The sequence below is a fragment of the Humulus lupulus genome, chromosome 3 (assembly GCF_963169125.1).
Source record: "Humulus lupulus chromosome 3, drHumLupu1.1, whole genome shotgun sequence".
NCBI lineage: Eukaryota > Viridiplantae > Streptophyta > Magnoliopsida > Rosales > Cannabaceae > Humulus > Humulus lupulus.
Window position 1 is genome coordinate 163569762 of NC_084795.1, and position 53864 is coordinate 163623625.

Sequence of the window (53864 nt, forward strand, 5' to 3'; positions counted from 1 at the left end):
TAATTATCCACGGGCTATTAGCGAGCTGAGAAATGGCATAATTATATCAGCCATGTGGATGCCACGTATCCGGAGCTGTTGTTACCAGGTCCTACCTCTTTAGCTCGAGGTAACCAAAGGCTTTATAAGATTACTAAGGAGTCGGGTCAGAAGTATGGACACCACGGGCTAAGAATACAACAAGCTCGAGGTACGAGCTTGGGTTGGCATCTCTGACCCCTTGTAAAGTCAACCACGCAATGTAAACGTGCATATATCAGACGTCACGTGTCTGACATATCCCTGAATTCTCGGACACACAGCATAAACGTGTGTGTTCAGGCACCCACGACTAGGTTGAACTGTGCGGCCCATTACCCCCCTTTTACCTATTGATTAGACCACACTTCATTGTCAGGTTTTAGGAATTAATCATGAATGTCACAGAAGTGACATGATGGGTAAGAAGGTCACGGGATGACCTCCCAGGTGCCCTCTCCCTATAAATATGGAGACCCTGGGAGTTGCAAAGGGTTGGATTCGATTGTGTAAAGAAATACCCTGTAAAGAATATCAGAGAGATAGCAATAATATTGGCTGGTGGACTAGAAGGATTTTAACCTTTGAACCACCTAAAAAAAGTATTCGTGTCACCATTTTATTTTAAGATCATTCATTTATTACAGTTCATTACTTAGCACTAATCCTACTCTTTATTCTGTTAATTATCTGTTGGCGAAGAACCGCGTCAACAGTTTGATGCTTTCGTTGAGAGGCTGTTAGATTGGTGCTATCGCAAATACCCAACCATGGTGGTCACTCGCTCAAGACACGGTAACAAGGCGGACCCACGTGATGGGCAGGAGGTCCATCATGTCACCATTTCCGATGATCAGAACCCTGAGGTTCAGCAGCGGCCGGGCAAGCAACCAATAGGCCAAGATGACACTGGAAGTTCGGCTCCCCGGCCACCTAATCCAAACCCAGATTTCTACACGGCGGTGGAAATGGAGAATGCACAGCTGAGGAATCAGCTGGCGAAAGCTAACTAGCAGATTCAAGAGGTGTTGGCCCGACTACCCCCTCTTACAACCGACGCTAACGTCGGAAAGAGGCAAGGTGAGACTCATAAGTCCCGCCGGGGTAATCGGTCCAGGCCTAGCCAGTCGGTCAAACCCCCGACATCAAACTCTACTCCCACATCGCACCACCGAGAGACCACTTTTAAGGAGCCACCTAGGGCCGAGCAACAGTACAGTCGATCGGTCCGAACCTCAACTCCCAGTTCACTTCCGCCCTCGAGCGCGTCCAGGAGGGCTCGAGGGAGCTCGTGAAGGAGATCAGGGAAGGGCTCACAACGACATCCCGCCCCGGCCAGCCGTCCTGCGCCCCGCTCAGACCGCCGAGCACAGGACCCGGAGGTTGGTAGAGCCGAGCGGCCCCGGCCTAATATGATCCGCCCTGACGAGACCAGAATTGCATCCCCGGTCAGGCATCCTCCTTCATCGATAAGATACCCGTCTCCTCCTCGGCCAGTTCGAGATATTCCGGCTCATGGGAGCAGTAGGAGAAATCCACCTTCCGTAGGACCTTCCCATCGTAGCAGGGCACCCAGAGAAGTCCTGAATCCTCATCCCCAGAGGCGGGCTCCAAGCTTCTCAAATGGGAGCTATTGGACCGGAAGCCGTCGAAGTGACCTTTCTGGCGGAAACCTGCACCAACGCTTGAGCTTGGCGCAAAGTCCTTAAGCCACCCCGAGGGACGACCTCCGAGATCTTCTAAACTCTCAAAGGGGAGACCCGGTGGGAAACGACAGCCGTGCTCGCCAAAGGGAAGACCTGTCCGAGGTACGCAACAGCGAGAACGTCCCATATAACCTATCTCAAGATAGGAGGGACAATAACCCGCCAAATGCGTACAATGGATCCGGAGCTGTTGAACAGCCCCGGAACAACCAAGGAAATCAGGACAAAACCCTTGAGCGTCTGGCTCAAATGGAGGAGCTGATGAGGAAGCTCCTATCGGAAAAAGAAAAAGATGAATATGATTCAGGGGACGAACTCAAGCTATTCGCCCCCAGCATAGCAGCAACGGCGTATCCATCTGGTTTCTGTATGCCGCACTTGTCCAAATTCAACAAAGACGGAGACCCGTTAGATCATCTGGGCATGTTCAATACCTTGATGATGGCCCACAACATTGGTCCCGAGCTGAGGTGTCTAATATTTCCTTCCGCCTTGACTGGGCTGGCCAGATAGTGGTTCAAACAGAGTAAGAAGCAATCAATCAGCTCGTGGAAAACTTTCTCTACTGACTTCAAGAGAGAATTCTGAGCTTCCCAGGCTGCCCACGTCAAGGCCGACACATCGACAAACGTGAGGCAGCAACCCGACGAGCCTCTGAAGGCTTACCTGAGCAGATTCGCGAACGTCGCTGCTCGGGCCAGAGACGCAGATGACAGCTCCAAGCTCATGGCTTTGAGAACTGGGATCCTCGTCGGAGGGGGACTCTGGAAAGAGATACAAAGGAAGGGAGTCAGCACAGTAAATGAATTCCTAAATAGGGCCCAGGGATGGATTAACCTGGAGGAGGCGAAAGCCTCAGTTGCAGGAACCAGCCAGGCCCCTGAACAGCCCGCTGGAGTGGGAACGGAGGTCGTGACAGCAACCTAAACCGTTACACAGAATAACCAATTTGGTGGAGGCAAGAGAAAGGGGAACGGTGAGGGCAACCAACACGGCCCAAAGAAAAACAAGTCCGTAAAAAAATTTAAGCCGGTATACGCGACTTATACTAAGCTCACCCACTCTAGGGAGAACATCTTCCTAGCAAATTCTGCTCGCCTTCCCTGGAAGAAGCCGGAGCCGCTAAAGCACCAGAAGGGTAAGCGAGACCCTTCCAAGTTTTGCCGGTTCCACAACGACATTGGCCACAATAACGATGACTGTAGGCACCTGAAGGATGAGATCGAAACTCTCATCAGAGCCGGACCCTTGGCTCAGTATGCGCGTAATAGAGTTCCCACAGGCCATCCAGCTCCGGAAGTCCCGGTTAGTCAGCCCGGGTCTCGGGTAGATCAGGACGTCCCTACTCCCGTGATAGGAGGAGAGATCTCCACAATCTCTAGAGGTCCCCATCTGGCTGGCACGAGCAGAGGTGCCCAAAAGAGGTACATCAACGAACTTAAGGCTCATAATGGAGTGGAGTTCGTCCCTGAGCAGCATCTCCCAAAGCAGCAACAATTGGAGAGGCAACCAATCATATTTACTGAAGGAGATGCCAGCCACGTCCAGTTCCCTCATAACGGCCCTCTGGTCGTAGCAGTGCAGCTCGCTAATCAGAGGGTTAGGAGAGTGCTGATCGATAATGGGAGCTCGGTAAACCTACTGTTCTGGTCCACACTGGAGAAGATGGGTTTGTCTGTCACCGAGCTGAAAGCAACCTCCATGATGCTTTACGGATTCTCTGGAGAAGGATCAGCGGCAATAGGATCGATCGAGCTAGTGATCACCTTGGGAGAGGGACCTCGGACAGTCTCGAAACTCCTCGAGTTTGTGGTCATTGATTGTCCCGCCGCGTACAATGCCATTTTGGGTCGACCTACACTCATAGCGTTTGAAGCCGTTACCTCCATCCGCCACCTTGCGCTAAAGTTCCCCTCTTCCACGGGGATATGCACGGTCCGTGGCGATTAACTTGCTGCCAGGGAATGCTACAGCATTTCCATGAAGGGAAAGTTAAAACCTGGGCAGTTAACGATGACCGTCCAAGATGGAAATGAGGAATCTCAGGAACCTTTGCCTAATCCTGAGATTGAAAAACCTCAAAGTGCCGAAGGGGAAAATATCGTCTTAAGTGATGATATTGACCCCAGAATAGGCGAGGATAAATCCGAGCTCCAAGCTATCGAAGAGCTCGAGGAGGTAAATATCGATCCACAGAATTCGTCACAGATGGTAAAGCTTGGGAAAAACCTATGTGGCGAGAGGAAGGCAGAGCTGATTAAGTTCCTGCAGGAGAGCCTGGACGTGTTCGCATGGTCTCATGAGGACATGGTGGGAATCAGTCCGAGCGTCATCATGCACACCCTCCATTTGGATAAGAGCGTGCCTGTGAAGTCCTAGAAACAGAGGCGCCTAGGAATAACCCGAGTTGAAGCCCTAGAAGAGGAAGTAGCTCAGCTCAAAAAGTGCGGCTTTATCCGTGAAGCTAAGTTCCCAGTCTGGGTCGCCAATCCCGTGTTGGTCCCGAAGCCCAACGGGAAATGGCGGACCTGCATCGACTTCTCCGATCTGAACAAAGCGTGCCCCAAAGACTGTTTCCCCTTGCCGAGGATCGACCAATTGGTAGACGCCACGGCGGGGCACGAGCTTATGTCCTTTATGGATGCGTACTCGGGCTATAATCAGATTGCCATGAATCCAGCGGACCAGGAGCACACTGGCTTCATGACCCCAACTAACGTTTATTGTTACAAGGTCATGCCGTTCGGGCTGAAGAACGCCGGAGCTACATACCAGAGATTGGTAAACAGGATGTTTGCCAACCAGATCGGAAAGAACATGGAAGTGTATGTTAACGACATGCTGGTCAAGTCGAAAACTGCTGATAACCATGTTTCCGACCTGGGAGAATGCTTCAAGATACTGAGAGAATACGGCATGAGGCTTAACCCGCAGAAGTGCACTTTTGGGGTCGCATCTGGAAAATTCCTAGGTTTCATTGTCAATACCAGAGGAATCGAGGAAAACCCCGATAAGATCAGGTCGTTGCTCGAGCTGCCCTCACCTCGGTCGCGAAAAGACGTTCAAGGCCTGACAGGATGGGTGGCGGCCCTTAATCGGTTTATCTCTAAATCTACCGACAAGTGCCTGCCATTGTACAACCTGCTCCGGGGGAATAAGAAGTTTGAGTGGACCGAGGAGTGCGAACGCGCCTTCCTCGACCTGAAAGCACATCTAGCCAAGCTGCCCGTATTGTCCAAACCAACGGCAGGAGAGCCTCTTTTCCTTTACCTGGCCGTCACGGAGGACGCAGCTAGTGCCGTGTTAGTCTGAGAAGAAGACCGGGTTCAGAAGCCAGTCTATTACATCAGCAAGAGGCTTCTCGGAGCTGAGTCCCGATATCCGTTGATGGAGAAGATGGATTTCTGTCTCATTACGGCCTCCCAAAAGCTCAGGCCGTATTTCCAGTCCCACTCAATACATGTCATAACTGATCAACCTTTAAGGCAGGTTTTGCAAAAACCTAAAGCGTCGGGACGTCTATTGAAGTGGGCTATTGAGCTCAGCCAGTTCGAAATTTTGTACACTCCGCGAACTGCAATAAAAAGCCAGGCCCTGGCTGATTTTGTGGCAGAATGCACAGGATTCCGAGAAGATCCTGTGGAAGATTCACCCCAAGTCACCTCGGTCCAGGCCTCATGGAAGGTCTTCGTAGATGGCTCATCTAACGAGAACGGCTCCGGGGCTGGAATCATTTTGATATCCCCAGAAGGGCATAGATTCCACTCAGCGTTGAGATTCGGGTTCAAGGCATCCAATAATGAGGCTGAATATGAAGCTTTACTGGCCGGGCTAAGGGTGGCCCAGGAGCTGAAGGCCAGCTCCGTTCAGTGTTACAACGATTCCCAACTCGTGGTAAACCAGGTATTAGGTGAATACCAAGCACGGGGAACCAAGATGGCTACTTACCTGGCCAAGGTAAAGGTCGAGATGTCTGCATTTGAACGGGGCTCAATCGAGCAGATACCTCAAGAGCAGAATGCCAACGCAGACGCCCTCGCAAAGCTCGCAACATCCGGGGAGACGGAGACTTTGGGGTTAGTATTGGTAGAGTTCTTGGAGAAACCAAGCATAGAAGAAGTCGGGGCGGAGGTCGAGATGATCGACGCCAGACCGACCTGGATGACCCCCATCCTCAAATATCTCACAGCAGGAAAGTTACCTGAAGAGCGTAATGACGCAAGGCGGGTACTTTACCAGGCTCTAAGGTATGCAGTGGTGGATGGGATATTATACCGGCGTGGCCACTCTCTACCTCTCCTACGATGTGTTCTATCGAGCGAAGCGAAGACCATTTTGCAAGAAGTGCACGTGGGTTTTTGCGGAGATCACACTGGAGGGCAAAGCTTGGCCATGAAGATCTTAAGGCAAGGATATTACTAGCCCACTCTGTCAAAGGACTCGATCTCTTACGTCAGGAAATGTGACAAGTGCCAGTGATTCGCCACCGTTGCCTAAGCTCCCCCAGTCGAGCTGAAGATGATCTCGTCCCCGTGGCCATTCGCGGTCTGGGGAATCGACTTGGTTGGCGCCCTCCCTACTGGAAAGGGAGGAGTCCGTTACGCGGTGGTGGCTATCAACTACTTCACCAAGTGGGCAGAGGCAGAACCCTTGGCAACAATCACTTCAAAGAGAGTCCTCGACTTCGTGGTCAAAAGCATTATCTGCCGGTTCGAGCTGCCAAAGAAGATCATACCCGACAATGGAACGTAGTTTGACATCGACCTCTTCACCGAATTCTGTGAGAGGCACGACATTGTAAAAAGCTTCTCCTCCGTGGCCTATCCCCAGGCAAATGGGCAGGTCGAGGCTGTCAATAAGACGCTAAAGGTGAGCCTTAAGAAAAGACTGGACGAAGCCAAGGGGGTCTGGCCAGAACAGCTCCCCCAGGTATGGTGGGCATACTGGACCTCGCATCGAACGCCGATAGGTCATACTCCTTTCTCCTTAGCTTTCGGGAGTGAGGTGGTCCTTCCTGTCGAAGTAAAGGTAGCCTCGCATAGAGTCCAGGCCTATGACCAGGATAGTAATCACGAATTGCTCTGCGCGTCCCTCGACCTGATTGATGAAAGACGAGAAGATTCACAGCTCCAGCTCGTGCATTATCAACAAAAGATCACTTGTTATTTCAACTCAAAGGTCAGAAAGCGTGCCTTTAGCATTGGCGACCTGGTCCTCAGAAGAGTCTTCTTAGCCAGTAAAGATCCCAAAGACAGAGTATTGGGACCGAATTGGGAAGGGCCATACCAAATAACCGAGGTCATTAAGGAAGGAACCTACAAGTTAGCTCGGCTTAATGGAGAAGCAGTCCTGCGAACTTGGAACGCTATCCATTTGAAGAAATATTATCAGTGATACCTTTGTAAGGCTTAATCAGAAAGGCCATCTTTTGTTTATTAAGTAATGAATTAAATCCTTTTCCATTATTGTGTATATTTGTGGATGTAATCTCAAGTAACCACGAAAGACCCTTTCCTAATTACTTAGGGGGCATATGGTGCCTGGATATAACTAGGTCATCTTAAAGACTTAGAAGCTAATTCAAATCGATTGATCGGTGTTTTTCTTAAAAAGCACGAGATATTGATAAAGGATTAGTGCGAACTAAGTCGTATCCTGGATGTAACCAGGTCCTAAAACTTAGAAGTTGATTCAAATTGATTGATCGATGTTTTTCTTAAAAAGCACGAGATATTAATAAAGGATTAACGCGAACTAAGTTTTCAAATTAACGTCCTGGATATAACCAGGTCCTAAAACTTAGAAGTTGATTCAAATTGATTGATCGATGTTTTTCTTAAAAAGCACGAGATATTAATAAAGGATTAACGCGAACTAAGTTTTCAAATTAACGTCCTGGATATAACCAGGTCCTAAAACTTAGAAGTTGATTCAAATTGATTGATCGATGTTTTTCTTAAAAAGCACGAGATATTAATAAAGGATTACCGCGAACTAAGTTTTCAAATTAACGTCCTGGATATAACCAGGTCCTAAAATTTAGAAGTTAATTCAAATTGATTGATCGATGTTTTTCTTAAAAAGCACAAGATATTAATAAAGGATTAACGCGAACTAAGCTTTCAAATTAACGTCCTGGATGCAACCAGTACTTAACTCTTAGAAGTTGTTTCAAGTTGGTTAACAGATGTCATTTTTTTAGAAAAGCGTAAGATGTCAATCACAACACCAATAGAAACTAAGATTATTACCAGAATGCACAAAGGAGAAATGAGATAGAGGCAAAAAGATGTAAATCAATTAAAAATAAAGTTGATAAAACCAATTGTCTCGAGGTTAAAAAACCTCATAATGTAAAGTTACAAAAAAAAAATTGTGTAAATGGTAAAAAGAAGAGAGAAGTTCTATGCCTCGCCAGGCTACTCCGATGAGGTCACCACCTCGCCCTCCTGCTCGGCGGCTGTGGAAGTCTCCCCGGTCTCGGAGGGTGCCTCTTACTGAAGGCGAGCTTTGAACTTCTCTAGGAAGGACTCCCATGCGTCCGACCCCAGAAAGGAGAAGTCACCATCTGGGTTGAAGACCCAGCAGTGGTACAGCATAGCCTCCATGGAAGAGCTGGAAGCTGCCCTCTCCGCCGCCAGGGTGGCCTTGGCCTCCTCGGCCTCAACTTTCGCGGCGTCCAGTGCGGCCCGGGCAGCCCTGGCCTCCTCGAGCTCAGTCTTCGCAGCGGCTAGGGTGGCCTTGGTGGCCTCGGCCTCCTGCAGCTTGGTTCGGAAGGCCTTCAGCTCGGTTCGCGCAGTTGCCAGGGCTGCCTTGGCATCCCTTTCCTGTTGTTGAGCCGTCACGAGGGCGAGCTGAGCAGCCTGGTGCTCGCCCCTGATCTCTTCGATCCTAGCCTTAGACCGAGATATGCTCCGGTGGAGGGCCAAAGCACCCTGCAAGACCAAAAGATAATAAGGCAGCTGCCTTAGAAAAAAAAAAAGAGGAAAAACATATGATGCATACAAACAAGGAGTACCAATGGCAAGGCCAACTTACCGTGAGAGTCATCCCCAATGAAGACTCCATCACGTTCTCCGGGCTCCTCGGGGATGGGCGCCATCTCGCGAGCTGGAGGGAGACCCCGCGGTCTCCTCAAGGCCAAAGTCTGGCCTGGAGAGATTAGCTTGCACGCCAGCATCGTCTCGTCGGACACGAGCTGGCGATAGTCCTTTTCGCTTGGGGGCAGCCCCGCCAATGTCTCGTATTGACCCCCAAGGGTCACGGACTTGGCCGTCCTCGCGAAAATGGCTGCATGATTGTTTCTAAGTCAGGAACGAATAAAAGAGGCTAATCAACAAATCAACTTACGAGCTAAGAATGGAAGGTACTTACAAGGACAGTTGAAATAGTGGTGTTCGCAGTTGTGAAACCCCTTAGACATGAAGAACTGGTCTTTAAAGTCATCGGGGTGGCTGGGCAGCTCGATGACCGCAGCCGAATTTGGAAAACGGGTTAGATAGTAGAACCCGTTGCCTCACCCTCGCTGTTCCGGGCTGGCCTTGAGGCAGAAAAAGTAGAGGATGTCCGCCGGCATGGGGACCTCCCATTCCTGCTTCAGGAATAAGTATTTCAGCCCCACTAACAAACGGTATGAGTTAGGGGGGAGCTGGAAAGGAGCCAACTTCATGTAATTTCGAAAATCAGCGAAGTACTGGTCCAGTGGGAGGAAGGCCCCAGCCTTGAGGTGCTCGTTGCTCCACGCGGCGTACTCCTCATCGAGCGGCGCGCAGCTCTGTTCACCTTCAAGGGGAGGTCGGGCGTCTAGGGCGCCCCTCCCAATCTCAATGTTGTGGGAAAGGAATATTTTATTCACTTTCCCCTGGCTAGTGACCTTCAAGATGATCCTCTCGGCCTAGAAGAAAGCATCGGGCCCCACCTCGAGCTCCTGCTCCACGACTGGACCAAAGGTGGGGATTGGGGAGTCTATGACCACCTCCTTTCCCTTGTTGGCGTGCTGGGAAGACGAGCTGCCAGCACTCTTCTTGGATGCGGTTTTCTTTGGTCCCATCTGGTCGCCTAACGAACAAAAGAAGAAGATTTAGAAAGGGTGACCTAAGCATAAGAAATAATCTAACGCGAAGTGTTTCCTTTACACGGGCTGAGGTAATCTTAGCCTGTGGAGAGTGAGACCACGCGGTTTTATGAACACGCGCCTGTGCTCCCAACGGGTCCCCGATTACTCGGAATTCGTGTGCCAGGAGAGTCAGAATAAAAGTTTGCCTTGGAAGGAAAGTTTCAGTAGGCAAACAGTGCAAAACCGCCTGTGAAGTGTGTCTCCTAAGCTACCCAGTCTTGCACCCTAAAAACTGGTTATTTCAAACAGGCATACAAGAATTCTACCCAGAAAATTTCCCCAGAAAGTGTACCCTATAAGTCATGCTCCTAAATGGTTTTTTCTACGGTCGATGCCCTAGGATAAAAACCTACGCGTATCGTACCAACAAAAAACCAGCAAAATATTGCATACGACTATAGAAACAATTTACCTAAGCAACAGTGAAGGAAAAAGTTTAAAAGCATGCATAAACGGAGGACTTACAGAATGTTTTGTTGTGGTGAGGCTGAAAGGGTCGTCTGGGTTGGAATCCTGCTGAGATTGCTGGTACCGGAGTCTCGAAGGAGTTCTCGTGCCTGAATTTCTGGAACGCTGGGAACAGTAACCGAAAGAAAGAGAGGGTTTTTTGAGACTGAGAAGAAAGAAGAAGATGAAGAAAATGGGAAAATTTTCAAATGAACGGGCAGCCCATGCGAAAGGTGGCCACCCTTTTTATATACGTAAAAGGCCAAATGAGGAGGGTCGTTGGATTGCCTTGATGTAGGATACGGGGATCACTACTCGAAAGGCGGAACGACGACCGAGTATAGGCTAGGCCATTTAATGCGGTTCTCGGAAGACGTACCGTCACCAACCACGATGCTCCACGTATTTGATACCAGCGTAATGAGCGGAATACGAAGAGTCCACAAGGAAGCCTAAAAGCCCCCACTGTGGCCCCAGGTGATGTCATACGCCACGAGCAGGGGTTTGGGGGGCAAATGTACGCCCTAATTATCCACGGGCTATTAGCGAGATGAGAAATGACATAATTATATCAGCCACATGGATGCCACGTATCCGGAGCTGCTATTACCAGGTCCTACCTCTTTAGCTCGAGGTAACCAAAGACTTTATAAGATTACTAAGGAGTCGGGTTAGAAGTATGGACACCAGGGGCTAAGAATACAACAAGCTCGAGGTACAAGCTTGGGTTGGCATCTCTGACCCCTTGTAAAGTCAACCACGCAATGTAAACGTGCATATATCAGACGTCACGTGTCTGATATATCCCTGAATTCTCGGACACACAGGATAAACGTGCGTGTTCAGGCACCCACGACTGGGTTGGGCCGTGCGGCCCATTACCCCCCTTTTACCTATTGATTAGACCACACTTCATTGTCATGTTTTAGGAATTAATCATGAATGTCACAGAAGTGACATGATGGGTAAGAAGGTCACGGAATGACCTCCCTTGCTAACCCCCAGGTGTCCTCTCCCTATAAATATGGAGACCCTGGGAGTTGCAAAGAGTTGGATTCGATTATGTAAAGAAATACCCTGTAAAGAATATCAGAGAGATAACAATAATATTGGCTGGTGGACTAGAATGATTTTAACCTTTGAATCACCTAAAAAAAGTATTCGTGTCACCATTTTATTTTAAGATCATTCATCTATTACGGTTCATTACTTAGCACTAATCTCGCTCTTTATTCTGTTAATTATCTGTTGGTGAAGAACCGCGTCAACAGTTATATATTTCAGTTTTATAAAAAAAAAACGTCTTCTAATACTTTTCATATTAATTAATAATCATAATAATAATTAATTAAAAGTTCATAAAAGAATACATTTAAATGACATAATGTAGAGTATATAAATCGGTTTCAATTTCTATTTTTTTTTGTTGTGACGATACTTTCTATATTATTTAATATTGTACTCCTTTATTAGTCTTTTTTTTTTTTCGTTTGATAAAATACTCTTAATTCCATTATTCACGCGTCAGACTCTTTTATTCAATGGAAACCAACATCAAAAAAGTGAAAGGTCTTCTTATCAATTAAATGTGATCTCCTTAATAAATTAAAATTCACATCCAATTATTTAAAGGCATCCAAGGTAGAGTACTACAACATTGGAGTTGCAAGTTACTCAAATATAATATAACTAAGCATTTTCTACAATTTTCTATTTTCGATCATAGTCAAAGTTTGTGGTTTTAGGAAAATAATATTTGGTAACTTTTTTATCTCTGTATTTCTCTCTAAATATATGTATATATTATATATAATAAGAGTTTGAAGTTTGAAGTTTAAGGTTAAGATTAATTTGCCTTTCTTTTGGTATAATTTTTTTTTCTTAAAAGATTCCGTAATACTTTTATTATGTGTGTAACAATTGCAAATTTTGCTGAAAAAAAAAGAAAATAAAAGTTTCAAATTTTGCTGAAAAAAATAAAAGTTTAGGAATCAATCCAATAAATTCAATTTTGAAGATCACGAGCTATTATTATTATTATTATTAGCATCTTTCGAATAATTTGTTATTATTTGAATTTATATTATTTTGAAAGATATTGATGACAACTTTTATATTATATGTAATCAGTCAAACACTTTTTTAAAGTAATATTTTTTTTATAGTTTATAAATTTAATAAATATTCAATTGTATTTTTTTAATCTCATAACTTATGGAGAGTAGTATAATCAAGAGAGAGATTAATATGATATATAACAATATAAAATAACAAAATATCCAATTATAAGCCACTTTCAGTAAATTGTAATTCCTCATAAGCAGACAAGCAATTTTATCTTTTATTTTTTTTAAATAAATCAATTTTAAAAGGGATTGAAATGTGGAATTAAATGTTGTGAAATTAATGTCTATATCAATAGAAATCAATATGTTATAATAATTGAGACAAAAAAATACATAAGGATCGTGAATCTACAATTTTTTTTAAGTTGTATAAAGGGTATTTGACTCTTTAACTAAAATATTATTTTTTGATTTTAAAAGCTTAAAATTATTTTTTTGAAAACAAATTGGAGTGTTTGTCGTTGTTTTAAGAAAATAATTTTTAAAAACAAAATTACAAAATATAAAAAATTTTGAGAACAACAAAAAGTTATTTTTTTGTTCTCAAATTTTTTTTGTCTATCTTTTTTTTTCTCACATCACTTTTTTAATTATTATTATCTAACATAATTTATTGTTACATCATTTTCTCTCATATCACTTTCTCTCACTTTATTTTCTCTCTGATTATTTTTTCTCTCTCGTGATTTCCTCTCTCTCTACTACTTCTTCTCTCTCTTCACTTTCTTTCTTATCACATTCTCTCTCATTTTTTCTTACATCGATCAATTTCTCTCTTCTCAATTTCTATTTCTTCAAATTTTCTCTCCTTACTTTCTCACTTCTTATTTTTCATCATTTTTTCTTTCAAATTGTTTTATCTCATTATTTATTACAAACTTTTAAAATTTTTTTATCTTTGTAAATATATTTATTAATATTTTATTTAAGATTAAAAAAAAAAACTAAAAAATTATTTTTAGAAAACATTAACCAAACACTTTTTGTTTTTTGAAAACTACAAAAACTATTTTCTGTTCCTATTTCTGAAAACATAACTTTGAAAATAGAAAACAAAGCCAAACAGACTTAGTTATTTTTGTATATTTACTTCGTCTATAATTTATGTTTAATTTGAATGGAAACCTCCATTATCATGTTATAGGCCATCTTTTTAATGACTTGATGGTTAATTCTTATATGTCTAATTTTTAATTAAATTATTTAAAAAATATATATAATTTTAATTTCCAACTAGATTTTAAATTTTAGTACATTTCCGTACAATCAATTATGACTTATTTTCACCCAAAAAAAAACAATGACATATTTTTTTTCTAAGAAAAACAAAATTATAGCTTACTTTGTAATTTTTATGATTAAAAAAATAAAAGAAAACATTAAGAATGATAATAACAAATTAAAATTCTCATATTAATAATAAAAAAGTATAAACATTTCATTAAAAAATGTATATAATAGTTATGTAAACAAAAAAAATACAAGTCAAAGTAAAATTTTTGTTAAATTGGACAAAAAAAAAAACATCTAAATAATTTTTATTTTCTAGTTATATAAATAAAATTAAGTAAATATGTTTATACGTTGTTTGTATCTAATGTATTATAAAGAAAGTAAATGACATTAGATTATTCATTAATATTTTTTTTTGGAAGGAAATTATTTATTAATATTTGATGGATGTTATTTTCACAAACTCGTCATCTACGCTCTACATTATATAACATTATTTAAGTAAATTTCTCTCTTTATATAATTAATAACTTCCCAAAGAAATCTAGAGTATCGAAGTCAAAACAACCATTCCCAATCCCATACATTTCTTCCGAAGTCTGCCAAAATCTTCTTTCACTTTCTTTTATTCTTTCTTTAATTAATATATTAAAATTCCACAGTGCATATAAAGCCCAAGAAGTGCGTTGTTATATTTAATAGTAAAAAAATAAAAATACAAATCCTTTGTCCCTTATGAGCTTCCACCCACTACTTTCCTTTTCATCTTTTTTTTTTTAATTAAATTTAATTTTCAAAGCAGATAAACCAGCTCTTTCTCTTAACTAAAAACACTGTAGTTGGCACTTGCAGGTCAAGTCACTGTATATTAACTCCTCTTTTTCTTCATCTTTCTCATCTCAAACCCTAAATTATTATTATTATTATTATTTCTGAACTCAAATAAAATATTATAGTTCTATTTCTCTCTATAGTTTTTTGGCCATAATTTTGTTCTCTTTTGTGTTTTTTTTGGTGAGTTTGTGTGACTGTAAATGGGACAAGACCCAGTTGAGGATTCGGGTAATGGAAGCTGACCCAGTTCACGCCACAACCTACATTGGTCCCTAAATGGGGAAAGCTGAGGAGGAGCAAATTCCGGCGTCGAATACGGGCGCCCAAGCCGACGGTAACCCCAATTCTCAGACCCAATTTGGGTGTCGGTGCGCTCGGATTCGGGGGCTCATTGGCTTGAAATGCGTCTTCGTTCTCGTGCTCTCCATTGCTGTTTTTCTCTCCGCCATTTTCTGGTTGCCTCCCTTTCTTCAGTTCGCGGATCAGGCAGATCTGGATCTCGATTCCAAGTTCAAAGGTCGGCTTGACTCTCAATTTTTATTTATTTATTTTTCTTAATTCGGTTATTATTATTCTGTAGCTACTTCGATTTGAATTTATGGTTTGACATTGCCTGGATCTAGATGCTTGATTTGGGAATTTTGATTTGATTTAAATTTTTTATTTTTCTCTATTTATTATTATTATTTTTTGGTTTTTGAGGTGTTAATAAAAAGTAACGGGTGTTTATTGTTTGTGTTGTTGTGAATATTGGTTTGGTAGTTGAACAAATGCAGGTTAGGAAAAAGTAGTGTGATGTGTATAATTTTTAGATTTACGTAGTTTTGTTTGGAATCTGAGAGGGGTTTTTTTTAGTGGTTAAAAACTGTTGGATTTGGTGGGAATTTGATGGTTGGTTGATGAGAAAATTGGGGGTAAGGGAAGATTATGGAATTTGAAATTTGGGTCTTTTGATATTATAATTTATTGAAATGAACTTAACTTAATTGAATTTGCCATAGTAATGGAAACATGGTGCTTTGGTACCATTTGGCAACTGACTTGAGAATAGCAGAGACTAACGAGGAAGATTTTGGGGTATCATTTTTATTTATAGCTTCTTCCTTCTATTTTCTCATTCTATTTAAAGTAAATCCACCCTTAATTCTAGGGGTAAGAACCTGAGGTTATTTACAAATCGTTTTAAATGGTTAAAAACTAGTGTGTTTTCAAAGCCTGATTCTTTTATTTTTCGTTTACTTTTCTTTGTTGATATACACTTGTTTTAATTTGTTTGTAGATTGGTCATCAAATTTATACCTGGATTAATATGCACATCTACAATCTAAACAGAAAATTAGAGAAGTAAAATAGAACAATAAAAGAAAAGTGTCCGTCTAGAAGAAAAATGGTTGCTGATCAAATTTTAAAGAAAACTCAGCTCATTGCAACTAATATTGTCCCCAAATATTATGGGTCCTTACTGTGAACCTAATCTGGCGTCTACTTTCCAAACATGAGACTCTATAAGCAATGAGGATAAGTTTGCTTCATTATTTAAGATGTTCCAGATGATATGCATTCTGAACTTGTTTTTGATTTTTCATGTAAAAATATTAATTTTGATTGTGGAACCTGAAATCAAGTTAGTTTTTTAGTAGGTTCATGGTAGCAAATGGGGATGAGTATGTTACATTTCTTTTGTCATGGGAATAAAATTACTGCTATACCTTTTGACTTCTTTTATTATTGGATGAATGATCACAATCCTTTTATCAGGCTGAAAGAAGTGAAAAATAAAAAAGGTTACATTAACAGGTGAAGCTGTTTTGGTAATCTTAAAAATAAAAATACAAATAAACTAAAAAATTTGAAAGAGTAATTGGAACTGAATTTGAGTGGGTATTACCGAAGGATTGTGAATTTGTATTGATTGAAATATCAATTGGCTTTGGCCAAAACAACAAATGGATGTGGTTATGTGGAATGGCGTTTGTTATAGGAAATATTGTGGGTTAAATTTGGTTGGAGAAATGACAGAATTATTTAAGAAAAGAAAAGTGATTTGATGTGTATGAGATGGTGAAATTCTAGCTTCTCTCTTTGCTTTGGTGGCTCAAGAGTTTAAAGATTCTCTCTCTCTCTCTCTCTCTTTTATTGTTCATACTTATTAGTTGGAAGGCTTTATGCCAAATCAGTTTTTTTTCTTAGTATTATTTCTTTGCTAGTTTTTTTTCGTCATTGGTTATGTAGTTTTGTAATAATTCTGAGGATAATAACATTTTTATTTCATATAAAAATATTAAAAAGTTGAAGATACGAGATGTTAATGTCATATTGTTGAAGAATGCTTAGATTGGTAAAGGTCTATAATGATACATATAGTTGTTTATCAACTTCATCTCCATTATTAGGAATATCGATATGTTTGCAAGTACCATTATGCGCTACTAGGAATGTATTTTATTGAGGTTTAATTTTGTAATTTTTAGGATAAAGTGAGAATTTGTTGATTGAGTGTTATATGCTATTTATATTGATAATTGGTGTTTATTTTAGAGATACTTAGCTTCTCCTTTTCCCTGTTGGGTTTGGATTCTCTATTATGAATATTATGATCAGCATTAGACATTCATGAAGTCACAAGATTATTGAAATTATTCTCTCTCTATCCCTCTTGGTTCTTCATCTATCGGTTGGGTATGCAGTGATATGATTCTATAACTGGTCTTTTTATCGAAAGGAGATAATGAGAAAGGAGAAGGATTATGGTAGGATTTGCCTGCTTTAACACTTGCAATAACATGGAAATACAACAAAAATGGAAATGGAAATGGAAACTGTGGTTTGTATGGAACCCACGTTTTCGAGAGCCTAATATTTCCCAAAAGCCACCCAAAGTCTTGCACCAAAAAGCATGAATGCTACCCTCACTCCTTTTTATTTTCACCTCAATCTAAAAGCTAAAGGTTACATTTGTCCTCACATAACAACCCATCAAAGCGCTCTCAACAATCCAAATGCTAACTAATTCCCTATTGTGTTGGCACCAACAAGAGTTAATCTTTCCTTGCGCTCCTTGGGGTATTTTTAGGCATATGCAAAAGTGAGGGGAGGTTTATCAATGCCCCTTGCCCAAAAACTCACCTTGTTCTCAAGTTGGGGTCGAGAAACTGATGGGAAAATCCTCCAAAGTTGCCTAAAAGGCTGGGAGACCCTTCCACTGGATGAGAGCTTGACGAGTAGTCTTGTGAGTGTTGGGGCAAACATCCAGCAGTCGCTTAGGCTCCAATTTCCATTCCAAGTCGGCTGAGATGTAAGGAAAGAGCTTGTTGCCTTTGTTGATTGGCATGTGCTGCACCTCGCAACAAGGAAAGGTTGTAGACTGGATGAATAATGAACTTTAGAGGGACCAATATCTTGTAGGCTATTGTTCTGATGCAAGCAACCACTTGCATCAACCACTGAGAATGAATTGAGATCCTGAGGGGCCAGTTTTTTATTGTGACACTTGGCGAAGGAATGTTGATGGTTCGACCATAACTTAATGTACACCTAGTCTACCGAGGAATACTCCACATGTTGATGTTTGCAATCAACTTGGGCTTTCATTGTTCGTGGTGCATGTTGGAAATTAAGTTTGAGGAACTCCCACACTTCACGGGCAGTTAGTTGCTGCTTCACAGCAGACATTGTAGTACCAAATTCAAAATGAATCAAAGGAGGAGGTTCCCTACCATAAATAGCTAGGAATTGGAGTTATGCCAGTGGATGTGTGGTAAGAGGTGTTGTACCAAAACATGGCCCAAGGCAGCGAACAACTCCATTGTTGGGGTTTGGAGCTCACAGCACAATGAATATATGTTTCAAGATAGCGATTGACGACCTTCATTTGCCCATTTGATTGTGGATGATTCTTTACAAAAAAGGCTAAGGAAAACTTTATCGTGATCTGAAACCAGTGGAGCAGGGAATACCATGGAGCTAGACGACTTCTCAAACTAAAAGGACAATTGAAACAACGGATGAAGGAAGGCAAAGGAGAATAAAATGTCCATATTTGCTTGGGTGATCAACCATAACCAGAATGGTATCAACCCATTCAGGAAGGGTGACCCCTTGATGTAGTCCATAGAAACATCATCCCTAATTTGATTAGGAATGGGCAATAATTGCTATAAACTCGATGGTGATTGGGCCAAATATTTGTGTTGCTAACGAATTGAACATTGCTCCACAAGTTGCTATACATCTCAATGCATCCTCCCAAAACAAATTAGCGACTACAAGTTGAAATGTCTTATACACCCCTGAATGACCCCAATATGGCTGCCATGATACTTGTGTGACAATAGAAGAATATTGGGGGACTTGGAAGGAATAACTAGCCGCCCTTTGAATTTTAAATAGCCTTGGACTAGAGATAAACCCAAGTGCTCGGTCCCTTGTGTCAAATACTTGATAACAGTTGCTAGCAACTTGTTTTGTAAATCAAGAATGTGAATGATGTGTGGAATAGAGATAGTTGCAAGAGAGGGTTCTTATTGCATTTGTGAGAGGCATTCACAACCTTATTCTCAAGCCCAAGTCGGTATTGAATATTGAAATCATGGCTCAACAATTTTGTCTGCCATCATTGATGTTCATGTGCGACTAGCTGCTATTCCAACAAAAACTTTTAGCCAAGCGGGTAAGTTTGCCACTTTTGAATGGCCAAAACAATAGCCATCAACTCTCACAACTTAGTGTGAGCTCAAGGTGACAACACAAGGCTATAAAAAATTGATAGGTCGTTGGTGCATCAATACAACCCGCAAACTCGACCTCAAGACATCTACTTCCAATACAATGAGTCCGGAAAAATCAGGCAGCGCCAACATAGGAACCAAACTCATGGCGAGCTTAAGTTGTTGAGATGCCTATTTTGCCTCATTCATTCATCTGAAGGAGTCCTTTTGATTTAATTCGTAAGCGGCCGAGCTATATGGCCTTGCCCCACCACAAACTTATGACAGTACCCTGTTTAGTCCAAAAATCCCTCAAGTCACGAATCGTCTTTGGAATCGGCCAAGAGAGCATCCATCACAAGCTTAGTTGTTACACCATCTACGAACATGATATGGCCTAAATACTCTAACTGTGGTTGGGCGAATAAGCATTTCTTGTGGTTAGCATACAACTGGTGTTGCTGAAATTGTGAAAGAACCTTGGCCAAATGACGAGCGTGGTGCTCCAAGGAATGACTATAGACCTGAATGTTGTCAAAGAAAACCAAGATGAACTTGCGTAAATAATCTTAAGAAAACTTAATTCCTCATTGCTTGAAAAGATGATGGGGGCATTAGTGAGGTCAAAGGGCATAACCAAAACCTCATAATGGCTCTTGTGAGTATGGAAGGCAGTCTTGGCAACGTAACTACCTGCAACAGGAGTATGATGGTTAACGAATTTGAGGTCCAATGTAGAGAACACAGTGGCACCATGAAGTTCATCCAACACTCGTCAATGACCAAAATAAGGTTTCACGATTCAGTGCACGCTAATCAACACAAAAGCACCAACTGTGGTTTTTCTTTTTAACCAACAAAACATGGCTCAACAAGGGACTCATACTAGGTTGAATAATTCATCATTTTCAACGACCAGTTTCTCTATTTCATCATTTTGTATGTGGGTGTAGCAGTATGGCCGAACACTAATTGGCCTAACCCCCTCCTTGAGACAAATGGGTGCTCTCGAGCATGCGAGGGAAGCAACCTCGAGGGCATGTGAAAAACGTTTAAGAAATGATCAAGTAATAATTGAATCTTAGTCGAAATTCATAATGAAGACGGAATGATCGGGTTCCACCACCATTGTGCCCAACTCGAGCAAATTCCAATATTATCCTTAAATTATAAATTGCGTGCCTTGGCAAAATGATTTTTTTTATTTAAATTATTTATGTCATTTTGCACTTTGGTCTAGATTTGATAATATTTTGCAAAATGACATTTGATACCCTTGTTGGTGTTTTTAGACACTCAAGACACCATTTTGTAAAGAATTATCAAAACAAGGCCAAAGTGCAAAATAAATTCTAAAATGGTCTATTTCCACTAATTACCTTTATAAATGTCGGCAAAAAGCTTTTTTTTGAGTGAAAATTTTGGTGGACGACTTGCCTTTTCTATTATTCAGACCAAATCTCTTTATATAGAGCTATTAACCAACGGATACAACTAGTAAATAGGATCACTAACCAACCCACTATTGACCACTACTACACTACTGACCACTACTACACTACCTCATATTGAATAGGACATGTATTACCACTACTACATTCAACATATTACTTTATCTAAAAACTCGGTCAACCACAAATAAAAAATTAATTCATGAATGTATTTTTCCGACATTCCCTCTCTTAAACTAACGTGTTTACAAACACTCAGTTTAATACCATATTTCAAACTTGCCCTTCCAAAGCACATACACCAAGCAGGTTTCTTAGATTCTGTAAGGTAGGCAATTTGAGAGGCTTTGTAAATATATTAGCAACTTGTTCTTCACTTTTGCAATGAATGAGAACAATGACCCCTTTCTTTGTGAGATCCCTTAAGAAATGAAACTTCACATCTATGTGCTTACTTCCATGCAGAACAAGATTTTTGGAGAGCTTTATCGCTGAATTGTTGTCACAATAAATTGTAGTAGCCCTCTCTTGCTTGCAATGAATGTCTTAAAGAATTTTCCTCAACCAAATAGCTTGAGCAACACAAGTTGTTGTAGCTACAAACTTTGCTTCACTTGTTGATAAAGTGACAATTGTTTGCTTCGTTGAAGACCATGAAACAGCTTCTGAGTCCATCATAAAAACATATCTAGATTTGCTTCTTCTACCATCCAAATCTCCGACATAATTACTATCAGTAATGCCAAAGTTAGTTGTACCTTGCAAGTGCCGAAAAATTCTCTTTGCAGCAAGAAGATGCATCTCCCTTGGACATTCTATGTACCTGCTAATGAGACTTACAACATGCATTATATCTGGCCTTGTGGCTGTCAAATACGTCAAGTTTCCAACCATTTGCTTATATAGAGTACTGTCAACCTTCCTTCATTCAGGATCTTTGATTAGCTTTAAACCAACTTCAGTTGGTGTGCCCACTGAATTGCAATTCTTCATTTGGTACCTGTCTAAAATTTCTTGGACATATTTCTTTTGAGACACAAAAATACCATCATCACTTTGCACCACTTCTATGCCAAAAAAATAGTGCATTTGTCCATGATCAATAATTTAAAATTCAAGCATCATGGATTGCTTAAGTTTTTCAAACATTGCACTATCATTTCCAATATATATCATATCATCCACATGTAAGCAAACAATGAGCATTTTACCTCCATCTCTAAATTTAATAAAAAGTGTATGCTCATATGGACATTTGTGAAAACCTTCCCTCAAAAACTAACCTTCAATACGATTATATCAAGCCCGTGGACATTTATACACTTTATGCTCATTTCCAATCTTAACATAACTAGGAGGTTGTTCAATAAATACCTGTTCTTCCAACTCTCCATGTAAGAATGTTGATATTACATCCAACTGGAAGATAGGCCATGAGTTTTGTGCAGCACACGCTATTACCATTCTAATTGTATCATGCCTCGCTACTTGAGCAAAAACTTCTTTATAGTCCACACCAAACTCTTGCTTATAGCCTTTAGCTGCTAAGCACGCCTTCTACTTGTCAACTTCACCATTTTCTTTGAGCTTTGTCTTGTACGCCCACTTCACACCAATAGTCTTTTGCCCTTTTGGAAGCTCCATCAACTCCCAAGCATTGTTTCTTTCAATGACTGCAGTTTCAGCATACATTGCCTTTCTCCACTTTGATTCTTTAGCTGCAATGGGTCACAATATGAAATAAAGCAAAATGGGTTAGTGGGTCTTCTTCAGATCATCAGAATCAGATACCTCATAATCCATCATCCATGCAAGCCTTTTCCTTTGTTGTTGTGGCTTTTGTTCAGAAGATACTTCATTTGTAGGTAGACTTTGAGTGATTGTTGTTGGTTCTTAGATTGTCTCCATAGGCGGCTGCTGCTGCTTTTTCTCTTCAGCAAAGCACCCTCAAATCTGCTGGAATTTGTGCTGAATTTTGTTCTCATTCCATGCCCAGGTTCTTTCTTCATCAAAAATAACATCACGACTTATAATGATTGTCTTGGTGATAGGATTGTATAGTTTATAAGCTTTTGATTGATCACAAACACCAAGAAAAATGCATTTTTCTCCTTTGTCATCCAACTTCTTCCTCTTCTCATCTGGAATGTGGGCATAAGCAATATGCTCAAAAATTCTGAAATGATCTACCGCTGGTCTTCATCCACTCTAGGCTTCTTCTGGTGTCATATTTTGAACAACAAAAGTGGGACTTCTGTTCAAAATATGAATACTCCAATTGACTATTTCAGGCCAAAAGCTTTTTGGAATTCCGCTTCTTAACAAAAAACTTCGCACATATAATTATATGTTGTGATTTTTCCTCTCGTAAACTCCATTTTGTTGAGGTGTGTATGCTGCTATAAGTTGCCTCCTAATTCCATGAGTCTCACAAAAATTTGCAACTTCATGTGAGATGTATTCTCCACCATGATCTGTGCGAAGAACTTTGATTGGCTGCCAACTTCATTCTCAACGAGCACTTTAAAGCTTTTAAAGGCTGCAAAAGCTTCAGATTTTTCCTGCAAAAAATAAACCCATGTCTTTTGACTAAAATCATCAATGAAGGTAATTATGTATCTTTTACCTCCATTGGAAGATGGATTTATTGGCCCTCACAAGTCTGAGTGAATCAATTCTAATGGTCTGTTTGCTCTCCTTGATTTTCCATGCGGGAATGAATTATGATGTTGTTTGCTAACAACACATTCTTCACATACTTCAGAAGGAGTTTTGGTTGAAGGAAGACCAGTCACCATATTTTTCTGTTGTAGAGTCTTTAATCCACCGAAATTCAGGTGACCATAGCGAAAATGCCATAGCCTTGAAACATCCTTTAACTTTGTCGATAAGCATGAATGAGTGGTATTGTGGAGATAAAGCAGGAACATTCGATTCGCCGTCATGTTGACTTGAGCAATTAAGCCCAACTTTGCATCTTCGATTCGACATACACCATCTTTGATAGAAATTTTGTACCCCTTTTCTTGTAGTTGACCCACTTTAAGCAAATTGGTTTTCAAATGTGGAACATAAAAAACATTAGAAATAGTACGGGCATAATTTTCTTTGGTTTGGACAGTTGCCCGTCCTTTTCTCATGACAGAAATTGTGGAGTTGTCGCCAAACATGATGGTGGTGTGAAATGATTCATCCATCTCAGAAAATGCTTTCTTATCTCCACACACGTGGTTGCTGTAGCCAATACCACATGTTTTTGTCGAGTTTCTTCTTTGACATGACACACCATTAACAAAGACACCTTTTCTTCTCTTTCTGCACTTTAAGTTCTTTCTCCACTTTGTTTATTCAAATTAGAATGTCTGGACCTATGACATCTGTAGCATTCCACATTAGACTTGTCTGCTGACTTTGGTCTATATGAGTGGTGGCCTCGTCCTCTTCCATGAGAGTAATTGCCTTGGTGTTGGAATTGTTGTTGCGTTCCACGATTGTCTTGGTGGTGGAATTGCTGCTGAGTTCCACGATCATTGCCAATTCTGCCTCTGCCTCCACCTTGTCCTCTATCTCCTATTGGTTTCGAGTGATTGTCTATGAAGGCTATCAAGGGCTTGCTCCTCTTTCTACTGCTGATTAAGTTTGTGCTCATGAACTAACAAAGAACTTTGTAATTCGTCAACTGAAAGTTCATCAATATCTTCTTCTATAGAACAAACAATATAATTAAATTTTGGAGTCATGGTTCAAAGAATTTTCTCAACTACAGTGATGTCCTCCATCTTATCACCATGGATTTGCATCTTATTCACGGTTGTCATTGCTCGAGAGATAATCGGAAGTGTTTCGAACTCCGTATGAAGTGCTTGAAGCTGTTGCCTCTTTGCTTTTGTTGAACCTTGGTACTTTTTCATGGATTCCCAAATGTGCTTTGAAGTGTCCTTGCAAAAATTGGTTTCCAAGATTGAGCTGTCAATAGATTGGAAGAGATAATTCTTTGCCTTGAGATCTTTCAACCGCCGTGCTTCTAGTTCCGTTCTTTGTCCATCTGTCACTGCTGTGCTAGTTGCTGGTTCTGTAATTCCTTTGGGGACGACTTGCCAATACTCCTTTTGATCTTAGAAAATTCTCCATTAACATGCTCCAATGATCATAGTGACCACCAAAGCAGGGAATAGTCGGTTGAACAAAGTTGTTGGTGGCCATTGTTGACTACTGCTGCAAAAATAAAAAATAAGTGAAATAGAAATGTAGCTATTGCTGTACCACTCTCTATCTCACTTTCACTCTTTTGTTTTTAACTCATTGAACCTCTCTCGTTTTGACTCTTTCTCAACAAGCTCTGACCCTGTTATAAGACTCTTTCTGACCTACTGTTACTTATATTTAGTTATATATAACAAGAGAAGTAAGACAACAATTGATAAAAGTAGGAAGTACTTTATTGCTTCTGCTACACAACCCAACGTACAGACCCAAACTCTTTATATAGAGCTATTAACCAATGGATACAATTGGAAAATAGGATCACTAACCAACCCACTATTGACCACTACTACACTGGATATGTATTACCAGTACTCCGTCACCACATAAATAAACAATTAATTCATAAATGTATTTTTCCAACAACTAAAGGATTGAGTAGATTCAAAGTTTCTTTGATACCCATGACACAGTTCATATATAAATTATACACGCAAACAATATTATAGTTATGCAGAAAAAAAAGACCATGAGAGTGTGAGTGAAAGTTACCGTGACCTCGACCCCGAGCCGTCGTCCACTGTGTGCCGAGAAAAAGACCCCGAGTTGTGGCCTCCACCACCATCGAATCCCTAACCTGTAAAAACCAAAAGGGAGTGTGAGAGAGAGATAGAAAAAATATAGGGTTAGGGCAATTGTATGTTGGACTTATTTTAATTTGGGCTGGGTTTGAAAAGAGAAGGAAGATAGGTAATTAGGGTTTAATTTTACAGTATAGTCTGTGCTAAAAAATAATTTTTAGTTTATTTACTTATTTTTTTATATTATTAATAATATAATAAGAAAATATTATATATATGTGGTAAACTGCGGATATTTCGGTATTGAAAATTTATTCCACTTAACTGCAGTGCGTGCGGATAATCTGCTAATCCGTAATAGCAATGCACTTTTTTTTATTATGACTTTTTATCATTAAAATTCTTTGAAGTAAAATGTTTTGACAAAAAATCACTTGAAGTCCAATAATTCAAGTAAAATCTTTAGAAGTCAGATTAGTACGCAAAAAAGGAAAAAAATGAATTCAAATAACTCTATTAAAATCCTTGAAGTCATATTAATATTGCAACATTATGTATATATATTTTTTATGCAAAATATGGATGAACTTTGATTTCATATCTCATGTTAGTTTTTTTAGCATTAAATCCCCTAAATATATATTAATTAGTCAAACAATTCCTCAAATAAAATAATTACAGAAAAATCTCCTTTAAATAATACTTGCAACATTTGAAATTTGATGAAATGTGCTACCAAATAACCTTGTACTAAACACAAAAATCTTGTATCAATGTTCTTCATATTTTTTGTACTGCGTTATAAATTTATTGGGAAATTTGATAGGAAGATACAAAACCCTCCCTTTCAATATGCTTTTTGCTTTTAGTAATAAATTATCTTGTATTAAAAAATTAATTACATTTTTACAACAAATTTTAAACCTACAACATTAGTATTAATAAAGAACTCTGTTATAATAAGTTAACTTACTATGACTCCAGTTGTTTTAATGCCAAAAGAATTTTAACATGATATCTGAAATAACAAATTCGCTCCTATTTTGTATATAAAATAAAAAGTAATCTATGTCGCAATTTGCAACATTAATATGACTTACGGGTTTTTATAGAATTACATGATTTCAGTTTTTCTTTGTTGCCAGTTAATTTGATTTTTGAGGGTTTTAATTAGATTATTTGATTTTAGCAGTTTTTTTGTCAAAATATTTTACTTTACGTTTTAAATCTTTATTCATAGTAATACACTGTCTCTATGTCTACATAATACATTGATTACATCTCCGATCTTAATCATGTAAAACATTGAAGACTTGTGCTGGTGAACATGATCTTTGTGTGATTATGCGTGCTTCTGTTTATATATTTACGCTTGTGTATTGCAAGGAAGCAAATGAACATATGATGTTTTTGTTTAATTTTTAGTCGTTTGCTTAGTTTCCTACTGAACATAACATTATATTTAGCTAAATTGCAAGTTTTGTCTAGCTGCTAGATCCATTTGAAGATGTGTGAAATTTTTTTCATATATTTCTTTCTTCATCATGAAGATTTAACACATGTTACTAACAAAGTTTGTTTATCCAGATCATGGAATAGTAGCAAGTTTCAACCTTTTGAAGCCAGTTTCTTTGCTTGAAGACAACATCTTGAAGCTTGAGGATGACATTTTTGATGAATTAGGCAGTGTTGCCTCAACCAAGGTATCTAACCTTTTAAACCCCCCCCCCCCCCCCCCCCCCCCCCCCCCCGCCCCCCTCTTTTTTTTTTTTTTTAAAGAAATAATAATAATTTAGCTCATGATTTGAATCAGGTGGTTGTCTTGTCTCTAGAACCCTTGAAAAGATCAAATGAAACAAGACTTATATTCGCAGTCGACCCTGAAGCAAAAGATTCAAAATTGTCTGAACCTGCTGAAAGTTTGATCAGGGGGTCTTTTGTAATTTTTTTTACGCGCTTGCCATTATTCCACCTAACCCCTTCTCTGTTTGGGGAACCCAAGTCTTTTGATGTCCTAAAATTTCCAGGAGGAATTACAATAATTCCCCAACAGAATGCTTTTCTTTTGCAGAAAGTGCAATTCTATTTTAATTTTACTTTAAACTTCTCTATCCATCAAATACAAGCAAATTTTAAGGATTTGACAAGCCAACTGAAGTTGGGGCTACATCTAGCACCTTATGAGGTTAGGCAACCTTCCCTGTCTTTCCCTGCTATAGTCGATTCATATATGTATGTGCACCTTTGTGGCAGTTTGGTTCTGATTCATAGACTTTGCTAAGTCTTAGGATCTAGCTGTCCTGAATGAAATTGGCAGATCCTGAGTGATTTTTCTTCTGTTGTGCAGAACCTCTATGTTAACTTATCAAACTCAAAAGGTTCAACCATATCTGCACCTACTATTGTTCAGTCGTCTGTTTTACTGACTGTTGGCAATACAAATCAGAGGATGAAGCAACTGGCTCAAACCATCACAGGTTCTCACTCAAAAAACCTTGGTCTAAACAACTCTGTATTTGGAAAGGTCAAGCAAGTTCGTCTTTCTTCTACCACGCAACAATATCTTCATGGTGGTGATAGCAGTGCCTCTGCGTCTTCACCTTCTCCTGCTCCCCTTTCTCATTCCCACAACCACCACCACCACCACCACCATCATCACCACCACAATGCACATCTTGCTCCTGCTATTTCACCTGAACGTGCCAGCCAGAAAGGTTCACCTGCAACCCGAAAAGGTGTGCCTGCACCTAAATATGGTCCACCTACCCCAGCAGAAAGTTCTTCTCCTGAGAAAAACCATGAAGCAAAGCCACCTGGTTGCAGATTTAGATACAGGTCAAAAGGGGAAGAGAGAAAGCGGCCTCACTTGGCTCCTGCAGTTGCACCGTCAAAATCAAATGTTTCTCCACATCATCCAGCGGCCTCACCACATAAGGAAGTAGCCCCCCCAAAACACACATCCAATTCCGTACCTGTTTCTAGTCCTTTGCCAAGTGTAGTTTTTGCTCATACTCAGCCCCCATCAAAGAGCAAACCAGATGAAGAACATTTTGACTCAAGCCCGGTGATTGCACCAATCCCTTCTACATGTAAGTATCTTACGATCTAAGTTTGGTTTAAATTATACTGTGACAATACAATTGATGATATTTGTTTAGTTTATGCAATTGTTTGTCTTTGAAACCCGTTCCACTTCTATATTGCTGCTGTTTTTATTCATAAAAAAAAAAAAGTAATTCACTTTTTTGAGCCATAGAAACATAGTATTTCGTTAGGCCTTTATCTTGCAGATTAGTCAGATACATTATGCATCTGACTAATCATACATAATCCAATACACTAACACATTGTTGTTGCAGCTGATGCAGGTTCTCTCCCCACTGTTCAAGTGGTATTGTCTCTGTTCCTTATTCTTGTATTACATCTATAACCCAAAAAGGATATTTTTTTTATAAAAAAAAAGAAGAAAAAGGAAAAGAAATGAACGCTAAGTTTTCTAGCTAAACTCACTAGTTCGGTTTCGAGGAAGACTCAACTGTATCATTCCGATCGGAACTAGGGAAAGTTTCTGTAATTGTGAGCTACTCAAAAGGGCGTAGCTTCACATCTGAGTGGATATATGTTCTTCCTATGCGTGTAAATATTGATTAAAATCCCAGCCAGCAAATGTATATTTTGGTCAAAGTCACAGAGGTGGCAGGCCACTTGTTAAAATGCGTTGCTGCTGTTTTGTGTATTCTCTACTGCAGAAAATGTAAGGGAAAAGAAAGAGAGACAAAATTTATCTTACTTTACCATTTTGTTCAAGTCCCAATCGATTCGATTTAGCGATATGCATTATTGAAGTGTCTATTTGTCTAAAAGTTAGTTGAAATTAGTGTGTTTAGAGTTGCTTATTTAAGATCTTAGAATTTAAATCTAAATGCATGTTACCTATTATTTTTCTAAAAACATAATAGAAATTTAGAGTAGCATGATATACATATGAACATTAGCGGAATTCTCTAACATTTAATTCCTGGTAGTAGCAAGGTATTGTCAAGAATCTAAACCGCTTAGATTATGTCAAGTTTTCCAAGTCTATTTCTAAATTAAGTCAAACAAAGAATGGACAAGTTCTCAAGAGAATGAGTGTTAAGAAAAGGATTGGACTGTCTAGATTTTTACTTACTCAATGAATCAATTTAGACTCATTTAAGAAAATCTTATAGACATCACATTTCTTTTATAGGCTACTTAATGAGCTTTATTTAAATTTAAATTAATTAAAATAATAAACAAAAAATCAAAGTCTTGGGCTTCAACAAATGGATTTGGGCTCATTCTCTTTGTCTTGAATTTAAATCCCAATTGGGTCCAAATTCAATTTTTTTTATTTATTTGTTTTTTAAATGAATAAAAAAATAAACAAATTCATATTCAAATTAGCTAATTAGAATTTGAAGCTTGATTTAATATAATTTATTTATATTAAAATTGATTTATCAATATTAATAAATTTGTCCAAAGATTCTCTTTTATTCCCAAATTCTTATTACATATAAATATCACTAAATTGACCTGGACAATTTGATATTTATAATTGATAATTAAATCAATTGTTCGAGACTATTAAACTTGATTTGATAAGACGACATGGGGACTATGGATCCACGAGTACAAGCTACAATAAATTCACACGAGTTTATTTATTACAATAAATTATCTCATAATTTATTAATTCATCGTGACTCCACTATAAACTCGGAATTGGACTCTTGAATTCATAGAACGTATTTTACCAAACCACAAATACGTTATCCATTGTTATAACTGTTATAGTCAGTCAATCATCTATTGATGTAAACCAGGTTCACGACCATTCCATAATTCTAGTAGTGTCTTGGAGACAGCTTTGATACGACACAACATTAAAAAAATGTCACATGCGGTCTAGGTAGTATGTCTCAAGAAAAGATCTTGGTAAGAAGTCAGTAGAGTTGAATAGCTTATCATAGAACATACATTTTCATAAACACGCAATTCACGCGCGCTTAGCAACACTGTTCCCTGGGGAAGTTGCTTTAGAAACTTTTCCAAGTTCAATTAAATGATCTTCGTTCTGATTATCCAAATACCCTCCATCCCAATCAGATCGAAAGATCCTCCATCCCAATCAGATCGAAAGATCTTTAACGTTTTACCTAATTTGGTTTTAAAGCCATAACAATGAATTCTTTGAACTTCTTAACAAATTCTCACAATTCTAATGCTTTAGGTACCTACATGAGTCTTTAGAGCAATCGTCAATGAAGGCGACAAAATACTCATAACCACTCATCGCTTGAACGTTCATTTGTCCCCAGATATCTGAATATACTAGCCCTAGTGGTTCTTTGGCCCTTTCTCCTATCACAGAGAATAGACACTTTGTCATTTTTCCCTCAAGACTAGATTCTCAAACAGGTAGGTCACCCTAGGTGAGTTCCGTCAAAGGCCCAACCTTTGATAGTCTTTGAATCCTATCATAACAAATATGACCTAAGCGAAGATGCCAAAGGTACGTCATTTCAACGTTAATGACCTTTTGTTGCTTAACAGTCCTAGGTTTAGTTATCTTAAACAACTCATTATTTAGTACATAGGGTTCGTTTGGTTGCAATAGGTATAGCCCGTTTTCCATACATCCACCCCACAATTCACATCAATTTAAAGAAATATGATTTTATTACTTGTGAAAGTAACTACAAATTATTGTTAATGTAATAAGGAAAACTGAAATTAAAATTTCCACTGAAAATTGGAATAAAATAAACATTGTTTTAAAACAATATATTCATTTCCAAATTTCATTCAAACTTATCCTTTTGCCTTGTTTGATACGAAGAAACCTTGTCGGTTTCCAAGCTTTAGCTTTTTATCCTTCATGGATTTCCTAATGCTAAAAGTTTGTAAAAAAATACATGCATGTTTAGTAGATCATGATTCAATGATCTAAAATTGAATAACCATCCTCTAAAATCACATGTATCCAAGACAAATATTTCATTATCTTGGTTTCCATATGTCTTGAGTACCGGAAAATCTTGTCCCAATTCCCAGTCTCTTTGCAGTTGGAAACTCTCCCCTTTAGTGTACTTATAATTAGGCCTTGCTCCAAGATGCTTTGCAGCATTTGGTGCCTTGCTAGTTGACTTCTTATTCTTTTTGTTTGAATTTCTTCCTCATTTTCTCTTCGAAGAAGAAGCTTAAGGCAACTTCTCCTTGAGCTTGTTTAATAGTATTAGCCTTCTTTCCTTTGCTTGAACCACCATGAAAAATCCTCTTTGAAGGATTTGGTGATCGTTGCATATGAAAAATAGGAATATCTTTGATTATCACGAACTCGATGTTGTCCATAATCAACACCATGTTGATGTTGGACAAACATTTTGTGGGGTTCTCACCATAGAGTAACCTTTTAGAGATTAGAGAGAGTATGGGGCGGGAAGCCTAGAGCTACGATTATCAACTAAGTAGAAATCAACACATTGCTTGACAAACATTTATTCATCTCATTTTTAGAAATAGCATAACATACAAAATATTTTGAGATAAGCAAAATACTAAAACACTTTTATTATATTTCTTAGGTACTTTAACTAGCCATGAACCCATGTATCCCAGTAGACAAGAGTCACAAATATTCACTTAGTTAAATAGAGAAACATCTTAATTAATAGAACGTTCATACTTTTATTAACTACTCATCCATCTGATCAAAGTAACGAAAACCCATGTGTCTTGGTAGGCGAGAGTCACAAATATTTCTTCTTTATGAGTTTGACCAACGATTTCGATTATTATAGACTTAATTCCTATAGTTACCGTAGGGATGAGTCTATAGAAGGTTCATCTATAACCATCTATCCTAAGAAATTTAACCATGTTAAGAAGTCCAGTGAACACCTTTCGCAGAGAGATGAAATCAAAGCGCTATGAGGCCCCATTAAACTCTAACCTTGTTAAATCAACACTGAAGATCGAATTCATTTTTTTAAAGCTCATTATTTAATTTTTCTAGTATTTAATTTTTTTTTTAAAATTATCAACTTAGGTTTGCAAAATTATTAAAATAATCAATAAACCAACTTAGGTTTTCCAAATTATTAAAATAATCAATAAACCATAGTTTATAATTTTCCCATTAATTCTAAAATTACCCATTGAAAATTAATCCAAAAAATTAGAATTAATTTGTTTCTAATTGTTATCCCCATTTCCTGCGTGGACCCGGGACATTCGTCCAGGCCCATGGTCAGGGGCTGTTCAACATGTGGGCCCGGCCCAGGGCCTCTTGGTACAGGAATGTCCAAGAGGGGCACGGGCCCGGGTGCACTTCTCCCAAATGACTGTCATCCGGGACAGTCATTTGGGAGACGTGCAGACAGTTCGAACCCCCCACGACATACACGTTCTGGTCCCGGACACTGGTACGGTCCGGGCCCATGGTAAATGCAGATGGACAAAGGTAAACAAACCTGGACATTGGTAACGGTCCGGGCCTGTGGTAAATGAAGAGGGACAAAGGTAAACGAACCCGGATCACATCGTCCCCGGTTAGAGGGACCAAGCGTCCAGGACCCTGAAGCCGCCCCACTCCGCGTGGGCGTTGTCCCCACTTTTCACCTACGAAAAAGGCCACCTCAGGATTGCATGCCGTTGTTTCAGATCTGCGTTGCCAAGAACTCTGACTGGTCTTGTCCCCTGAATCTGCCTCGTAACTCGAAGTGTCCAGACCAAAAGCACCGTTTTGTCGAGCGAAATATAGCTCTTGGGCCAACTTATTGGGCCTTAACTAGTCTGGAATTCATGTATGTTTTATCTTTTATATTGGGCTTCCACTAGAAAGGCCAAGAATATCCATATCTCTGATGGGCCCGGGTCATACCCGGCCCAGACCCAGTGTTCCCATAAGCCTATAAATACAGGCTATAGAACACTGGAGAAAGGATCTTTCTTCAACTAGTATACAGTTACTCTGTCAAAATATAGAGAGAAAATCCATTGTAAAAGGCTTTCCAAGCTCTAATACTATTGACTCGTGGACTAAGGCTCATTAACGCCCCAACCACGTAAAAATCCTGTGTTAACCTTCTACTTTTCTTATCGTTACTCCTAAATAATATTCATTAATATAGTTATCGAAAATCTCAGTAAACAGTTTGGTGCTTTCATTGAGAGCTGAAGGAAGCTAGTGCTAACGTCAAGCCTTTACTACAATGGTGAACACACGACACACAACCTTCGACCCTAGCAATCCAGAGCAGGGCAACAGAGACCCGCTGCCTTCACAACATCTCCCTCAGGATCTGCCCGAGAACGCGCCTCCTCAAACATCTCACCATGATGAGTCATAAGACTACGAGGGTGGGACAGAATAGGAAGAGGAAAACGAGGAGGAATATTATGAAGAGGAAAATGAGGGGGAGTACCACGACGAAGCTGCGGATCCCGAGATCCCCGAAGGAGAGCCCAACCAGCAGGACTTGGAGGTGACCAGACTAAGGCAGCAAGTCCTAGACCAGGAAGCCAGGATCGCTGAGCAAGCGGAGGCGCATCGACGGATGCAAGAGTCTCTCCAGGCCCTACAGGCATTCATAGCCGCGCAGGGTCCGACAGCCAATCCCGCAACTGGCCCACTTCCAGGAGCGTAGCAACCTGCTCCACAAGCGCGAGCCGGGGTCCCCGAAGGAGCAAGCTCGGCCCCTCCCCCGGAACCATTTCCTGAGCCAGCTCCAAGAAGCCCGGACAGGGAGAAAAATAAGGCCGGTGGAAAGACCGGAGAAAAGACCACCCCCATCACAAAGGTTGGGACCCGTTCCCGGCCGCTCCCTAGGAATGAGAAGGTGCGCCCCATCCCAGGATGAGGCCACCCGATCGATCCGTAAGGGACGCAGCCGTGGAACGCACAGCCCCGGCACGCCCCAGGGCGAGACGGGCGGGAAAGATCTTTGCACCCAAGTGCCTCGGTTAACAAGAACCGTCGGGAGTGGCCTCGCAGCGAGGAGCATCATACCCTCAGTTCATGGGACGATACATCCCGGATAGACTTACGTGACAGACTGAACGCTCGGAAAGAGCGGGCCCGCAAGGAAAAGGTCCCCCCACGAGGTGGCGACCTCAGAAACAACATCAACGACAGGAGGAACGAAAGAATTTCCCTAGAAGATGGCATGGCCAGGCAGCTCATGGAGCAGATGGTGGCTTTGAAAAAGGTCACGGATCGTTTGGTCCGCAAGCAAGAAGGCGCGGACACCGACTCCAATGAAGAGGATAAAGAGCCCTGCGCAAGGCACATCCTGGACGCCATACTTCCCAAGGGGTTCAAGATGCCAAGCCTCACCGCCTATACTGGAAACACCGACCCCAGGGACCATCTGTCCCGATACAACCAGCTCATGACGGTGGCCCATGTCAGTGACGACGGCAAGTGCCTCTGTTTCGCGATCACTTTGGGCGGTCCCGCCGAAGAGTGGTGGAAGAGACTTAAGTCAGGATCCATCCAATCCTGGTCCGGGCTGCAGTCAGCGTTTCGCAAACAGTTCGTGGTCGCCATGAGGATGGATATGCAGATCAGCGCCCTCGCAAATATCAAGCAACTCCCCGCGGAGACACTGAGGGCCTACATCCAGCGCTTCACTGAAGAAGCCTCCAAGACGAAAGTGGACGACAGACAGCGCCTAGTGGCACTGCAGTACGGAATCCGGGCCGGATCCCCCCTATGGGATGACATGCAGCGCAGCAAGGCCGCTACCCTGGAAGAGTTCATCAGGAGGGCCCAAGGATTCATCAACTGGGAGGAAGCTTAGATCCAGGCTTTCGGGTGGCCTCTGGCTCCGTAGCCCGTCCCCCAGGCGTTCCCGGGGAATGGGGGACAGTTCCCGGCGCAGTCCTGTACCGCGCCCCCCATTGCCCTGGGACCGGCCGTTGCGCCCGGGGTCAGCTACACTCCTACGGTGTATGGCCCTGCCACTTCAGGGTATTCCCCGACCCAATCCACCCACTTCTCCGGTTATGGCGTCGTGCCGGTAGGACACAGCATGGCCCCTGTCGGGGCCCAGCAGTCACAGACAGGAGTGACTGAGGCGAGCGTGAACCCCTCCCGGGGGAAGCGATCTGGCAGAGGCCAGAACCGGCCCGAGCCGGTCAAGAAGGGAAAGAGAGGCTACGAGCCCCAATATTCAGAATACACCAATCTGGTGGACACCAGGGAGAACGTCTACCTGGCCACAGAAAGGGCGGTTCACTACCGGAAACCTAGCCCCATGTTCAAAAGGGGAAGGAATCCGAGGGACACCAGCAAAAGGTGCGCCTATCACAAGGATGTGGGCCACACCACCGATGAATGCCGGCAGCTCAAGGATGAGATCGAAAATCTCATCAAGCTGGGGCACCTCCACCAATGGGTTAGGATGCCCGTGGGAGTCTCGGACCTGTCAGCAAGCCCCGGACAACCCACGGTCCCGAGAACGCCCAGGGCATACCCACCTCCGGGAGGGTATGCACAGGGACCCCCGGCGCAGGCCCCTCAGGGGGCCCCCATCGCGCAGGTTCCCGGCCCCGGAATGCCTTACCCCTCCGGGGCGGCACCCCCTCGAGTTGACGGACATGTGGCCACCATCTCGGGTGGACCTCACCTGGGAGGACCATCCAGGAATGACCAGAAGCGCTACCTAAGCGAGCTAGACCACGATCAGGAGGTGTGGGCCCTTGTCCAGGCCCCGACTTAGCGCCCTAAGTTGATAAACCTCCCGATCACTTTCACGGAGGACGACGCCCGCAATGTCCACTTTCCACACCATGACCCGCTGGTCGTAGATGCTCAAATCGCCAACAAGTTGGTGTCCCGCGTGTTGGTGGACGATGGGAGCTCCGTCAACCTGTTGTTCAAGCCCGCTTTCACCACCATTGGCTTGACTAAAGCGGATCTGGCATCGTGCCCAAACCAGATTTACGGCTTCAACGGAGATGCACTTCTCCCCATGGGAAAGATCTAGCTGCCGATTACACTGGGGAGTGAATTGCAGCACTCGTTCAAGTTCTGCACCTTTGTAGTGGTGGACTGACCCACCGCTTACAATGCCATTTTTGGCCGGCCCGCATTGGTCGAATTCGGAGCCATCACCTCCATCTGTCATCTTTGCATGAAGTTCCCATGCGACAGCGGAGGGGTAGGAACTGTCCGGGGAGACTAGAAGAGCGCCCGGAAATGCTACCATGTGTTAGCCCGGCCCATATACATGATTCGGGAGGAACCCGTTGAGGATTTCGTCGAACCGATTCCCCTCCCGCCTGCTGAGAGGGTGGTCCAGGAAGAAGATGACTTGGACCCACAGATAGGGGACGACCGCGTCCTGGAACCAATGGACGAGAAAGAAGAGGTGTGCATCAGCGACACCGATCCGACCCGGATCATCCAAGTCGGAAAAAGTCTGCCGGCAGACGTTCGAGCAGCCATCATCGCCCAAGTTAAGGGGAACCAGGATATCCTGGCCTGGTCTCACTTAGACATGACTGGGATCGACCGCAATATCATTTTCCACGCATTATGTATTGACCCAAACGCGACCTCGGTCCGCCAGAAACGCAGGCCTTTGGGGACGGAGAGGGCCGAGGCCCTTAAGCTGGAGGTTGAGAAGCTGTTTTCCATCAACTTCATACGCGAGGCTGTGTACCCCGTGTGGCTGGCCAATCCCGTCTTGGTGCCGAAACCGAACGGGACATGGAGAACATGCATCGACTTCACGGACCTCAACAAAGCCTGTCCGAAGGACTGTTTCCCGCTGCCCCGGATCGATCAAATGGTGGATGCTACGTCCGGATACGAGATCCTGAGCTTCATGGACGCTTACTTCGGCTACAATCATATCTCTATGCATGTGGCAGATCAGGAGCACACCAGCTTTCAAACTGACAAGGGAATTTACTGCTACATAGGCATGCCTTTCGGACTGAAGAATGTCGGAGAAACTTACCAAAGGCTCGTCAATCGAATGTTCCGGGCCTAGTTAGGGTGAAACATGGAGGTATACATCGATGATATGCTGGTCAAGTCCAAGATGTCCCAGAACCATTCGGATGACCTGGTGGAGGCCTTCGCAGTCATCCGGAAGTACAGGATGAAGCTGAATCCCAAAAAGTGCACTTTTGGCATGGCCTCCGGGAAGTTCCTGGGCTTCATAGTGAGTTTATGGGGAATAGAAGCCAATCTAGATAAGATCAAGGCACTGATTGATATAGCCTCTCCCCGAAAGCATAAGGACGTACAAAGCCTGACTGGGCGAATAGCCGCCTTGAGCCGCTTTGTTTCCAAAGCCACGGACAAGTGCATCCCGTTCTTCAACGTCCTTCGGGGAAGCTAGCGTTTTGAATGGTCACTCGAATGCGAAGAGGCCTTTCGTAAGCTGAAAGAACACTTGGCCCAAGCCCCAATCTTGGCGAAACCGGTAGAAGGGGAGCCTTTGTATCTGTACCTGGCCGTGACTGAGCACGCGATCAGCGCCGCATTGGTACGAGAGGAAGAAATGGCATAACTCCCGGTATACTATGTAAGCAAGCGATTGCTGGACGCTGAATCTCGGTACCCATTGATCGAAAAGCTGACATTCTGCCTGCTGATGGCATCCCGAAAGCTTCGACCTTATTTTCAGGCCCACGCCATAAAGGTCCTGACCAACCATCCCCTGCGGCAAGTTTTACAGAAACCCGAGTCAGCGGGAAGACTCCTGAAGTGGGCCATGGAGCTAAGCCAGTTCGATATATCCTACGTCCCTAGGGTGTCTATCAAGGGACAAGCCTTGGCCGATTTCATCGTTGAATGTTCCGGGGTGCCTCTGGAAGACAGTATTCCCGAAGCCCTCGCGGCGCCCGTATGGAAAGTCTTCGTGGACGGAGCCTCGAATGAAAACAGGGTTGGGGCCAGGATCATCTTGGTATCACCGCAGGGGCACCAGTTACAAAATGCCCTCCGTTTCCAGTTCAAGGTGTCGAATAACGAAGCGGAGCATGAAGCTGTCTTAGCCAGGCTGCGTTTGGCCCGGGAGGTAGGGGCAGCGAACCTGGAAATCTACAGCGATTCCCAGCTAGTTGTTAGACAAATCTCAGGGGAATATCAGACTAAAGGAGAGAGAATGGCGGCCTATGTGACTCAAACGAGGGAAATGCTACAGGCATTCACAAAGCATTCCATCCGCCAGATCCCTCGGGAGCAAAATGTCTTCGTGGATACACTAGCAAAAATGGCCACCGACGCCGAGGTAGAGCTGGCCGGACTGGTCCCCGTCAACCATCTCCCCGTCCCAAGCATCAGAGCACCCGCGGTCCACACCGTTGATCACTCCACCTCTTGGATGGGACCAATCATCCGCTACCCGACTACCGGGGAAGTTCCAGCCGACCGGGCCGCAGCCAGGAAACTCCAGTATCAAGTCCACCGATATGTCATGATGGACGGAAAGCTCTGTCACTGGGGTTTGTCCATGCCTTACCTCAGGTGTGTGTCCGGAACTGAACTTAGCACCATCATGCACGAAGTGCACGAAGTTTTTTGCGGAGATCACACTGCCGGGCCCAGCCTGTCCAAGAAGATCTTGCGCCAAGGATACTTCTGGCCAACCATGAAGAAAGACTGTATTGACTACGTCCGCAAGTGCGAACAGTGCTAGAGATACACGAAGGTCCCGCGGGCCCCCCCGATAGAGATAACCTTGATGACCAGCCCCTGGCCCTTCGCAGTATGGGGGATCGATCTCGTCGGATCCCTCCCGACCGGGAAGGGTGGGGTGAAGTACGCCATCGTGGCCGTGGAATATTACACGAAGTGGGTTGAGGCGGAACCCATGAATACAATCACTTCCAAAAAGGCCTTAGATTTTGTCATCAATAACATAGTGTGTCGGTACGGCCTCCCCCACAAAATCGTGTCCGACAACGGGAAGCAGTTCGACAGCATCCACTTCACGGATTTTTGCGAGAGGCACGATATCATCAAGAGCTTCTCTGCGGTTGCCAAGCCCTAGGAAAATGGGTAGACAGAAGCCGTGAACAAAATCCTGAAGGGGACGCTGAAGAAAAAACTCCAGGCCTGTAAGAGAAAATGGCCCGAGGAACTGCCCCGCGTACTACGGGCTTACCGGACGACCGAAAGGACGTCAACCAGACACACCCCCTATTCTATGGTCTATGGATGCGAAGCCGTCATCCCGATCGAAACGACCATCCCGTCCCACCGACGAGACACGTATGACCTCGCCCAGAACCACGCCTTACTCCAAGAATCACTAGATCTCATCGAAGAGATCCGGGAAGAGTCGCAGGTGCAGCTGAAGATGTACCAAGGCAAGATCGTGCGACACTTCAACTCAAAAGTCAAAAGCCGTAAGTTTGGAACCGGCGACTTGGTCTTGCGAAGAGTCTTCCCTGCTACTCAAGATCTGGGAGTGGGGGTTCTGGGCCCGAATTGGGAAGGGCCGTACGAGATCCAGCACGAGGTGTGCCCCGGGACATACTGCTTAAAGCGGCTCGATGGCTCGGAAGTCCCGCGAGCTTGGAATGCGGAGCATCTCCGTAAATACTATCAATAGTCGGGAGACCGCGTTTCAATTTAATATTTTCGTTGTAAACAATGTACGCCTTAGGGCGACCCCTTTTTCAAACAATGAAAATGGCGTGTGCAAAACGTCATAAAGGAATATTGTAAAACAATGGTAATCTTTCTCAAGTGACCCCAGACCAGTCTCCGCCCACTTGCAAGGGGTATACCAGGTATAAGCGATTACCCAGCGGGGCGCAAGCTTAGGTTAGCCCCGGTTCATAAGAGGACCGAGCCCAAGGCCGTTCCCACCTCGGACGAACGATGTCCGGGGGTATAATATAAATAGGACCGAGCCCAAGGCCAGTCCCACCCCGGACGAATGATGTCCGGGGATATAAATATAAAGAGGACCAAGCCCAAGGCCGGTCCCACCCCGGACGAACGATGTCCGGGGGTATAAATATAAAGAGGACCGAGCCCAAGGCCGGTCCCACCCCGGACGAACGATGTCCGGGGGTATAATATAAATAGGACCGAGCCCAAGGCCGGTCCCACCCCGGACAAACGATGTCCGGGGGTATAATATAAATAGGACCGAGCCCAAGGCCGGTCCCACCCCGAACGAACGATGTCCGGGGTATAAATATAAAGAGGACCGAGCCCAAGGCTGGTCCCACCCCGGACGAACAATGTCCGGGGGTATAATATATATAGGACCGAGCCCAAGGCCGGTCCCACCCTGGACGAACGATGTCAGGGGGTATAAATATAAATAGGACCGAGCCCAAGGCCGGTCCCACCCCAAACGAACGATGTCTGGGGGTATAAATATAAAGAGGACTGAGCCCAAGGCCGGTCCCACCCCGGACGAACGATGTCCGGGAGTATAATATAAATAGGACCGAGCCCAAGGCCGGTCCCACCCTGGACGAACGATGTCCGGGGGTATAAATATAAATAGGACCGAGCCCAAGGCCGGTCCCACCCCAGACGAACGATGTCTGGGGGTATAAATATAAAGAGGACCGAGCCTAAGGCCAGTCCCACCCCGGACGAATGATGTCCGGGGGTATAATATAAATAGGACCGAGCCCAAGGCTGGTCCCACCCCGGACGAACGATGTTCGGGGGTATAAAACAAAGAGGATCGAGCTCAAGGCCAGTCCCGCCCCGGGCGAGCGATGTCCGGGGATAAAAATATAAAGAGGACCGAGCCCAAGGCTCGTCCTGTTCCGGACAATTGATATCCGAGAGGTAGAAGCATCCGGGTTGCCCCAGGGCAAGGCCATGGCCTAAAGGTGATAAAAGGAGAACATAGCTCCAAGTTAACTAAGCCCCGATGGCCCTGGCTTTGGTGCCAGGATTAAAAACTCGGTGAGTTAAGTCGTTGGATCTAGTCCAAGCCGTTGGAACCGGAACTAAACCCTCACAATCAATTAACCGCGTCAACAAAATGAAATTTCTACTCGAAATAACGAAAGGAAGCCTATATAAAAACCAGAGCAGGTAGCAGTGTTTTGAACTTAATTACAAGCCAAAAGTACTAATAAAAAATAAAAAGAAAAGGGGATAAGGCCGGGATTCAGGCCTACAACTCATCCGCCCGGAGGTCCGCGTCCTCCTTCTCCTTGGCCTCGAACTCAGCCCGCTTCGACTCCGGATTAGGGAAGACAAGGAGGTTCATACTCTTGTCCTTGCACCAGGCCATGTAAAACATCAAAGGTGACCTCCAGCAAGCCCTCAGCCTCCTCCTTTTCGCGCCGGGATATTTCGTGCGCCGCCTTCTCCTCAAGGAGAGAGTCGCCCAGTTCGCAGACCCGGTCCTTCAAGGCCTGGATCTCCTCCTTATCCAGGACGGACTGAGCCGCGGCTCCCTCCAAGAGTTTTGCCCGCTCATTGGCCTTCTTTGATTTCTGGGACAACTCCTCTTCCAATCCGGCATTGGCACGGTCGAACTCCTCGCGCTCCGTCTGAGCACGGGCCACCTCCCGGCCAAGGGCCTCCTTGGCGGCCTCCCTTTGATTCATGGTTGCCTCCAGCTCCAACTTGGCCGTCTCCATCTTCATGGACAGCTCGGCTACCAGATCGGCACTCCGATGGGACAACAGGTCAACCTGGAGCAAAGAAAAGTTAGAAAATAAAATCCTCATCAACAAGTAAGGGAAGGAATATAAGAAGACAAGTAAAAGTTACCGCGGTGGCCTGGTGGCGGAGAGCCTGGGAGATGAACAGTACGTCCAGGTTGGTTATCGTGGCGTACCTCTTGAGCTGGAGGTTGGACATGGTGTTCCCCACCTGGTCTAGCAGGTCAGCCGCCAGGGGGGCCGTGTCTTGTCCGAGTTTAGGCCGGAAGCCCGCTTCGGCGGCTGGCTGATCCACGATCGGCTGAGGAGCGCTGAACTCGGCAGGACGCTTCGCGAATTCAACCTGACGGCGGATCGTCAGGGATCTGTAAGTTTCATCCCTCCAGCCCCGACCGTTTTCTCATGTCCGGTTGATCAGTCGGGACTGCTCATCCCGTAAAGCGGACTCCCCCTCCTCGAGAAGAGTCGGACGTAGGGGGAGAACGGGCAGTGCAGGGACCTCCTTCGCGGCCAGCCGACTCTCACCATGTGACTCTTCAGCCGAGCCAGTTCGCCTCGTCCGGGGACTCTTCCCGATGTTGCCCTCTTCGGCGCCAGCGTCTGGGCCCCTTTTCCCAGAGCTTCTCCTGACTGCTGCGCCCGCCTCCAAGTCAATTATGGGGTGCTGGGCGGGGGCGGAGACTGCAGCAGGCTCCACGACTTGGATGGGGACTGCGTCCAAGGCTCCCCCACCGGGACGAGGCTCCGCCCCGGACGCCTCCTTGTTGAGACCGGGCTCCGGGCCCGTCGCCTCGCTGTTCTTCCTGGTCGCCTTCTTGGCCGCCCTGTCCTTGAGGAGCCGCCTCATTTCCCTGGCAGGGGTTGACATATCAGAGTCCCCTGTAAAAGTACAGAAAAGGGAGTTAAGATGGTAAACCAAACACAAACAAAAACACACATGTCAAAGCTAAAAATGACCCAGGACGAACCCTCATCTATGCCCCGGGCGTGACTCAATTCCTCTAAAGCAAATGAATGGACTCGATCCCCCATGTCGTCCGGGTTCAGGAAATTCCCGTACTGGAGGAACCCGGAAAGGAACATAAGGATCTCCAAGCCTACGGGGATGGGGACTGAAGGTCTCATCTCCCCGTCGGCCCCGAATACAGGGCCCAGGGGTACTAGCCTATCCCTAGCTAAGTCCCCGACTCGGGGAGCATAAGTTAAGATTAAAGGGGAGTTACCTCGCCCTGATACGCTAGCCCCGGGAGTCCCAATGTTTGGTAAGGCGTCTTCGAAGAGGTCCTCCAGCTTCCCTGAAGTGGCTGCCTCTGTCGGGGCCTGGTCCTTCTTGCGCTGGGCCGCGTTGGCTCGCGTCGCTCTCTCCACACTGGCAATGTGGTCCAGGGCCAACTGCTCCCGGATGTCGACGTTCTTCTCACAGGCGATGCCCCGAAGGTTCGGGATAACGATGGTTTGGGTGGCCGCGAGCATCCCGACCAGTCGGAGATTGTCATCCGTGACGTAGCCACCCACATCCAGATCCTCCGCGCTCAACCCGGAGTAAAAACTCCTCCTTTCCATAATGAACTCGGTGAGGGGAGTTTGAGAGAAAGGCCCTGCCGCCCGGAAGATATGATAAGAAACGACGAAAAAGGATAAAGAATAAAAAAGGAGAGGACCGGGAAAATACTTACCCACTCGCTGGAAGTCCAGCAGCAGTGTGGGGTTCTTCTCCACAAGGAACCCGGATGTCATGAACCAGTAATGCCTGACGTCCAGGGGGTGCCTCCAGGAGTTGGTAGGAGCGGGATAGCCACTCCGCGGCTTCAGTCTATAAAAGCCGTCCAGGGTCTTATCCTTGACGTTGACCTGCGGCTCCATCTTGTAGAAGTACAAGATCTCCGCGGGGGTGGGCTTCGCCATCTCCTTCGCGATGCAAAACACCCGCCATCCAGCGAGTAGCCGGTACGCTTGAGGTAGAAGCTGAAACAGTGCGATTCCCACGTACGTCAAGAACCGCACGAAATAGTCGTGAAGTGGGAGCGTAGCTCCCTCGCTGATGTGGCCGGCGCTCCAGGCCCCGAAGCCTTCCACGGACGTATGCGCCCGCTCCTCAATCCTGGCCATGCGGTTGTGAAAGAGTCCATGGGTTGATTCGATGCCCAGACGATGCTCCAGGAGCAGCATCATCCGGTAATTCCGGAACAGGTTGGGCGCCATGTCCATTTCCCACCTGTTGCCCTTGGGTGTCCGGGACCCAGGAATGACGACAGGGGCCCTATTGATCTCTTCTTCAGAATGGAGTGTAACGCCTGTTTCCATAGTTGACGATCTGGGAACAAAGAAAGAAATCCAAGCAGTCAGTACCTAAACCCAAGAAAGTCGGTTAAGGTACAGGGGGTCTCCTAAGGACTGCTTGGAGCCCCTTCGGATCAGGTCCGGGATCATCAAAGAGCCACAGGACCCTGATCAGGAAAGAAGAAACTACTAAGACCCGCCCTCTGTCCGGGAAGCATCTGGATACAGAGCAACCCGAACCAGGCGACCTTCCTAACAACTCCTAAATGTAATGCCTAAACGTACGAATTAAAAGAACATCATAAGTTCATATAGTCGTCAGGAGGGTCAAGGGGAATTATTGTGAGTTGTTGGCCATAGAAGGTGGTGGTTGTCCGACTGTAAGGACGGCAGAACTTCGTTCTTGAAATGGTGTAGCCGGTTCAGCAGTTCGTCGACAGGACAGGCCCAAGACGTGTCTTCAGGCAGAAGGGCAGAAGTTGGGGTTCTGGGGAACAGGCAGCGGCGTATAGTCAGCAGAAGGTGGTGTATGCCATTGGCGATGTCAGACATGCAAGGCTTGAGCAGAGCTTATCGGTTCTTAAACTGGTTCGAAAGTGTAAAAATGTCAAATTGGCTTTCGTGGGGTATTTATAATGGCCCCAAATCCTGGCCTCCGAACCAACGGACAGGTGTCTCCCCATTGGACGGTCAGGAGTCGCGCAGGGATATTTATGAGCCCCCTCAGACTGGATCCTCGCCATCTCGGATCTAACGGCCCAGGAAGGGTGGATGCCAAAGGTCGCCCCATCCTATGGTCCACCGCATCCCAAGAGTATTAATGATGGACCCCTGTGCGGATGGGACGCTTCGTGACTTGTGCTGACACACTAGCCTAGGCCTAGTGACCCTTGAGAGGGCTAGGCGACCTTTCAAGACCTGTGCAGCAATCGCCTGGTGACATGTGTACCCTTGCCACGAAGCAGGACAAAGGTAAACGTTCCCGGACATTGGTAAACGGTCTGGGCCAAGCATACGGCTAGTACCACTGCCTGCTGTCACGGACCCGTGATCCCAAGCAGGAACTGGGGAGGCAACTGGGCGAGCGTCCTGGGGGCAATGCAAACCTCCTCCTGACAGTCCTAGGTGAAGGTTTGGGGGGTAAATGTTATCCCCATTTCCTGCGTGGACTCGGGACATTCGTCCAGGCCCATGGTCAGGGGCTGTTCAACATGTGGGCCCGGCCCAGGGCCTCTTGGTACAGGAATGTCCAAGAGGGGCATGGGCCCGGGTGCACTTCTGGGCCCATTAGGGGGTCCGGTATGGTCATCCGGGTCCCATCATCCGGGACAGTCATCTGGGAGACATGCAGACAGTTCGAACCCCCCACGACATACGCGTCCTGGTCCCGGACCCTGGTACGGTTCGGGCCCGTGGTAAATACAGATGGACAAAGGTAAACAAACCCGGACATTGGTAACGATCCGGGCCTGTGGTAAATGAAGAGGGACAAAGGTAAACGAACCCGGATCACATCATCCCCGGTTGGAGGGACCAAGCGTCCAGGACCCTGAAGCCGCCCCAATCCGTGTGGGCGTTGTCCCCACTTTTCACCTACGGAAAAGGCCACCTCGGGATTGCACGCCGTTGTTTCAGATCTGCGTTGCCAAGAACTCTGACTGGTCTTGTCCCCTGAATCTGCCTCGTAACTCGAAGTGTCCAGACCAAAAGCACCGTTTTGTCGAGCGAAATATAGCTCTTGGGCCAACTTATTGGGCCTTAACTAGTCTGGAATTCATGTATGTTTTATCTTTTATATTGGGCTTCCACTAGAAAGGCCAAGAATATCCATATCTCTGATGGGCCCGGGTCATACCCGGCCCAGACCCAGTGTTCCCATAAGCCTATAAATACAGGCTATAGAACACTGGAGAAAGGATCTTTCTTCAACTAGTATACAGTTACTCTGTCAAAATATAGAGAGAAAATCCATTGTAAAAGGCTTTCCAAGCTCTAATACTATTGACTCGTGGACTAAGGCTCATTAACACCCCAACCACGTAAAAATCCCGTGTTAACCTTCTACTTTTCTTATCGTTACTCCTAAATAATATTCATTAATATAATTACCGAAAATCTCGGTAAACACTAATCAATTATTAGGTCCAACTAAAAAGATTAACATAATACAATTAAGTCCAACTTCGGTAAATGAGCCTTAAAAATTCGAGCTTGCATGGAGGAGAGCTGAGTTCAGTATGTCGGACCTACTACTAAGGCTCCCTAACTTCCATACAAAGCCCAAAAAGACAGGAATTTGAACCTTCGTATTATTAATTGTTATTCAATTGATTAGACTCATTCTAGTAATGCAAAAAAAATAGGCATTCACAAGTGAAACCACCCAAAAGAGAGAAATTTAAACTTTACATATTCAATTGGGCCCAAATAAAACCTAACATTTTATGAAAGTTTTATTTGAGTTTTCCCACATTTTTCAAAACAAAAACTGGGCCATCATTATACTTATATTTAAAGCCCAAATGCAAAAAATAACTTAATAATGATGCATGACATGTTAAAAATTGGATGAGCCTAGCATATACATCTATATGACATGTTAATCATTTATGACATTTATTTCCAAAATAATCAATTTCGCCAACAAAATAAAATAAATCCTAACTAACCAACAATAATTATGTATTTATCAATTTAAAAATAATTAATTAAATATAAGAATTTATCAGAAAAAATTCAATTAATTAATTAAATTTAAACTTGATTGTTAAGTTTATAAAATATCTCACAAAATAAGGAAACTAAAAAAAATTATAATTAATTAATTTGCTGACTGTCTTTTTCGCTATCAACCTTAATAGGAGAGATTAAAGAAATAAACTGTAAGAACACAGAATAAACTGTAAGAACACAAGGAGTTTTACGTGGTTCAGGTTATAAAAGAACCCTAGTCCACGAGTCTCTGGTATTAAGAGGATTGCAAGCTTGTGGTTGCAAGCTTCAATGGTGTATTCTCAGGCAGCGTTTATATTGCTCTGAGTACAAGTAGTTTTCTCTCTTTCAAAAACTGAACCCTTTACAATGAGACTCCCAACCCTTTTATAGAGGCTACGGTCATTAATGTTAATAATAAGTAATTGATACACATTCTTCCCATAATTGGGGGATTAATACACTTTAATGCATTGGGCTGCATTAAATAGAGGCCACGACCTAAGCGAGATTTGCGGGGCCCACGACAGAAAGGTAACCACTTTATAGGGAACATGCCCCTGGGACTGTCAGGGCATGCTGTACGTACTTCTGTGTCAGCGGCGTAGTGGGAGTGCGAGTTGTCGAGTCGTACCATCGATAACACTGTAGGCAGATCACCCAAAAAGGTTGTCAGATCTTCCTCTAAGGCAGCTATTCCCTTTGGCTGACACCTGGCCTATCCCTAAGATTTCGAGGACTAGGTCCTCGGCCTGAAATATAGCTGAGGGCAAGGAAAAAAAACGGACTACCAAGCATTATCGGGAGGTAACCTTATGAAGGCATTCACAACTTTCGGGACATGGCCCAGGAGAGATGTCGAAGCCTTCTCATTATCCGAGGAGGACGACCTCTAACTGTGGGATTGACCTCCCGAGAACATATCCTTTGAGCGTTACCTCATAAAAGAGGCACATGCCTTACTCGGGAGATCACGTGTTCTTGGGTGAAAACACAGACAACATTTCCCCCCAAAGTCTCTACATGTCCTCGGACAGTGGAGACTTAGAACTGATGAAGGCTCAAAAGGTCCTTGGGCAGGAAACGCTTGGACTTCTGCTGACGTCACTACAAGATTTCCTGCCATGTGCCCTAACCCCATTGCTGGGCCCATCAATCGATGCAATTGATGATAGGTCAATTCCATAGCCCGAAACGTCTTTTCCGTACCCTAGGCGTCCTTTCGGCTTACCCTCGAGATTTTCCTTTTCTAATACCAATGATCACGATCTGCACCACTCAAATTTTAGGTCCTTGGATTGCCCTCGAGTACCCAGGTCCTAGATAATCCAATGATTGGGGTGAACTTGCTTTGCCTCCAAGCACTGGGTCTATAAAAGGTTGAGAACCAAATTCCCAACATTACTTTAGCTCATTTCAAATTTTTTGTGCCTTCAAACTCTCTCGACCTCTCTTTTTTCCGGCAGTGCCTCCTCCCCAATTCCTTCTGTCATCCTGGACGATTGGCGCGAGGCTTCATACTTCGGGTGAACGACCAATTATTCTTCAAAGTTCGCACTCGGTTCAACACAATCCGGCGCTTCATTTCGAGTAAGTATCCTCAAACTGTGATTTCCAGTTTTCGTGCGTGTTTGAGAGTTTAGGGCACATGCTTAGGAGTTGTTTTTTGAGCTTTTATTTTTAGGTTGTTTTTGCCTTTTTTGATATCATAAATGGCCTAAATGGCCCAAATGGCCCATTTGAACACTTTGTAGTGTTCTAGGGTGTCTTTCCCTAGTCTGCTTCCTTGGACAGAATCTGGAAATTTCCAGATTCCGGTGATGTTCATCATTTCCGATGGTGTTCATCTTTTCCGGTGGTGCCTCTGGTGTCAAGTACTTGGCTCCGAGGACACCTTAGTGCCATTAGTCTATTTTTTTTTTCTTTTTCTTCTTGTCTTAGGGGTTCTCATTTTGGCCTAACTTCCTTCGAGTCAAGGCGCTAAATGCTTGGTGTTTATTTTTAGATGTCCGAGGAGCTTCATTAGCTACACCAGCAAGGATTCTATGCCTTCGACAACGAAATCCTCCAGATGGCTCAGGAGGTAGAACATCATTCCAAGAAGGGGAATGCGTGGCTTGCAGTAGCCAGGATTTGATTTTTCAGGAGAATCTAGAGCCGACAGTGGAGAGGCCCCGCGGAGTTGGCCTCTCAGAGGAGGAGGGCAATACTAGCCCGATGCTGTCAGATACCCTGTATCCCGACATTGGATTCGAAGCGGAGGACATTCCGAGCAAACTTCGGCATCAGGGGGCCTTAAATAAAATACTTGCCAAGTACGGGGTGGATGACAGCGAGATATTAGTGCTCTTGGCTCAGGAGGATGAGAGGGCGCACGAAAGTTCATGGGCTCGGGCCTTGGAGCGCCTCACACCTTCAGGCGGGTGCAGCCCTGCAGCTGCACCAATACTATGTCGACTTCCTCAAATATGTCGGCATAGCCTCGTTCCAACTGTGTGTAGTGTCTCGAAATTTTATTTAGCTAGATAGTAGTAGTAGTAGCTTGTAGTATTTTAGTTTTTGTGGATATCGGTTCAAGCTGGGATTTAGTTGGAAACTCGTAGAAATAATTATGGATTTTATAAGTTTAACCTATAGTTTAGAAATATTAATTTTAACATAAGGTTTGATTAATATAGCTGGTCCTAGAAATAATATTTATTATAACCTAAGGTTTAGATAGAATAATTAAGAACGTGACACTTGCCACGTTCATGTTTATTAAGGATTTTAGATGAATAAATTAATAAATGATAGATCAAGAAGGTCTATAACCTTCCAGCAATTGTTAAGGATCACGTTTTATTCAGTCAAAGATGTTTTAACAAACTTCAAGTGTGTTGAAATTGTGCAAAAACATGTTTAAAGTATCATCGTATGCCGATATATCACAACTTTAGGGTCCGATATGGAAACACGTTGACTTCGCATGAACGAAACCATAGAGGCTCGGGATATAGGGGTAGGCGATATATTGGCTCCCTTTGGCATATTTGAAATTCCGTGGAATCCGAGCTAGACACAACCCTCAACAACTTGGACTTGCTCTTGAACGCTTTTGACGGAGTTCTGGGCATCAATTGAACAAAAAATTAAAATTCATTCATTTTAAAAGGGGTTAGTTTCACTCCTTGAACTCTATAAATATGACCTTTCACTCAGCCATTTCATTCATCATTCAAGCATTATTCAGAGCCTTCAAGCTGCTAAGTTCATTCTAGAGAGAAACACTAGGGTTTTGGGATTAAAAGCTTTCCAATATAAGCTTTTCTAAACACTTGGGAAGTAAGATAGAGTGATATTTCGGTATTAAGGTGTAGATCAAAGTTCTAATCTATCTAAGGTATCCTTTATCCTCAGGTTTAGTTCATTGTTAGTTCCTCTTATTCTTTTCATTTTCTTCATAATCCTAACTTGTTATAATGGCTTTTGGTTAAGTGTTTGAGTTCTTGAAACTTAAGGTTTTCGGTAAGTTTCTATCTTGATGGTTTAGATCTTCTTTTCATCTCCATTTCCTTAGAAAACTTATGGATCTTACTGTTTGGTTTTAGGAGTTTTCAATCCCGCTCTTGTCTCCAATATCCCAGTTTTTGTTAAGGAAAATATGTTATGATTATGTTTATATGCTATGTGTATGTATGTATATATATGGATATGTTTTATATTGTAGTCATTTGTATTTTATCCTTAACTCCCACTAAGTCCCTTGTAAATGATAAATCTATAATCTTAATCACAGATATGAGCGCTCAATCATTTACCCTTTTAGACTAAGTTATTAAGGAAGTCATATTTTCACATCTCATACAGAGGTTAAGATTTCATATTTATGATTAATACTCCCACCCAATTACACTACTAAATCTCCAAGATGTAAGTATGGGCAAGACTGTAGGGTAAGCTGGTAACGAACAAGTCAAAAGATTCAAATAATATAATTAGCAGAATATTATCACTCAGAACTAAGATCGACTTGACCTATGCTCAACGTTGTGACATTGATTAGATTCGATAACAATGATACGTATTTATCTATCAATAATCAATATTGTCCTAGTCCAATGTACCCATATACATCTGATCTTATCTACTTGGTCAATGCCTTGGATAAGACATTACACCCTAAATATGTAAATAGATCATATCGTAGATTACCATATCAGTGAAAATTCAATGCACTGACTTAATCTTAAGACTCGTTCTTTTGAACATATAATTACAATTATAATCCAATGTGACCTAGTCACTACAATTTTAACTATTTATATGTTCGAGATTTTATAAATGTTTGTATTATTATAATAATCATGTCATAAAACAAGCAAGCAACATAGTTGTCAAACTAAATGATTTCTACTTATTTTATTATTAATATAAAATTGTGTTACATGTCCGAAATAGTTTTATAAGGGCATAAAACTCAACAACTTTTGCCTATGACATGAGGATGTGAATTGTTCCTACCTTATTAGAAGGTAATTGGGATGGCAGTACTAGTTTTGTAGAGTTGTTTTTGCCTATTTATTTATTATTATTATTACATGAATTGTTGTACTGTATTTATTGTACGTAAGAGGGTAAGATGATAGGGATGCTCACGGTTGATTATCACATAAACTCTATTGAGATAGGTCCCTATGCCCAACTTGGTGCATCAACATAATTAAGATATAATGTCATGATGAATGATATAGTTTTCATTATTTCTAAGTAGTTAAAGGATGATTACACTTTCACTTAGGATGCTCATAATCCAAACCAATCCAATTACCCCAAAACAATTTAATTACAAAAAATTAGATATCCAATTACAATTGAATTTGTAAAGTTGGATATTAATAGTAGGGGTGTTCAAGATTTAACCGATTAAATCCAATCTGCACGATCCAATCCAATTCAATCTGCAAAGTGGGGATATCATCACTTGTGTGGATTGGAATGGATTGGGAATTTAAAAATTCGCACTTATGCGAATTGGATGTACTTTTAATGTTGAAAGTAACCAATCTAATCAACACTTTTTTTGTATAAATAAATTTTAAAAATATATGTAAAATAATAATTTTAAATTTTATATATTTAATACAAGCAAAAATAGTGTTTTAATAAATATTATTTTTTTTAAAAATAAAAATATTTTAAGTAATACTTATATTTTTAATTTGTGAACTCTATGTTTAGTTCATATTTAATGTAATGTAGAGATGTTATATTCAATTTTATTAATTGAGTTTTTTACATGTAAACTTTAAATTATTTGCTATATAATTTGATGTTGATTACTAATTTTTCTATTCAAAAAGTGAAATTATAAATACTAGTTAGAAAGTATCAAAACTAATAAATAGTCCCGAATTTTTTTTTCAAAAAAGTAATCGATCTAAAGTAACCAATCCAATCCACACTTTTGTAGAATGGATTGATTTTGAGCTAGAGTGTAGAATAGAATGGATCCAAAATATGAAATACACACTTAGTGTGCATTGGATTGGTTATGGCCAAAACAGTGCGGATTGGATTGGATCTACACCCGTGAATTTAATAGGAACTGATCCAATCCAATTACAATTAAAAAATTATATATTCTTTATATATATCATATAAATTATAAATATATTGAATTTTCTTATCTTTTTGCTTAGTTTTAGCACATTGGAGATGTTATTGATGCTGTTTTCATGTTATGTTATTATAACACTTTAGTTATTAGTTTTGAGACATTATAAATTATAAAAATTTAATGAACTTAATGTTGTAAACTTAATATTTCAACAACTTAATTGGAAATTGTAAAGACTTAATTTAATACAATTACTACATAGTGTCTAGTTTTTTGTATGTTTTTTTTACTTGTTAGTTTCTTTAAGATTAGAATTTAGGTTCAAAGATAAAATAACCGATCCAATCCAATTACAAATTGATTGGATTTTTATGCCAAATCAGATTGGATTAGATTGGTTAGGGGTAAAAAAGTTGAATCAAATTGGATGAGCACTGTACTTTTCTTTCCCTGTGCTTAGTTTGAGTTTTTATTTTTGAAAAAAGAAAAAGTATCATCCTATATGGAAAGAGATCATAGCTTTCAGCTAACCCTAGAAGTACATGTTTACAAAGTACCAAAATATCAATTGTACTCATTTTATTGTTCAATAATATGCATTTAAGTTTGCTTTCTTTCCTTGTCTCTTTTCGTACCAACTAACATGGTATCACATAAATAATATCTCTTCCTTCCTTCTTGGATCTTGTTTTATTTGTTCATCACCCTCGCTTTCTTGTTTCTTTTCTCCTGGTATGCTTGAATACAGTTCCAGCATGGCTATAGAGAAAGCCACCATCCCAGACATTAACAACCCTTAAGAAATTTATTCCACTGCCCCCCATCTTTAGGAGGCTTTTTAGAACTTTCACCCTAAGGAAACCCTTGAGGAGATCCCTCTTTTAATTGGCCCTAAGGAATTTCCCAAGGTGCGTACATGGTTAGCTCCTATAACCCTTCCAGCCCCTATTTCCTTAGTAATGCCAATCACCCAAGTCTATTATTGGTTTCTTACCCTCATGTTGGCACAAGTTACAATTGTTGGACTAGGTTTATTAAACTGACTTAATGTATAAAAGCAAATAGGACTATGTTTTGTGTAATTTGCCGAAACCAACTATTGAGGATTCTATGTTAGGTTCTTGATGGCTTGGATGCAAAAGCCTCTACCATGTGGCAAGATCTGTTTGATAGATTATCAAAGTAATGGCCGTAGGATTTTTCAATTGAATTAA

The 53864-nt window shown here is 42.7% G+C and overlaps 1 protein-coding gene across 1 annotated transcript; it reads left to right on the forward strand.

The window, feature by feature from the left end:
• The first annotated feature begins 14390 nt into the window (after nt 1-14390).
• Nucleotides 14391-29215, forward strand: LOC133823259 (uncharacterized). Its single transcript, XM_062255925.1, has 5 exons — nt 14391-14997; nt 27009-27124; nt 27235-27606; nt 27769-28510; nt 28781-29215. Exons 1-5 carry the CDS (start codon nt 14757-14759, stop codon nt 28849-28851), a joined length of 1542 nt encoding a protein of 513 aa, XP_062111909.1. The 5' UTR covers nt 14391-14756; the 3' UTR covers nt 28852-29215.
• Nucleotides 29216-53864: the final 24649 nt, after the last annotated feature.

Coding starts and splice junctions, on each gene's coding strand:
- LOC133823259 (XM_062255925.1), top strand. CDS start 14,757: ATGGGGAAAGCTGAGGAGGAGCAAATTCCGGCGTCGAATACGGGCGCC. Junction 27,125..27,234: donor GCAGTGTTGCCTCAACCAAG/GTATCTAACCTT, acceptor GATTTGAATCAG/GTGGTTGTCTTGTCTCTAGA. Junction 28,511..28,780: donor TGCACCAATCCCTTCTACAT/GTAAGTATCTTA, acceptor TTGTTGTTGCAG/CTGATGCAGGTTCTCTCCCC.